Source organism: Gossypium arboreum, chromosome 13, assembly GCF_025698485.1.
Source record: "Gossypium arboreum isolate Shixiya-1 chromosome 13, ASM2569848v2, whole genome shotgun sequence".
NCBI classification, from domain to species: Eukaryota; Viridiplantae; Streptophyta; class Magnoliopsida; order Malvales; family Malvaceae; genus Gossypium; species Gossypium arboreum.
The window spans coordinates 106961937-107034025 of NC_069082.1; the positions used below are offsets into that span (position 1 = coordinate 106961937).

Consider the following 72089-nt stretch of genomic DNA (forward strand, 5'->3'; position numbering starts at 1 on the left):
ATGGAATCCATAAACACAATAAAATTGATAAATAATATATGCATAAAGAATAGATCAAGAATAAGGTTTAAGATAATCTTAATTGTATTTGATTGATGAAAGTATAGAAATCCACAATAGTTTGATTGCGTCTACAAATCAAGTTCTCCGAAGAACATGAATGGAAATAACTTCAAAAGAAATGTAAACCATAAAAGAAAGAAAAATTGAAAACTAAATTATAGGGAAAATTGAAAAACTAAAAATTTTCCTTTAACAAGTGCTAAATGAGCCTATTTATAGAGTTAGGGTTAGTCATCATCCTTAACCCTAACTTTGCTGACATTTCCTTATTAATTTTCATTTGCGGACCAAAATGCCCATCGCTCGTAATTCTTCCCGTACAAGGCCGATGTCGTGACATCCTAGTGCTTGTGTCGCGAAACTGAAGGTAGTATGCACGATTTAGGTTTGGATTTAGGAGTGTGTCACGACATCCTATGGTTGTGTTGCGACACCAAAGGCAGTCTTGCAATTCTTGTATTCTACTCCCTATGTTGCGACATTGAACTTCCCATGTTGCAATGAGTTTCTATGCCTTTGAATTATATCATGCTTACTTACTAAGTACGTTAGGTCACTTTTAGGCCCCATTCGGCCCCTAATGTCATAAAAGAATCATTTTAAACTTATTATTGAATTCATCTAAAATATAAAAACTTCACTAAAACATAATAAAAATGCTTGTATTCAAGCTTCTTAAGTATGAAAACTAGTTTAATTTAATACATTGAATTACGATAAATCAATGACGCGTCTACTAAGTATATGTTAAAGCTATAAAAGGTTAAAATGTCTTTAAGACCATGCCATATATGAGTTATCGCCATAGGTATAGTAGCCAAGCTTGATTGAAAGATGTGCAAGATGGGTTCTGTAGCATAATTGCTTGAGACTTAACTAAATGGATTGGCCGGTTAAAAAGCATCGGCACTGGATTTTCTTTTATATTTTCTTCAATTTTTATAGGTCATTAAAGGGACAACTTATGTATGTATTTGACACTTGTCAAGATCCACTAAGAGGTATTAGGTATATATATATGGTAAGAAGGGAAACGTTTAGATGGTTTTTCTTCTTTTCATTCTACACTTTAGTTTTCTTAAGATTAAATATTCTTTTCTTCTTCGTTAAACTGGAAGCTAAGGTTTATGGGGTCATCGGTGGATGTTTTAACCTTCTGGTAAATATGGTATCTCGTTATGTTAGGATTTTGAATGAGTAAGGATGTTAAGAAGTAGATAAACAGTAAGATATGAATAAGAGGCCCTGTATAGAGGGCGTCTGTAATTGAGATGATAGTAAATTGGTTGTAAATGGATTTTTAATGGTTATTCCATGTTCTTTTAAGCAGTTGCTGCTACTGATTTGGGAAGGACGATTGGGTTTGGAACTCTAAGATACAGTATAAATGAGTTTCAAGTGAGTCTTTATCCCGACTCATGTACGATAATTTACAAAGGGACTTCATATATTGATGTCATCACAAGTAACTGGTACGTGTAAGTGTGTGAGCAGTATCGTAATGTTGTTGTGTGTTGATCGCCTTCGGACGAACCAACGTCTAGAGTGTGAATAATGCAATTAAAAATATAGATTTGAGGCAATGTCCGTAAGTATACGGGTCAGGTTGTAATATAGTTTTTACAAAGGAATATGTGAGTATTCCGAGGATCGTACCCAAGGAAGACGAGTACTAAATTAAAGTTAACCTAAACAAAAATAGAACTAATTAGTAGTTTGAATAATTATATTACAACAAAATATAAAGGAAATATTTTTAGGTTTTTATAAACAAAGAAATAAAAATTGCAGAAATAAAAAGGGACTTCGGAAAACTAATTTCTAGACTTAATCAATTGTAGACATGGGTGATTAGCTCGTATTGGTGATCATAACTAATTCTTATTTTGGGTTTCTATTCAATCAACTAGTCGCTACCGTAGTTGGATCTCTCGATCTTACACTAAACTAACAAGTCAACAAGAATTACTTATCTCTCGACCTCACAATCTAGACTGATTTGGGGCTAAGGTGTTCACAGATGGGTCATACCAATTTTGGGTTAATTCCTACCGAAATGACTTCCTAGAGTAGTCAAGCATAAGGTTTAAGTTCTTCCTCTCCCAAACAGCTGATCCGCTAATAAAATCCTACATAACAATTAGTAAATCACGCCTCCACTCACTAATCCCCATAAGAGGATTATTTCCTCGTGGAATCCATAAACATAATAAACTTGATAATAAAAATATGCATAAAGAATAAATTAAGAATAAAGTTTAGAGAATCTTGATTGTATTTGAATGATGAAGTGATAAAATCCACTGGCATTTGATCACGTTTACAAATCAAGTCTCCTGAAGAACACAAATAAAAAAAACTGAAAAGAAATCTAAAACCTAAAGGAACAGAAAACAGAAAACTAAATTATAAAGAAAAACTTAAAATATGAAAAGTTGTCCCTAAACAAGTGCTAAATAAGCATATTTATAGAATTAAGGTACTAGTTGTCCTCAACCTTTTGCTTAGCTGACGTTCTTGTGTTTAATTTCCATTGTGCTAACTAAAACACCACAAACTCGTAATTAGTCTCATACAAGGCTGGTGTTGCGAAACCGTAGTGTTTGTAGCTCAACATCAAAGGCAATATGCATAGTTCAGGGGTAACTTAAGGGGTGTGTCGCGACATCCCATAACTGTGTCGCAACACCTAAGGCAGACTTGGAATTTGTAACGCCCCAATTTTCGGGAATCCTGTGAATGTTGGCATAGGTTTAATTATGTTAGTGGGCCTCTAGAAAGCCCAAGCTTAAGATAGAACCCGACAATTTTAGTTAATTTTTGTTCCATAAGAAAAAGGGGGTGAAATTCTGAAATAGGACCTATGTGAAAATGTTTGAAAATGCTATAGGCTAAATTGAAGTGGCCAAATAAATAGGAGTGCAAAATAGGAGGATTTGCATGACAAATCTCCCATTTTACATGAAGTGGCCAGCCATCATGTTGTTGTAGACAAAATGTACACTTAATATCCATAATTTATGGTACAAATTGATACAAATTGATAATAAGTTAGGTAAATGTTCCATGATAATAGGTTAGGTAAATGTTCCATGATGGGTTAGGTAAATGTTTCATGATAATGGGTTAGGTAAATGTTTCATGATAAGAATTTCATGTCTTTTGTATTAAAGAATTAAATGGATGAAATATGAAGCTTTATTAAAAGAAAAAGGGGTGAAAAGAACAAAGTTTTGTCCATCTTTGTTCATCATAGCTGAAAGTTAGAGAAGAGAAAGGAGAGGAGAAAGCTCTTGAGTATTCGGTCATTAGGAGGAGGAAAATTGAAGGTAAGTTCTTGGTACCTTGCTTCTATTTTGAGGTTCATGAGTTCTTCTTGATTCTACCTTAACTCTTGAAGTATATTTTGATTTTAGTTGTGTTGTGAGCATTTAGTCATGAATTAAAATGAAAGAAATGGTTGTTGTTTCATGTTCTTTTGATGAAAAATGGAAGATAGGTGAAGTTGGGCCAAACAAATGAACATGCATGTGCCTTAGATGCTAAAGGGAAAAATCGGCTAACATGTTGTGCTTTAAAATGATGAAATGGAGATTATACTTAAGTAAAATCATAGATATGTGATGATTGATTGGTGATATACATGTTTAAATAACAAGCATGCAAGTTAGGTGTGAAAGAGTGATTTGGTGATAAATCTGCTTGGGACAGCAGCAGTAACGTGACTTTGGAAAATCACCATAAATTGTGGGAGATGAGTTAGAAGCTGAATAAATTATGTAATTAAAGCTTAATGAGTCTAGTTTCAAATGGAATAAACGAGAACATATTTTGAATTCTGTACAATGAGAAATTTGATTCGTAATGAAGGGTGGTCAGATTAGTCAAACAGTGAAACATGGGAAACTTTGAGAAAAATCTGGTATTGATTGGCTAAACCAAAATTCTGAAAATTTTATGGATAGAAGATATATGAGTCTATTTTCAGGAAAATTAACGGAACTTGATTTGGAGTTTCGTAGATCCAGTTATAAATAATTTAGTGACTGTTGCTCGGAAAGATAGCTTGCGGTGAAATTATGATTATGTGGTAAACATTGACAAAAATTTGTTAATGACTTGCTTATTGTTTTCTTATAAGCTCACTATGATCCGTAGGTGTGGCTGGCGAATATTGTAAGGGGTTAATACGTAGTTCGATTTGAATAGTTAGATTAACGTGTTAGTAATCCAATTGTAGGCGGTTCGTGTGTGGATCTCGTCAAGATATCGTCGCAAGCAGTGTGTAACTAACACCTCTTTCTTAGTCTAGATCGGCAAAAGTCGAAAAGTCGAAATGCCGAAAACCGTATTTTGTAGATTTGCGAGTGTGCGAATGCTCGTGAGGTAAATCGATTAATATTTTTGGTAAGCTGCAAAATTTGACCGCAAAGTGCATGATTTACGTGCCTCGATATTTTTGGGCTTAATGGGCCAAAATTGGAATGATGGGCCAATCTGCCCAATTCGGTAAGAACCCTCGATGCACGTGATTCTCGTTAGTACGTGAAAAGTAGGAATATGCATGAAAAACCCTAAAAGCAACTAAATTACTATAATTCCCTATGTATGGAAAATTCTTGTTATACCCCTAAGTGCAAAATTACCAAATACCCCTAGGGTTAAATTGACCTAAATGCATGTTTGATTGTTGTTATTTATCGCATGCCATGTTGTTATTATCGATGCATGGGATTGGGATATTGACGGAGGAAGTATGAAAGTGGCTTGTCCACGATTGGAGGCTTTGCCTCAATTTATCGTTAATCGAGCAGCAAGGTCAAGAATCGTGGAGTGTTAAATTTGGGTGGGTTGAGCTATTCCCACATGGAGTGTATGGTGGTACGGTGGAGTGTAGTGGTTGGTGGGTTGAGTAGTCTCCCAAATGGGCTTGCATATGTTTACTTGATGTTGCATGTATTTTGAAATGGGCCTATGGGCCATCTTTATTATCTGAATAAGGGCTAAGGCCCGCTTTATTGTAATCTTAAAGGGCTCGCCCAGACCACTGTTACCCAAATGGGCTTGCATATGTTTACTGATGTTGCATGTATTTTGAAATGGGCCTATGGGCCATAATTGTTATCTGAATAAGGGCTAAGGCCTAGTTTATTGTAATCTGAAAAGGGCTCGCCCAAGACCATATTACTGAATGGGCTTAGGCCCAATAGGCTTGAGTGACTTGGGCTTTGAATGGGTTTTCCTTACACACCGAGTTTCCCAAACTCACCCCTTTTATTTTCATCCACGCAGAAATCCCCAACCATAGTGGGCTTGGAGTCGTGAGGGAATTCGGAGTGGCCACCCGCTCGAAAGTTTGATTTTCTTCCGTGAACTGGACATCCTTTTAATTACGTTTGAGGTTTTGGGATTTTAAATGTAATAAGGCCGTTTATTTATTTTTGATGGTTTTTATATGTTTTATTAAGATAGATAATATTTATTTTAACTGTTGAAATTGGATAGCTTTAGGTAGCGTTTTCAAAAACAACAGTTGATTTCAAAATAACACGACAACAAGCAAAGCTTCGCAATGAAAGTATTTTCCAAAATTAATCACTTTTCCTAAAATGACTTAATCAAATCGGTTTCCTAGAAATATCCATGACGTTAAGGTGTGGCAATGGCGGTATGCATGTCTAGGATTGGATCCGAAGGGAGCTTGGTACTTAAGCAGTCCGATGGACTCACCACCTCTTTTCCGGTTTCTTACCTGGTGCACAGCTTCCTTTCACTTTAACCATTAATGAATTAATCTTTTGAACATCAAGTACGATTTTCTGGACTTAGAATGGAATTTTTTTTTTTTACGTTTTGATGTGGCATGCCGGATCCGGCCATAACTTCTGGGCCGGGTTTGGGGTGCTACAGAATTCTTGTATTATGCTTATTATGTTGTAACGTAAAACTCCCCGTGTTGCAACAAAATGACGCCTTTTAGCCTCATTCAGCCCCTAAGGTCAATAAAAGACTCACATTTTTTATTAAATTTAAATTAAACTAAGAAAACATAACTAAAACATATTAAAATTACTCATATTCAAGTTGTTTAAGTATGAAAACTAGTTTAATCTGTTACACCAAATTATGATAGATCAAACTCTACCATACTTAAGTTATTGGTTGTCCTCAAGCAAGGTAAAATAAAAACAAAAAGTAAAAGACGACCCTTGAGCAAATATGGTATAAAGATCAATTTTGAAGTACATAACTAGGCATTTTCATATTTACACATAATCCTGGCATGATATATAAACGACTTACCAGTTTCAATATCAAATACCTAAGTTTAATGTATCACAAAGTATATAGGCATTAAGGTTTTCAAATATATGCATCAATCAACAAATCGTTCAGGTAATTTGATTATCCTGGCAAAATACAAACAGCCGTTAATGCAATTACTTAATATTATATCAATTCATAAATAAGTTTACCTATGTAACATGGGATTTTTTGGCTTGTAATGTTCTTAGGCTCAGGACATGTATGGAATTCAAGAACAGGAAACATCAAAATGGTTTCAAGCATGAAATAGTTTAGGCCATCATATTGTTCCCTATTATTCCCCCTTAGTAACCCTTGCCCTCTTACCACCTTATTTCTCCTTCTCTCACCTTCATTAGTTCTCCGCATAGGAAGTCACAACATAATACATCAACTACAGTTAGCTCACGAGTATTTGTGTACTATTGACTGAGGTTTTCTATTTTCGTGAGTTTGTTAAAATTTTCGTTTTTACACATCTCACTCATAATGCTTTTGATTTTTTTCATGTACATTTTCTACTCGCTTTTCTTGTTTTCTTTCTGAGTTTTTCTTTTATTTTACATATATTAGCTAACCTATAATCACTATATCACACTACTTCTTCCTATTTCACTCTATTTTTACAAAATCCACCATAATGTATCTACTTAACCCTCAATACATATGGCTAGGCATCTATATTCGTGCAATTTGGGACCAAAGAAAAAGGGTAAGTACAAATTAATGTTTTTGGCTCAGGTTATACATGAAGGTTAGTCAAAAAGAGTTTTTTTGGCTTAAAATAAGTACTAAGGATTGATAAATAGGGTGAGCTTTTTGGCTCAGGTATTTACCAAACCATGCCTTAGGTCATCCCTTGGTATCTCAATCTTCACAAATTTAATCAATCAAACAATCATAACTCCAACTATTTATCATAGGCCAGCATGTGTAACAATTAGAAACCGTCTGATACAAAGGCCTTCTAATTACCAATGAGCACACAGTTGTGTCACTTACCCGTGTGTGACACACAGTCATGTGTTAGCCTGTGTATGCAAAAATATGCCTTTTAATGCAAGCTACCAAAACCAATCTATCAAATAAGCCATGCATATACAACTAACAACTTTTGGACCTGTTTAAAATATGCAATATCATACCAAAGCATATCACAAATCAATATCCTTAACATCTAACCAATGTGCCTCAATGGCACCATCACACAACATGAATAAACTCAAATGATAAAATCTATCTTATGCCATTTTATATTATAACCAAATACATATGCCCTATATGCAATCAAAACACCAAATTATAACCTCCTATAATTGACCATATTTCTACAACTAACAATGTATATGTTTGGCACCAAAACAATTCCTTGTATCATGCTTATATCATCCAAATTACTATGCCTTATATTTTACCAAAACATCACCTATTTGAAAATCTCATGGAACATTAAAACATACCATTAACTCATATGGTTCCACCATATTCCATACTAAATTACCATAACAATATCCAAATTAAGTTTGGTCAACCATATTCAAAATTTGTCATTCAAAATTTAGCTTCCAACAAAAACATAAATATACAATTCAAATCCTATTTACATGCCACATAACCGAGTTGAACAATTAAAAGTTTACTGAGACTAAAACTGGATAGTGTGAGCTCCGAGTTGATCCAATCTTCACATTCTGTAAAAGACAACTACAAGACAGGAAAACAAAACAGGGTAAGCATTATATATGCTTAGCAAGCTCATAAATGTTCAAACAGTAACTTACCTATTTCATAATTATATCTATCAAAATAACAAGTTTAACTAAGTTTCCTGTCACAACATATCACAACCGTCAGGTGAGTATTTCATAAATAGTCATATAATCCATCAATTCATTCATACCATTCAATTTAATATCGTTTCATTAGAACTATCAAATGAAATATGCCATTTGCTCAGTCAAACATATAAACACATATAACTATATGAACACATTCATTTCCAGTCACTAAACCGATTTGGTCAATACATTTCCTTCTAAAAACCATTAGCCCGATGAACTATAATAACATATAAGAATATGCGGATAACTAAACCACACCAGTAGGCACCGAAGTGCTTTAACAGTAGGCACCGAAGTGCAAATCAGTAAGTACCGAAGTGCAGAGCAGTAGGCACTGTAGTACAAATAATGTACAAGCATGCAAATAAACCTATTGGTATGCCAATATATCCTATCCTATGTTCATCCGGGATTAATACACATAATAGAACTATTCTTTACAATTCAATCATTTATCACTTTTGTACCAATTGCATATAACCCCAAAGTATACTAAATAAACATAAAATATTTAATTCAAGAACAAAAATCACATTTAGGTGTAAAAATATATCCCATGAACTTACTAGGTACAAACAACAATAGCAGAAGCGTCAGAGACTAATTTTTAATTTTCTCTTTTCCCCAATTATCTATCGGTCGATTCAATTTTTGATCTATACAATAATTTATTTCAAATTACCAGTATCAATTACCTAAATCATCTTATTCAATGTATATGACAACTAAATTTTAATTTTTACAATTTCCCTAAAATTTTACATTTTATTTAATTTAGTCCTTAAAACTGAAACTATCATATCTTTCACATTTAAGCTTTGTTTTTTAATTTGTTTTCAATTACATCCTTCTATAACCCTCTAGAAAAATAATTATAGAAATCATATATCAAATTTGACATATTTACATTCTTGTCCTTATTCTCAAAACTAACAAAATTTACTTTACAAATTAGTCTTGTATCACATTTAAGCTTTCAATCAAACCATTTAACACCAAAAGCTTCAAAAATCATCCATGGAAACATTTCAAAACTTTAACAATTTTACGAAATAGTCCCTAGGCTAGCTATATTAAGTTACAAAGATATCAAAAACATAAAATTTACGAAAAATGGACTTAAATTAGACTTACATGCAAGAACAAAAGCTTGATCAAATCTTAAGCTTCAACACTGGTTTCATTCAATGTAGGGGACGGTAGGGAAGAAAAGAAAAAGATGAAGATGGTGGCCACTTAGTTGTTTTTATGTTTTAACAATTTTTAATTATAATGTAATATTATAATTAACATAATTTTTCATTTAAAACCATATACTAACCATCCACTATAATAGATTATGGCATAATTTCCTTTTAAATCATTAAACATTTACCCTTTAAACCCTTCTAACTAATAAAAATCAATAGCGATTGCCTTTTTTGGTTTTTACAATTTAATCCTTGTACCGCAATTAACCATTCAATCAACAAAATTACCAGACCAAAATTTAATATAACTATATAATAGACTAATAAATATTAATAAACAATTTACTAACTCGACCATCGAAAAATAGAGTTTCAAAACCACCATTTTCGATACCATTAAAAACGGGCTGTTATGTATTTTGGCTTGGTTGCAATTGGTATGTTGTTAAATTGGCTGTATGGAAATAGTGTGTATGATTCCACGTCACCCAAACTTGTACCAAGTTGATTTTTGTTGGAACAATATGTCACGTCACAACGACGAAACCCCAACGTCGCGAAGAGGAACAATTCAGGATTCACATCGCAAAGATGTGTACTTGAAGTCATGACGAGCCTAAGTCAGAGAGTTGCGTCGCGATGAGTAACCCCCAATGTCGCGACGTCAACCCAAACTTTTGAAATATTTACAGTTTGGTCCTATTTTGATCCGGGGTTAGTAAAAGAGCTTTCGTAAGCTTATATGAGACCCGAAAACGATTATGTACCGTTTTATACATGTGTTATATATTTGAATCTTTAATGGTTTTAAATCGAATGTAATTTGATATTAGTTACTCGACAACAAATATGACAACAAAATGTCACAATCCCAATTAGATAAGTTGATTTTGAACAAATTAATTTAATTATATTTTATACCATTTGAATTTATTTTTAATTAATGTCATTTTATTTGGGTTGAAATTAAAAAGAATAAAATATAACATGTTAAAAATAGTTTTAATATTCAAAAAAAATTAGTGTTTTAAAATTACATATAAAATTAATAGTTAACTTGACAATTTTAATACATTAAAGTCATTATTATTTTTATATATTATCATTATACACATACGAGTTAAATCAAATTTTAATATCAATTCTAATATCAATTCTTAAAATACTTTTTATTTTTTGAAATTTAACTTTTAGGATATTTATGTAAATTTTCAAGATAAAATTGTACACTTACCTTTATTCAAACTAAAAAAGTTTCATTTTCATTATAATGTAAATTATTCAATTTAGTCAGTAAGTAGTATCTTATTGTTTTAAATTATTTTTATTTAAACTAAAGTAATTCTCTTATTAGATGACAAAATCACAAAAACACAAAAATGATGTATACACGAAAATGCAGAGTATAAAGAGGTGTTACAGTAAGAAAAGCACACATGGATAATTTATTTTATAACTGAAAATAAAATTGTTATTTAATACATTGATAATATCATTAATTTATTTACATTGATTTTGTAGTGATCAAAAATAAAGATGAAATAATAAAAAAATATTTATTTGCTGTTAGACTTGATCATGCTCGGCTTGAAGGCCTATTTGAAAAAGCAAGAGGGTTTGGGCAAAAATATAAGCTCAAAAAATAGGTTTAGACAAAAAAGGCCGGTTTAAAAAATAGATCGAGCATTGAGTAAGCCTTTTTTTGCTCGGGCTCGGCCCAAATTTGAAAAAAAAAACTATTACTGTTTTGCTATTATTTTTCCACTATTTTGCTATTATTTTTGAAAGTTTGAAAATTTGAAAAATTTTGTTGGGAAACATTTATTTTTATGTTTTTAGTCTATTTGGTGGATTATATTTTTTAAATTTATTTATATATATATAAAATGATATAAAAAAATCAACATAGGTAAGCCAGGCCGGGCTCAGGTTTTAACTTTTTTATTTGGACCGAGCTTAGACAAAATTTTAACCCCATTTTTCGATCCAAGCCCAAGCCTATCAAACAGACTTGAAATTTTGTTATGGTCCGGCCCAGCCTATAATCACTTCTATCTGCAGTATCTCCATCTTTTAAACATCACATAGATATATATTTTTAATATTGTAAAATTACTTAATTATTATTTAAAATTATTTTATTGTTAATATTATATAATTTATCATTTTAATAATGGTTACATATGTTAATTATATGAAATAAAAATATTTTAATAAATAAATAAAAATGCGATACTCACCTATAACACACGAAATATTAAAAATTAATATAATATAAAATCACGATTTTTGGAGAAATTTTGAACTATCGAATATAACCTCTGTTGTTCATTATGTTAATATACTAACTTTGTCATTTTAAGTAATTTTTTATTATTTATAAGATTTATCATAATTATAAATATAAGTTTTAACTTTTACTCAAATAATTGGTTAAAAAATTAGTTAGTAAACAAAATTTGTTTTGACTTATCAAAAAGAAACCCGATTCTATTAAAAGAGTTCTATTAAATGAATTTATATAATAAATAAAAATTCAATTGTTATATTAAATGATTTTATATTTAAATTATCATGTTTTCATTAGAAAAGAAAAAATTACTTTTATTGTAAACAATAAAATTTAATTAATTATCTAACAAGTATTTTTATATTTCTTATATAAAATTTTTATAAATAATATATTTTATGATATAATCTAATATATTATATTTTTATTAATTATATATTATCTACAAATTGTTATGATCAATTTATTGGTTGTTAAAGAAAAAAAATTAAATTGTTAAAGTTTAATTTATAATATATATTATTATATTGTTATGATCAATTTCAAATGCTTTAATAACGGTTATAAATTTTTATTAGCACTATATTTGAGTTTAAAAATAATTTATATATGTTAATTAGTCATTTTGAATAATTTTACTTTACTTTAATTACATGAAGTAAAATTATATTGTACTAGAAATTCTATGACATGTATACGCGTTGAAAATCTCGTAATAAAACATGTTTAAAAATAGCATATAATAAATAACAAAAAGTAAGATCTGAAACTAATAATAACATATATGCAATATGTGTTGAATTAAAATACATAATAATTTAAATTGTGAGTAGAAAGGAAATTTAAATAGTTAAATACATCATATTAAGAATATCAACTACACTCCAATTGTTTATTGTGGTGTTGCTATTTTTCTTGAGTTAGTATTGAGTTTATTTATGATATTAACTCAATAAATAACATTCTCAATATATACAAACAATATGGGTAAAATAATTTATGTAATCAAATTAAAAATATCAAAATAAAGTTTTGACCGAAGCGGTAAAAAGAAGATTTAATGAAGTTGGTGACATGTGTTTAGATATCATCATATGTGATTTTTTTGTTTAATTAAAAGTATAAAAAGGCAAAAGTACCATTGTGATAATATAACTAATTTATAGACGAAAAGTTATTTTAGTAATTTCTTTTACAAAATTAATGAACGGTTGACCAATGACACAAAGTTAGTCAGTGATTTAAATAATACTATAGATATTGAATATGTTAAAATAATTTAATTATGATTTGAATATTTTAATTATAATATTTGAATGGTTAGATAAATTAATATATTTTAATTATATTTAACAATTCAAATAAAAAATATTTTACACTAATTATAAGAATTAAAATATAATATCTAAAAGTTAAATGCATAAAATCTATGAAATACCTTAAACAAATTCAAGTACATCTTAAAAACCTTTTTAACAGCAAAACTAACTAATTCTTAATTGGCTTTACCGACTTCTCTCCAGCACGCATTGAACAAAGTGCATGCCGTGCGCCATGACCATGTTTGGTATAGATAACAAATAAAGTTGGAAGGCAAGGCGAGCAATAGGCAAACGAAGAGACGAGACGAGGAAGGGAGGCTTTGAAGTAGAACATTTTAAGTGAAATTAAATAAAAAGAAGTAGTTATTTAAAAACAGAATAAAATTCCCAAAAACTCCAATCCCTAGTCGGGTTCGTTGTTTAGAGTAAAGTGGCTGGGCTCTTCGGCTGCTGTTGGCTGTTGGCGCCCTAATTTCAATTTTCTCTCTCAGAAAAACCCAAACTCTCAATTACTCAATCCTTCCATCAACAATTTTCAAACACCTTTTTGATCATGCCCCAACCGTCAATCCCTCCTCTGCCTCTCGCTCAACAACCACCCCCAGCCCCCGCCGCTGGGCCAGCCGCACCTGGTGTCCAAGTGCGCTGCGCCGGATGTCGAATGATCCTCTCTGTGGGCCCTGGCGTCACTGAATTCGTTTGTCCCACTTGCCAGCTGCCCCAAATGCTGCCGCCGGAGCTCATGACTAGGGCTCGCATTAATAATCCACCGCCTAACCAGTCATCGGTGCCCGCACATGGAATCGATCCGACCAAGATCCAACTACCCTGCGCTAATTGCAAGGCTATCCTCAATGTCCCTTATGGCCTGGCTAGGTTTTCTTGCCCTCAGTGTGGAGTCGATTTGGCTGTCGATTTGAACAAGATGAAACAACTCTTTCCCCCTCCGCAGCCCCGTCCACCTCTTCCTCCTGAGGAAGTCAACGAGGTTTTTTTTTTTTTTCATTTCAAAAAGTTGTCTTAATATGATTGTTCACTGTTGCTTATTGAATCGTTTAAGCTAGGTTGAGTTTGATTGCTACTTTTGCTTCTTGCTTTTAGCTTCTGGAAATAGAAATGAGAAAGTGTTTTTAAATGCAAAATGAATGTCACTTTTGAATATTTAAAAATGTAAATTGTTATATTCTGTTTTGAACTAAATGATCGTACTTTTATTTAGAGCAATTATTTTATAGTATAGCAAGTTAGTCATTTCTTTGTTTTTAATTTCTTTGTGATTTTTCTTTTTAGTATTTGCGTGTGCTTTTTAGAAATATTTCTAGGAAGCAAAATCAAACAGAAAAAAGACAGAACCGTAATATGACTGTACTAATAGTGTTTGTTAGTTTAGTTGTTTGAATTGTTTTTTCCACTGCTATTCTTTTTGTCTCTCTGTGCGTGGTTATGTGCTTACAGTTATATATGTTGTCCAATTCTAACTTTACCGTGTTATTTTTTCATGCTATTGTAAGTTTGCCAGCTAACAATAACTATGCTGATACTTTTGCTACAAGTGATGTTAATTGTAATTAGACATGTGAAAACATGACCTAGTTATTGAAGTTTGCATGAAACACGCCCCTTGATTGTAAGCCATTTCATTGGCTGAATTTTTAGTTTAGACAATTAAATAAATGTTTTCCATTAGGACCACAGTCTTGTAATCTTAGGATATTCAGTGACAATGTATACTCATTGCCTGAAATATAAAAACCAAAAATTCTTTCCATATACAGGTGACGTGTCTTGAACAAATTGTTGTACATAGTTCTTTTAGGTTCTAATCATTGCATTGATGTCAATTTATAAGCTTGAGCTGTTTCATGTCAACCAAATGCATGCTAGAAATAATGGTATTGACATTCTACTTGTAGCATGTAGGTGTATCTTGGGAGTCACTGAAGATAAGAATAGATGATGTTACTCACTCTTTTGTGTTTTTTGCTTCCATAAGATTGCAAGTGCAACAAATTTGCCTACTGAGCATATTGAGGGCATCTGTATTTAGTAAGACAAAATAATATTATAGAAAGTGTAACCTAGGAAGAAAGCTCCTTCATGAGAGAAGAAGAACTCTGAAATATTTCAGGAAAAATTAACTGATTGAAGGGAACAGTTTTGAAGGAATTGGATACCATAATGAATTACTATGCCTTTTTAAGTGCCAAGATACCAGCTTTTAGTTGGTCTTCATTGTGGGATTGGTGCATCCATGCCCAAAAAATTTCCTTTAGTTTTTAGATATGGATATACCAACCACTTTTACCACCCCTTTCCTTCAGACTAAAAGGAAACGTTAGTACATTCCCTTTCTAGTGGTTCTTCTTTCAGTATGTGCTGCACTTATGAGGATATCCCTGTCCTTATTCCCGTGCTTCTATTTTCTATATGATTTTAAAACTTTTCAGGTAGCAATTGAAGTGGAGAGAGAAGAAGATGAAGGTGGGCCAGTGGGAGAAACTTTTACTGACTATGTGAGATTCATTATAGAGGACTACACAAGTTTTCTTTTACCATCTTTCCATTTCTTTCTTTTTTTCGTGACTTCTCATTTGAAGCCTTTGGAATTGGTAACTCATATGAATTTGATGTGGCAGCGTCCTCCAAAACTATCTATTGGCCCTCCTCATCCAGATCCTATTGTGGAGACATCTTCCTTATCTGCAGTGCAGCCACCTGAGCCTACTTATGATCTAAGAATCAAGGATGACTTGGAAAATTCAAAGGCCTTGTCATGCTTGCAGATTGAGACATTGGTCTATGCTTGTCAGGTCTCTTCTATGACAGAAATATGGTTAACAATTGTAAATATATTCTTCCGTTGTAACCTCGTTTTTGATATCCTTGACAGAGACACCTGCAGCACCTACCAAGTGGTTCTAGGGCAGGATTCTTTGTTGGAGATGGAGCTGGTGTTGGTAAAGGTCGAACAATTGCAGGGTTAATATGGGAGAATTGGCATCATGCAAGGAGGAAAGCTATGTAAGTTTTAGTTTGCAACATGTGTAGTCATGCTGACTGCTTCCACTATAGTTTTTACTGCATTCTGGTTGTATTGTAATTTATCTCATGTTCCACAACACATTTCTTCCTTGTCTTCACTATGATGATCTTATACAGATGGATTTCTGTTGGTTCTGACTTGAAGTTTGATGCAAGAAGAGACTTGGATGATGTTGGGGCAGCGTGCATTGAAGGTAAATACCTATAAGTGTAGAAATATTAGAAGCTAATAGATGTTACAATTGCTCTCTTGAATATATCCTTTAACAGGCTTGAGTGCCCATTAAATTGTTGCACTCCTGCTTATGACATAAATATGGAGTGAAGGGATTTAATGAATGGGTTGAACAGATAGAAATGCTTTCTTTCTGTTATCTGTATATTTGTTTCCTTTGGAATTTTGAATATTTACCTAGTTTTTTTTTTTTTTTTTGTTATATTGTTATACTCCTGTGTGTATGCTTGTTGCTTCAGTAAAATATCTTTTTTTTTTTTTTTTGTAGCTTTATTCTAATAACGTCTTATTTATCAATTTGATTTGCAAAACTTACGATAAATGGGGGTAATCATGATCCTAGCAAATGAGTTGTAAAAGGGTATATATTTTACAAAAACGCCATTTTAATGATCAAGTTATTTTAATGTTGTGGTTTATCTGGTGGAGGATCTAGAACATGTGCGTAGCTACACAAAAGTGATTATGTAGGACTCATGAAACTAAAATTATCTGCTTTTTTGTTTTTCTATTTTTCATCAAAAATTTACTACTTAAGATTCATTATAGCTTATCCTTACTCAAGATCAATGCTATAGATGTAAATGATAAGTTCTGAGATTTAACCCTATGTGGGGTACTTAGCTCAACTCTGTTTCTTTCTCAACCTATCAGCATAGGTATATGAAATTATTGTAGTCTCAGAGGGTTGTTTTTTTATCTTTTATAAATCAAGTTTTCCTTCTTTCATCAAGCATCTGTTTATGAGTATTCCTCCTTCTGGCTGTCTGCTTACTGGTTGAAAGTTCTTTTGGTTAAATTGCATTAGGTAGTTTGTAACTTAGGGCTGCATGAATTGAGTTTGTTAGCACATTCATCATTAGGAGAGGCTATGTCATTCTTATATCAGGAAAGAGCGATAGTACTGTGTGTGCACAATATATTCAGCAATATCTACCTAAATCAATGTTTTGGTTCAAATTTTGGTTGTTGAATAAAAAAGAAAAAGTTTAGCGGTGTGGTTACACGGGTTGGATTTGCCTTATGTGAGGTGTAAATATTTGTTTCTTTATGCAGTTCATGCTTTGAACAAGTTGCCTTATTCAAAGCTTGATTCGAAGTCTGTTGGGATCAATCAGGGAGTTGTATTTTTGACATATAGTAGTCTCATTGCATCTTCTGAGAAAGGTCGTTCTCGTCTGCAGCAGCTTGTGCAGTGGTGTGGATCAGGATTTGATGGACTTATCATATTTGATGAGGTACACTATTTCCTTTGGAACTGTTATGAAATCTCCCTTGTTGCTTCGGTAGTTTCTTCTATAATTTTTTCTTTTGTCGATTTCATCATGAGATAGTGTTCTGCGGTTTCAATATATTTTTCTATTTTTATTGCTAAGGGTCAATGGCTTCATTGTAGTGCCACAAAGCCAAAAACTTGGTGCCAGAAGCTGGAAGTCAGCCAACTCGTACAGGTGAAGCAGTTCTAGAAATTCAGGTTAGTGCTTTTTTTTTTTGGGGGGTGTTGTTTACTACTCCTTTCATTGTAGATTATTATTGATTTTTTATTATGGTTCGTTCACATGTTAGTAGAATTTAAGTAGGCTCGAGGAACATTTCTTACTTAGAACAAGTAGAAGAAAGAGATGACAAATTAAAATTTAGAGGTAATCAGAGATAGACAAAAACAATTAGGGTAAATATAGGAAATGAGGGGAGAAGCATAAGAGTTGGTGAGAAAACCCAAAAGAATCAGTTCTGGGAGAAAATCATGATTCTCAACATCTCAAATATTCATCATTCAAAAGCTAATTGAAACTAAACTATCTAAAACTAAATCTAAATGCTTGATACATGCAAAGCACTAAATATAACCTAAAGCCCATAATACTTGGTGAAAGTAGAATAATAAGTACTGTAAGATGACATCAGTGTCTTGTTTGGTTGCTTTTGTAATAACGTATGTAAGATGTTATTTAATACACATGTATTAAAATGAGTTCTAATAACATAAAGGAATAAATAGTCTAATAATTGGTAGATAAATTGAAAACTATGTATATGCTCATTTTACTTTGTTCGGTTAAGGTGTTGGACAAATAATTATCCTATGAAATATAATATTTTCCATTAATAAAAAGCTCAATAAATCAAACTTAGCAAAATTTATAACACTATCATCAACTTTAATTAGATCTATCCAAGGGTGGGGCTATCACTAAGTTCGATAGACCCTAACTAGCTTGGATTAGACTTAGATAAGATAAATTTGATCTCGAATTGACCTGCGACCTGAATTACTATTTATTAATAAAAAATATCCCATAAAACAGTGGAATCAATAATAAATAAAACAATGTCTGTGTCAACTTTTGTATAATAAAAAATTATCTCATATTCTGTAATTACCAAAAGCAAGATATAAAATTTTATATATTGAAAAAAAAATACAGATAGACACTTTTTGAAATCAATTGATGATATTCAGTATTAAGAGGTGTATTAATTTTTTTGAAACCAAAAGTGGGTTATCTTAAACTGATGTATTAACATCTGTGTTAAAATTATAATACTTATTCAAAACGTGGTGCAAATGATCTAGAATAGCCTCAATATATTTAATGAATATAATTGAGCCTGTAAATTTTAAAATAAAGTTCTAGGTAACAAATCCCTAAACAATGTTTTTCCATTGTCATTCTCCGTTGATTGGAGAACACTTGACCTAGAGTACGGAAAAACCTGAGCATTTTGGAAGGAAAATCATGGCATCTTCCGTTCTTTAATTTAGAACAAGGAGAAAGCAATAACATAGAAGTTTGAAGTGAAAATTGTAGATAGATAGCAGTTTAGGTGAATAGATGAAATGTGGGGAGAAAACTAGAAGGAATCAATAGATGGAGAAAATGATGATCTCATCCCAAAGTCTCAAATATCCATCATCCGAAAGCTATCTACTTAAAATAACATAATTATTTTTATTAAACCCCAAACCCTTCTAAAACACAAAATACCTAATATAACCTTAAAATCTTAATGCTTGGAAAATAAGTAAAATACTGATCAATATACAATAGCCTACATAATCTAAAGTAGTGTAATAATATGAAAATATTATACTTGTATAGTCAAACCCGTAAAATATAAAATAACGGTAGGTAACTTAATCCCTCAACTGACATGCTTTTCTCGACCAATGCTTTCTTTCCTTTGTTATCCTCTTATGTTTGGAAAGCTTAGCCAAAAAGCTCATAGGTAAGCTTGGAGGCGATCATTGGTATTGAAATTCCTATAAAAACAACTACAAGAGAAAATTGTGCTCCATATTTTTAGAATGGAGTGTCATAAAGAAAAATATACAGGTTGCTTTTGGCATATTTATTTAATACTACTAATGGATAGGCTTCTAGAAATATTCAAAGTTATGCTTGACTATATTATAATATTTTGTATTTTTTGATTGGGTAGGAGAAGCAAATTTTCGGATTGTAAATCCACTATTTTAAACATAGAAAAAGAAAATATATAAAATATGGGGAGGGAATTGAAAAGTGACGCTTGTTGCTTAGTGGTGTGTCTTGTCTTGATTAAGTTTAGAGTTAGTTGTGACCTTATACTTACATTATGTCTCTAGTTTGCATTATCAAAGGTTAGTTTTAGGTTAACATGGTATTGAATTTTTGTTTATATTATTAGTTGCTTGTAAGATTGAAGCCCATAATCGTTGGCGACATGGTAGGCCTGTTTGTTTTAGTTCATATTGGGTTTGCACAAAGAGGGATGTGGTAAGTGGTGTTATCTAATTAAGATGTGTTGTATAGCTTTATTTTCAAGTTTAGATTCTTTACATTTATCCAAGTAGTTATGTTGGATGCTTAATTTTTTTAACTAAGAGCAATTAGTTTAATATTGGATGATCATTATGAGGAATAAACAACTAGAAAGGAAGTTGTGAATATCGTTGGAATATGATTGTGATGTGGAATTCCATATTAGCTAAAGCTTTTGAAATCTTGTTATGTAGGATATCTCTAGCTCCTAAAATATTTAACATCTGGCTCTATAATTAGCCATGAAGAAGTCTTAAAGATAATACTTTCTAACTAATATGATTGCCTTGGAAAAAGTGTTCATATACCCTCATGCTGGACCATACGCATATGCATGAGCTTCCAATAATGGAAAATTGTCTTCCTAGAAATTCCTTAACTGGTGCTTTGCATTTGCTAAAATTACAGGCTCGACTTCCTGAAGCACGGGTTATTTATTGCTCTGCAACTGGGGCATCTGAACCACGCAATATGGGGTATATGATCAGGCTTGGTCTTTGGGGAGCTGGAACAAGTTTTCCTGATTTCCAGAGTTTTTTAGGTTTAATCTTTATGCCCTCTAGTGACAGTTTTTTTCGTTCCATATTCCATTTTTTTTATACCTTGTCATATTCCAGTCAAATATTTTTTACAACCAAGAAAATTAGTACAATTAATAAAGGTTATGGTTTGTCAGCAAGGGGAAAAAAAGAATAAAATTAAGGGTTATGGTGAGGAAGAAAGTACAGTGATAACTAGATTGTTTTTTGCTCACGTTACATTTAGGTTATCTGTTGACTGGGAATTAATTTATCTCTTATTCTGTTTTCATGATATTTCATCTGTAGTTTTCAAAATACTTATAAACCCCCCAAAAAAAAAAAAAATTCGAAGTAGATATTCATGATTCTTTACATTTTAAGTGAATCTGTTGATTTTAAACCTCGAGGGCATGTCAAATATTAAACTACTGAACCTTAGCACATCAATACTTTCGGTTGGAAACTCTACTCACCACCTGCCAATGATAATATGCAATATCAAGTAGCATCATTTAGCAAGAGAAATTATGGATTTTAACTGAGCTATGCAAATGCCTGATAATACTTGTGCTACTGTGTCTTTGGACTTGGTAAATTGATTCTTTATATTTGAATCAATTATCCCTGTGTTTTTTTATTATGTCTGAATTGATTTTAGTTTGTCTTTCATAATTGCAAATTGATTTCTGAGTGCAGTAGATACATCAAGAAATTTGATCAAAGGTATTTCAAGTAATAATAACGACTTTAGCTTGGCATATGGAATGACTATGGTTCTTGATGGGACCTTGCATGTAGCTTTGGCATTATTTTCTGTGTGAGGAATCATGATGATTCATCGACCATTTACAGGATTGTCCGGCGGTGAAAATTGTCTTATATTGGTTAGGAACTTTTAGATGTTGTATAATTGGCTCTTAGAATTTTGTATGAATGGTGGTCTTCAAATCCTTACTTTTATAGGTGGTTTTGTTGTCTAAAATGTTATTTTTTTCTAATGCTGTTCTTTCATCTCGGTTTTGCATTTGTAGTCCATAGATAGAAATTGGTTATGAATGTATTTAGCTGATTCTTTCTTTGCTGCTGAAAACAAAGATATGAAACAAGAAAAAGTACAGATGTTTTATTCCATTTATACTTGTTAAGAAGGGGTTTTCTTTATTTACAGCCAGAAAGCTAATTCATTAATATTTTGAAAAATTTTGCTTATTACTGCATTGAAATTTGTTTTTAGTGCAAATTAAAGTTTTTTTTAAAAGCATGTTTGTTGTTGGAAAATGTGAATTTGTGCACCATTGAATTCTTGTTCTTAAGATTGACATTTTATTAATTTTATTTAGCTATATTCTTTTTTCAAATTCCCCGTTTTCTCTTTTCATTCTTTCAGTACACATTAGCTTCTCTCTCTCTCTCCATAATTTTTTAAAAATCCCTTTTAAGTGTCTCCTACTAAGTGCTAAATCTACAGCAATATCTCTCATTTTCCCTAGTTATCTTTTTCAGGTTTTAGATTTTTTGTTTCTATAATCGGATTTGTTTTTTACTTGAATTCATTATTCTAGAATTGCTATCTAGTATTTTATTTTCCCTGGGAAAGTTTGAAAAATGCAATGCAAGGTCAGATATAAATTGCTGAAGTGGATAGGTGTGACTTTGAATGGAAGATGAAAGTGTAAAATATATGGCAAAAGATATCATGAACATATTTAGACTAAGTTGATGTTTCTAAATTATTGTTTGTCATTTTCATTCTTAATATTATGACTTTGGTTTTTTTTCTTCAGTGGGTTTGTGAGAAGGGGGCATTTTAGTGAATATAAAAAAAAAAAGTCAGGAGGGAAAAGTGAATATTTAGAGCCAACCAGGTGGTTAGTGTTTTTTAGGGTTCTTGAGAGGGGGGTTTCTGGTTTCACCCTTAATTTTGTTGATCAATGTCACAGCTGTATGATATTGAAGTGCTCAAGAGTCTTTGCCACAGGTACATTATACATGATGTTAAAGTCAAGAGTCCATGTAACATTGCTGAACATTGAATTTTAAGCACTAGAAATCACTTAATAAATACCATATCTAACATTGCAATTAGACAAAATAATGAAAAAAAACTTTGTTATGCTAGTTGCTTTACTACAATTCTATTAGCATGGTGCAACAATATTGATAAATTTTTCCGACTCTCTATGTATTTCACTTTTGTCCTTGCTTTTGCATATGATTAATTGGATTTCCAATCTCTGCCCTTTCTCTTTTCCTCTGTTGGGTTCACAAGTATTATTTTGAATATGTACCATCACACGTTTTTTTTCCCTATTTCTGAATTCCCTGTCAAATTGAAATTTTATGTTTTTATCCTTAATTATCAAATTCTTTTAATGATTGCATTAATGACTGTGTATATTATTTCTGTTTTGCGTTCTAAAATTGAGATTATTTTATGCACCTTTTTTTTTTTCACTTATCTCAATTTATTTATGAAAGAAGAAAAAAATTGCCTTCTGCAATTTAAAGTCATTTTTGCTCCATGTAACCTTCAAAGAAGCCTATACTATGAAAATACTAGCTTATTTATTTGTAGAAATAAGTTTTTGGCATTGTTATTAATAAGCTGCAATCGAATCACAAGTCAATACTGAGTATGTATTCCTTAATAATTGTAAATATCTAGTTTTCTCCAATCTCAGTTTATGACTTTTCACATCATATGTGCCTGCTTGAGATCTAGTCTCTTTTGGTTATGTACTTCTTAAATTGTCTCCCACTAGTTAGAATTTTGGCTGAAACTTTCTGTAAAATGAATATTTTCACAGTTGCTTTAGAGAAAGGAGGTGTTGGGGCATTGGAACTTGTTGCAATGGACATGAAAGCAAGGTAAAATGGTTAGAATGTCTCTGTAAAGTAGTTACTGGATAAATTCTTTGTTTCTTACACAATCTTCTTCCAAATTTCAGGGGAATGTATGTATGTCGTACCCTGAGTTATAAGGGAGTAGAGTTTGAGGTTATTGAAGCACCATTAGAAGCTGAAATGGAGGTATGTAAGTTTATTTCATTTGCTTCCTAATGAAATTGTTTTTTGAATTATACCATCTCTTTCCAAATGAGTATGCCAGATATAGTTAAATCAATATCCTGTTATACATGACTATAGTGTATATTACATTGAAATTTTCTGCGAATCTCTGTGATAAGCTATAATGTGCATTTAGTCTCTACAAATTTCTCAGATTGGGCTCTGCTTTTGACATTTTTGCAATCAAGGACAAATAATAACATTTGTTTTCAACCATTAGTACTTATTATATGGTACTTATGTGAATGTTTTGCTATAAGTTAGAATGTGGCATGGAGTTCCTATGACCAAAGTAGTCAACTGCATGCATGGAGCATTATGCCCTTTTGGCTACAAACCACTCATCGTATAGTAGAGTTTCTTAAAACAATTAACTAGTGGGCAAAATATGTTTATTAATCCAAATGAAAGCCGTGAAGAGGTTGACAATACAAGACATAAAATGACATATAGATATAAAATTAAAAGAAATGAAGCAAAAGGCCCCACAAGAAAACCAGATAGATCCACACTGAAAGAATTTCAACTCTGTTAACATCCATTTCTGCAAGATGGCCACCTAGGATGTTAGATTCACTCAAAGAGTGTGCATAAAGAACAGCTTTTTGATATTTTCCTTCCAAGTTGAACATATGTAGAATATATAAAAAAGAAAAAAAGAAAAAAATCCGGTTCCTTTCCAGTCATAATCTTTCTTTAAACTGGATTCTTTTCTTGCAAACCTATCTCTCCGTTCTCAGTTATGTTACTTCTAACCTTTGAAGGTAAAACTTACCCTGACTCATCCATGATGCTGCTCAAGAGGATTAAGTGTCGTGCGTGGTCTTTCAATCTTATCCTTCATTTGTTTCTAAACTCTCAGCTTAATATTGAATTGTTTGATGATAATTCATGGATTCTTTTTATCAGTTTCATATATTTTGTTGCTTTGGAGTTTCTTCATAGATATGGAATTATGTAAGTGCTTTGAATTTCATTTATACTCAGTACAAAGGATTGCCTTGTTGGTTTATTTATCTGGACTTTAGGTGCCTGTTAGTAATTCTCTCTTTTCATTTATCTAATTTTCTCCGGATATTCACTATATATACAATTCTATGTATGATCCTTCTTTTAGTTTTTCCCCTCTTAAAATATGTTGTACCTTGTCAAAATTTTCTTTTTGAAAAACATTATTGTACTTGATTCAACTTGCTCGATGTAGTTTTGAAAATCCAATGTCATAATTTTGTTCTTTGAAAAGATTCACAGAAGGGCACATCATGAATATTGATGGAAAAGGACTAATGGTGTTTATGAGCAACATCAGAACTGTGGTTCTCATTTTATATGTTGTTCTGAATATTTTCTGCTTTCTTCTCTTTCGGTGCTTTTTGAGCTAGTATTGTTGTGAAATGTTTTTCGTAAAGCTGCTACTGTTATCAATTATAATCTCCCACCTATTTGCTACTAGATTTTTTATCTTTAATTTTCTTTTATCATCTGACAAGAAGTGGGTGGGAATGGGCTGACAGCATTCAAATTCTTCCTCGCCTTGCTCACTTGGGCAAAAAGATGACTGATGGTCTTCTTAGTTTCTGATCATATATTTTTTCCCTAGGCAATGTATAAAAAAGCAGCAGAGCTTTGGGCAGAGCTTCGAGTTGAATTGCTGTCAGCAAGTGCTTTTCATAGTAATGAGAAGCCTAACCCCAGTCAATTATGGAGAATGTATTGGTCAAGCCATCAGGTATGAGAATTTTCTGGGTTTTTGTGCATGGCAAGCTAAGTGTTCTCTCATTTCTGTATTCTTTGTCAATCGCAACCTATCATATATGTATATTTTTTCATATAGTTGCAACTGTTCCCTATTTGGTGTTGTAGCGCTTTTTTAGACACATGTGTATGTCAGCTAAGGTGCCTGCTACGGTGAGGCTTGCTAAGCAAGCACTAAAAGAAGATAAGTGTGTGGTTATAGGCCTTCAGAGTACTGGGGAGGCACGGACTGAGGAAGCCGTGACCAAATATGTATGTCTTCTGCTTATTTTCTATCTAGTGATGTATGTTTTTATTTGTTTTTCTTTTTGTTAAGCACTCTTTAATTATTCATCTTTTCTTTTTTCATGAAATAGGGTCTTGAACTTGATGATTTTGTTTCGGGTCCCCGAGAATTGTTGCTGAAATTTGTGGACGAAAACTATCCATTACCTGAAAAGCCCGAACCTCTCCAAGGTTTGATGCATCTGTGTTTCTAGGCTGGCTTGTTTCACACTCGGTGCTGATTGGATTATTGGTAATTTGCTGATCTTCTATTAGGAGATGAAAGTGTAAAGGAACTTCAACGAAAGCGGCACTCTGCAACGCCTGGTGTCTCACTAAAAGGAAGAGTTAGGAAAGTTGCAAAATGGAAACCTGCTAGTGATGGTGAAAGTGATGAAGAATCTGATAGTAAGTTTTTCTACTCCAGGATAAGCTCAATTGTATTGAATCTGCTTATGTCTTAAATGACAAACACCTCTGCTAGTCTGAAGGAGAGAAGAAAAAGTGAAGAAGAGGATTTACCCATTTATATTTATATTTCCTTTTTTACCTGTTTTTAATAATTAGTTTCAATTCCATTTCTAGTTACACTCACAGTACAGGTCATTTATTTTTTTTATAGCATAATTTGAACGCACCTTTTTTGAAATTATAATGTGATTTGTAATTTTGATTTCTTTTCTTGCATGGTGATTAGAGCTGAAATTGTTACTCTATTCATTGCTTATATTCTAATTTTTGTACTCAATGATATAAAACAACTGCTAATTAGGTGTTTTCATAGCTAAGTCTCTGCTTCATCAATGCAGCTGATTCTGGGCATGAGTCTACTGAATCTGATGATGAGTTTCAGATTTGTGAGATATGCAGTAGTGAAGAGGTAATTTTTTTTTTTCTTGATTATGCATTGACTATCTACAATTCTTTACATCTGCTATGCTATCATTAATCCAGGAGAGGAAGAAATTGCTCCAATGTTCCTGTTGTGGGAAACTTGTGCATCCTGCTTGTTTAGTTCCACCTATTACAGATTTAGTCCCTGAGAAGTGGTCATGTTATTCCTGCAAGGAGAAAACAGATGAATACATGCAAGCAAGGCGTGCATATATAGAGGAACTTTTAAAGAGGTTTTTGTAGTTTGCATGTTGTTTCTTTCGTAAATACGTTCTTCCATTCTCCTCATGATATTCTCAAAGTAGTGTGGATGAGGGTTATTGTGTTGTTTTCATTTTACTTGGAGATGAATTAACAAATTTCCTATAAACTTTGGCTCAGGTATGAACAAGCTTTGCAGCGCAAATCAAAAATTTTGGATATAATTCGCTCTTTGGATCTTCCAAACAATCCCTTGGATGACATTATTGATCAGGTTGGCCATAGTTCTTGTTCTCTTCTCAAAAGTCTACAATGGTGTTTAAGATTGCTAATAATTTGTATGTTTTGGGTGATCTTTTGCCTTTTGAATTCTTTTGCTTGTCATTGACTATGTGAGATCAAGGCCAAGGCATAGCCTGCTTTGCTTGCAAAATACTTTGAAATTTTCTGTGGGCTTTATCTTCTACCTCTACTTTCTCTTTTCAAAAAATGGTTTTGTTCTGCTTAATCAGTTAGTTTAATGTTCTGGAGGCTTTCTGAAACAATTTTTTACCTGAGTCATCCTTTACCCATGTTACATAAATTGTTGTGACCTTTAGATGCTCGTAAAATTTCACGATATGTTCTAAATCTTGGAGGATGGTTAATTTGATTAGGGACTTCCACTACAGTTCATTCTGTAACTTTCATGATATGTTTTTGTTCATGGAAAATGGTTAATTTGATAAGGGACTTTTACTGCAGTGTAACATTTATCATGTCTCTTTGGTACAATGCTGGAGTGGCATTTACTCAAAAAGTCAAGTTACCTAGACCTGCAAATTGCTAGTTTCTATGGACCCCAATAGAGAACAGTTATGAGTGATTTCAAGTTCAAGAGAGTCTCTTTCTATAAAGTAATTTCCTATCTAGAAATTATTGAAGGTTCATGTAACAGCCATGCAGGTCAGCGGATAATGCTAGACATTAAGATTGCATACTTGTTTTTCTTTCCGACGGATTTAGTGAATGAATGCTGTTTATTTGTAGTTATCTCCTGAACAACCTGTGTAGTTATTTCCTGAACAACCTGTTTAAATATTTTGATATTGCAACTTAAAGTATTGTGATACATTTTGTTACCTTCCAAAGAAAATTGACTAAAAGGCTGAGGAATATATGGCCGAGAAGTGCTAGTTTTGCCAAATTTCTGAAGTTTTGTTTGATTTTGGTCTCTTCAATGCAATGTACATAGGAGTCTTATTGCAGACCTTTTTAATTTGTTAGAGATTAGTCTCCTTCTTCCCCTATTATTTTCATAGGGGAAATTTTTTTCCTGAAAAAAGAAATGGTGGAAATTCATTTGAATTTGGATGATTTGTCAGCTAGGGTTCTGACCAAAACATCCTGTTGAGAGAAGACTAGATGAATGCGCTGTAATTTGTCAACTATAATATCATATTAATTTCTACTACTATGCTGACACAACGTGCATGTTCATTTTTTTTATGTTCCAATGCATTCTTAATTTCTACTCATTTGACTCATATCTTTAAGAGAAATTCATTTCTTTAAGAAAAAGGTCAAATGAACAGTAAACTGATTGACCCATCTATGTTCTCTGTGTTTTGAACCAAACTATGGCTTTAACTAAATCCCTTTGCTCCAAATAATAGATGAGGGAGGGAAGATCCTTCTCCAGCAAGCTTTGCCTGTGGTGAATCATTCGCACTTGAAAATAAAAGAAATTAAACAAGGAAGCAGGAGAGAAGTTTTAGTCTCAGTTATCGCTTTTGCATGTTATTGCTTATTCTGGTTGTCTGCTTTGGGTCCATGATATCTGTTCATTGGTGATAATTTGTCATCAATAAACTATTGTATCTATGTTTTCCTTATATTTTTGTCCTTTTTAACTATGTATTCAATGAGTTTGCAGCTTGGAGGTCCTGATAAGGTTGCGGAAATGACAGGGAGGCGCGGCATGCTTGTAAGGGCTTCAAGTGGGAAAGGTGTGACTTACCAGGCACGGAACACGTGAGTTTAGTAATTATTTCTCTCAGCTTTAGTTGACCTTATACTGAAGGTTACCTAAGGTGTCTTTCCTCCAACCTATTTTTAGGAAGGAAGTGACAATGGAAATGGTCAATATGCATGAGAAGCAGCTCTTTATGGATGGTAAAAAGTTGGTTGCCATCATATCTGAAGCTGGATCAGCTGGTGTATCACTGCAGGCAGATAGAAGAGCACTGAATCAGGTATTGCTTGTAAAAATAATGTTACCAGTTTTTCATACTGTAATGCACTTCATTTCTGAGAGATGAACTATAGAGTGAACTTTAAGAAATGTCATGTAACATGTGGTTTAGTCTCCTTTCCCATTGCCGCTAAGTGATATATTTCTGCAGAAAAGAAGGGTTCATTTAACATTGGAACTTCCTTGGAGTGCTGACCGAGCAATTCAACAGTTTGGAAGAACTCATCGCTCCAATCAAGCTTCTGCACCTGAATACAGGTGGGCTTATTGATCTGTTGAATGTGAAAAGTAGGCTATTATAGCATCAACTTGTTTGTCTTGAATTTCGCATTGTATGTCAACTTTTTCATCTTTTAATTTGTAAATCAGAGGTTGCTCTCGGTATTATCTTTTCTTAATGGCTTTTCTGTGCATTCTAGAATCACATCATTATGGTGGCATGTGAAATGATGTCAAGAAATTGGCTTTTTAGCATGATTGGAATGTAGATGTTTAAAAGATGAATGGTCATGGATTATTTTAAGGGTCATGGTTGGGAAGATGGACAGAGTGGCTTTAGAAGGTTTAATGAATGCATAAATACAAGGGCTTGCATGATATGTATTAAGGAGTTAAAAACAAGGAATTGAGGGTTGGAAGGGAAAATGTTTATATTAGAATGTGGATCACAGGTAATGTAAATTTATGATCTCAAATATATTGTGAAAATGGTAGTTTACCTACGTTCATATTGCTGGGTAGGATTTCATTGACTATAGTTGGTCTTGTTTAGTCTGCAATTTAGTGAAGTTATATGAGTGGAATTTTTGTATGCCTACAGGAAATCAGTAGGAGTTGAATTGATCTGTTGGATTATTCTTTGATGGCACTATTTCTTTTCTCATGCATTGAATAACACAAATATTAAAAGTGCTGTCAAACTTGACTAGTCAAAAGGCATATGTTAGTACAAAAATGCAGTTGGTTGCAAAGTTCATAATGGGGACTATACATGTATGTTTTGGCAATTTATTATTTGACTAGATTTGCTTTGCAGGCTACTTTTTACCAATCTTGGTGGAGAACGGCGGTTTGCATCGATCGTTGCCAAGAGGTTAGAATCTCTTGGAGCCTTGACACAGGGAGATCGCAGGTTAGTTCAATTTTGTTTTTGCAAATTTGTTCTCAGAGACATTTTTCATCTAAAGAACTTACACTATGTTTGGATTGCATTAAAAATAGGGAAAGGAAAGGAAAGTAGCATCCTTAGCTTTGTGTGGATAGTTTCTTCTATTATAGCAAGGGAGTTGTATTTCCCTTGCTTTCCCTTGGGTTACTTAGTTTTTAACTACCCCAGATTGGGGGGGAAAGTTAGGGAAAGAAAAGTGAGGTTACTTTTAAGATGTAAATTACTTTTTTATCATATCAATTTTTTACGTAAGTTATTTTACAAAAGGACATAATTGGGAAAAAAAACATTAGAATCAATCATTTCCTTTACTTTCCATAGTTGAACCAAACAAAGATTGTAAATATTACTTTACTTCAGTAATTTTAGCTATCCAAACAAAATAAACATGCTTAATATCCTTTCTTTAATCCTCCTTTCTTTTCCTTTCCTTTATAATTTTTTATCATCAATTTTTTACGTAAGTTATTTTACAAAAGGACATAATTGGGAAAAAAAAACATTAGAATCAATCATTTCCTTTACTTTCCATAGTTGAACCAAACAAAGATTGTAAATATTACTTTACTTCAGTAATTTTAGCTATCCAAACAAAATAAACATGCATAATATCCTTTCTTTAATCCTCTTTTCTTTTCCTTTCCTTTATAATTATTTATCCAAACCTAGGGTTAAGCCATGGACATATATGGTCACTGGTTTGGCTTCCCCCATACATCAGTTAAAATCTAATATTTGAATAAATTGACATGCTAAGTTCATTCACTTCAGTATTCAAATCGCATTTCACATAATCAAGGAACTTTTGGAAATTCGACTGTGTTTAAATTTTCAGGAGGAATTTAACTTTAGTGGTGTTTGATAAAATAGAATCAAGTATTTAATCTTTAGTTTTGGAGAAAAGAAAAAAAAACGTTATTAAAAATTGTTTGGTATTCTACTGAAAATAAATATTTTCCTTTGTTGATCTTTTATATAAATCAAATGTAGAATGTAAAAAAGTTAAAAAAAAAGGAAAGAACGCAAAGATTAATGTAATTAGATGACAAGTTTCCCTAATAAGCATGATTGAATTTATTTTATAGCATTTTAGCTAAAGATTTTAAACACATTCTCATTGAAAATTTACATTTAAGTTGTTTTAAAAATAAGTTACCAAACACATTGGAAATATTAAACCATCAGAAGTTTTCATTTTTGGTGGTTTATCAACTTGAATTTTTTTAAAGTTCTTTCTGCTCAAATTTATGCTATTAGACTCCTTAATCATTCTATAACTTAAACATCTATATGAATGGCTGGTTAACTTTTATAATTACGGTTTCTTTGATTTTTTTTCTTATAATGTGACTGATAATTTGCAGGGCGGGTCCATCATTGAGTGCTTACAACTATGATAGTTCTTATGGTAAAAAGGCATTGATGGTGATGTATAGAGGGATTATGGAGCAGGTTCTTGTAATGTTTTTTCAGTAGTACTACATGTACAAAGAAAAATGATGGGGGGGAATAACTTTAGTTGTGGTTTCCAGGATAATCTGCCTGTTGTGCCTCCTGGATGTTCATCGGAAAAACCAGAAACAATTCAAGATTTTATCACAAAGGCAAAAGCTGCCCTTGTTTCTGTTGGAATTGTTAGGGACACGGTTCTTGGTAACAATCTTATTGCAATTCAAATGAGTAAAACATTTTTTAGTCATTTATGTCATTTTCTGTTGACCTCTAGAAAATAGACCATTAATCATTGACTTCTAATGGCCTATTTATTTGTTTTATTACCATTTATTTGCTATAGGTAATGGGAAGGATAACGGAAAATTCTCTGGCCGAATAGTTGATTCAGACATGCATGATGTTGGTCGTTTCCTAAATCGTCTATTAGGACTGCCACCTGATATTCAGAATAGGTATCTTGTTGGCTAAAACACATTCTTGGTTGTTGTTAGGTTGCATTTAGTATGCTGACTACATGCAATTGAAATGCAGGCTATTCGAGTTGTTCATCAGTATCTTGGATGTCCTGATTCAGAATGCAAGAATTGAAGGAAATCTTGATTCTGGAATTGTTGACATGAAAGCAAACATAATTGAATTACAAGGAAACCCAAAGGTTAATTCTTGACAGATTTAGCGACTTACTTTGTGTAATTAGATTAAGCTAACTATTCCCTTCCGACAGACTGTCCACGTTGATCAAATGTCTGGGGCATCAACTGTGCTGTTTACTTTCACATTGGATCGTGGAATCACATGGGAGGTATTTCTTTCTTTTATGCACTTGACTTTGTGACTGGTTTGTTTTATTAGAACAAGTTTAATGCTCATTGCTCTGTGATTTAATTGTGTGGTAGTCTGCAAGTACCATGCTTGATGAGAAGAAGAAGGATGGACTTGGTTCAGCCAATGATGGATTCTATGAGTCTAAAAGAGAATGGTTAGGAAGACATCATTTTGTTCTAGCATTTGAGAGGTATTCGTTTTTCTTCTTGCAAGACTTGATTGTGTAGCATAAGGAGTTAGAATTATTAATAACACAAGTCATAGGAATTATGTGCAGGTCTTTAAAATAGTATAATTATTACAGTTGTTTTAACTATATTTTGTTGTAAACATTGATTGAACTTTCCACTTCAGTTACAAATAACTTTTTCGCACTAAAATCTATTTCAGTTCCGCTTCTGGAATGTTTAAGATAGTCCGTCCAGCTGTTGGAGAGTCAGTAAGGTATTACTTTAAAGCTAAATTGTAACCGAGTCTCAGATTGAACTTGTATTAGAATCTGAATACTTAACCACTTTGACTTCAACTTTCCAGGGAAATGACTTTGGCAGAACTCAAGAACAAATACAGAAGAATCTCATTGCTAGAGAAAGCTCGTCGCGGGTGGGAAGATGAATATGAAGTTTCATCCAAACAGGTATGTTTAAATGCCATTATAATTAAAATTAGAAAAAGAAACAATTGCTATTAAATGGTCTGCTATGAAGCATTGATTTGCCATTTACCTCATCATACCGGTGTCAGATTTTGTGCCTGACACAGCAGAGTACATACATGATATGCATGGATCCTGCAAAAAATAGGTCATTGATCTCCAGCGTGGAAGGGATAAGGCTGGAGGTTCCACATTTGGTCTTCCAAATGTGGAATCTACAATTTTGGGCAAAAATGGGAGGAACCGCAATGAGTGCAAACCGAACATTCCATCATTAAAATCAATAATTTAAACTCAAAAACATATTAAATCAGTTTCGACTTCATAGAAGTTCCTCTTTGAAACTTTTTCCTTTTATGTTTTAACTTTTTAAATTTATTCTCTGGCTGATATAAAGATTTATAAGCACCGGCACGTTTTAGATCACATGCTTTGCAGGCTTCTGAATATGGATTGAGATAATTTTGGCTTTATTTGGATTGGACGTTTTACCTCCGATTTTTTACACTACAGAATTTGGGGAAAAGAATTTTAATAATTAGAAAGTTCTGTGAAGAAATTGATATCAATGTTTATATTATATTAATTATAAAATAAATATAAAAAAGATTCTTTGTTTCTACTTCTTCATCGCAAAGTCCAAAATTATAGAAATATCATGTCATATCCTTTTACCTGTGTTGCGGGTTCATGTCAAAGCTTCCTAGATGGTCTCTTTTTTGGAATGTTGAAGTGATTATATTTATTGGTGTCTGTTGTATCCAAAGTACTGAAATCTTTCTCTTAGAATACCTAATATCAATATCCTTCTTTTCTTGGATAAAATCTATTATATAAAGAAAATTCCTTGGTTATCTAGAGATGCAGTGATTAGGAAAATCTTCAGTTAATGGCAGTTGATAATCTATTTCAATAATAATCAGCCTAAGGATTTTAGCTAGGATGGTTAGGGTATAAGCACCTAAGTTGGTTTATAGCTTACGGGTATTTAGAAAATATCAAAGTTCAGTGTCTTAAAATAATTTATTTTGATATGATGCAAAACTTCTAATTTTTCATAAATAACAAAAAAAAAAAAAAAATCAATTGACCATCTTTCAATTATGACTGGTATAAATTCAGCATAACCCGTTTGATGAAATAATATAGCGTAAAAGGTTTCTCAATTGTTGTAAAATTGGTTTTTTAGACTCAGAACATGAAAAAAGAACAACCAAGTTTTTCTGAATAATGAAAATAATAGTTTTTCAATTGATAACATTTTAAAGACCAGTTGACATGACTTTTATATTATAAATTCACTTTAGTCTGATTAATCAAAATAATTTAGTGTAAAAGGTTTCTCGCCATTGTAAAATTGGTTCATCTTTATCAACAGGTCTGTATTTTTTTTTTTAGTTATTTTGCTAAACCCAAATTTGCTGACAACATGACCTTCCCATGGATTGTTGTTTCATTTGTGTGCAGTGCATGCATGGCCCCAATTGTAAGCTTGGCAATTTCTGTACAGTCGGCAGAAGAATCCAGGAAGTTAATGTTTTGGGTGGCCTCATTCTTCCAGTTTGGGGCACAATTGAGAAAGCCCTTTCTAAGCAGGTAACTTTATGTGTGGTCTGCTCTTAGTAATAATTCCTTGGAAGTTGCATAATGAAGAATTTTCTTTTCCTATCTGAATTTTGTGTCCTTTGTTCTGAAAACATTTTGAATAATAAATACATGAATTTGGTATCTTTGAAGATAGATGCAGTATTTGTATTTTAGTAAATCAGTCGTTGAATAACTGCCATTTACCAAAATTACAATTTTGCTTTTTCTTTCTTTGTTCATTCCTAGAAATCATTTCGTGCAGCTATTTGTTGTGTGGGGCAAGCCATGTGTACTTTTATCTGCAAAATCTGCTGCCCACAGTTCAAAAGATAGAGCTCATAAAGAATGTCATAGTTTTAGAATCAATCAGTTGTAGGAGGCAATGTCGTTTGGGGATATTATATTGTTGTAATTTAGGAAAGAGCACTCAAGAAATTTAGTGTTAGGATTGAGGATTTTCGATATTTATTTGATATATGTCTTGAGTATTGTCAGTTATCTGGCCATCCATATACTTGTTTGAGAATTGAGATCTGCATTCTCTTTTGTCTAACTAATTTTGCTTCACGGTTTAGTTTGATAACTAGAGATTTTCTTTTGTTTAAATTATATGCCTTATTTAAAATAGTAAAATTTTTAAGATCTTGTGGAAGACTCAAGTTTTCTGATGTTCAATTTTGTGATTTTATTCTGTTAATTACTTTCCAAGAACTAGAACTTATTGTTATCTTTTCAGGCCCGTCTCAGCCATAGGCGACTTCGTGTTGTACGGCTAGAAACCACTGCAGATAACCGGCGAATTGTTGGTCTTCTTGTTCCGAATGCAGCAGTTGAAACTGTACTCCAAGGTTCTTTCTCAATCATTCACCTTTGTCATACACTTGTGAGCATTTGCTTGCAGTACAAACACTCTTTTATAAAGTACACCTTCACTCATGCAGAAAGGGCTAGTGTCAACATTTGGAGTTAAGGGGGATGGTTTCTCTTTAAGAATTAAATTTTCTACTTCTAAAAACAATTAACTTAGTTTAAAATTATTTGCTTAGAAACCATTGTATTGTATTTGATGGTCTAGTACTATGCAAAGAAATGATCATGCAGGCAACTAGAGAAGTAAATGTTAAAAGTGAGAATTGATATGAATAATATGTTTTGGTTGCAAGGGGTTTCTTCCAGTAGACATTGAAGAGCTTAAATGCAAATTGAATTTTTTTATAAAGCTGTTGGGGCTGTGAAACAAGAGTTAATAAGAAAATTAAAGCTAACTTGCAGACTCGAAAAACCTGGGGGCATCATAATCCTGGTGCCCTTTGCTTTATCTCTGCATTCAGAACATGCATGGAGACGGGCATGCAAAAGGACAAAGTCGAGGATGTTGTTTAATCTTTGTGATTTTGTAAATTGCATCGATTCTTCATATTTGAGTGGGAACATTTATTCCTGCAGTTCTTGTCTGTTGACCTTACTTCTGATAAACATGAGTAAAGGGCTAATAAGAAAAATGAAGAAAACCTTGGAGGTTAAGCAATAAACTTGTAAAAGCCATGGGGGCCATGATCCTCCTAATCCACCAGTTCTATTTCCGGGCACATGCTTGATGCATGCATACTAAATCTGATATATTATATAATTCTTGTGATTGTGTTGATTTTATTTGGGCTTATTATTCTTTTATTTCACTGTTGAAAGCTCTTAGTTCTATGTTCTTCCTAGAAGAAAATGAATTGAATTGACAAATCTTCAAATCTTTTAAATGACATGCATATATATATATATCATACTGAGATCTCTGTAACTCTTTGGATGCAGATTTGACGTGGGTTCAAGATATTGAAGATTAAAAGCAAGTAGCGGCCATTCTTCTCCTAAGTGTGAGTTTTGAGACGGCTTTTGTTGAGTTTTGTGACAGGTTTTTGAAGCATAAGGAAATTTAGTCAAAGGGACAAAGAGGAATCCTATGCTAAGCTTTATAGTGGAAGAAGCACCATTATTTGGAATCGTGCAGCCTTATTCATACTGATTATTTTTTTGCTATAATTTTGTATATCAATATTTCCGCCAAGGGAAAACAGACCGAATAGCTCCCTAGGTTGTGTATTCATTGTAGCAAAACCTGAAATAACTTGAGAGCTAACTTGTAACTAAATGTTTGTTCAAGTTATAGCTGCAATAGATAAATCATTTTTGTTCAAAATCCATTCAATGTCCAGAAGCACACAAACTGTAAATATATGGATAAATCGAAAGTGAAAGACAAGCAGTACAATCTCATCAACAACAATTCTCTGACCAAATCATAGACTTTATTTGTTTCTGAAGCTTGCAGATAAAAGATTAGTATTCGCAGACAAATGGAGCTCTAACATGATGGTCGCAGCAATAAAGGCCGGGTTGCTGAGTGAAGCCCTGTTTTTTGAGCATCTGCCTGGCCTTCAGAACAAGCTCTTTATTAGTAATTGAGCCATCTGAGTCGGCAATTATGGTTTGAATAGCATTGCTAAGTGCTCCATAAGCTTTGCTTGCATTCCCTGATGGGCTGGCATCCGCTGAAGTTTGGTCGGTCTGGCAGCCGCTGATAAGAATTCCACTGTCAGGAAGAGAGTGCTTACCAGCTCCTGCATAAGCCTCTTGCTTGCTACTCATTTCAGTCTCAAGTGCCGGTTTCCCGTATCCTTCGTCATCATCCAGCTTTTGTTTAAGAAACTGTAGTGCCAGATTCCCAACCTTCCCCATGAAACCACCCCCTTCACCGTCATCACCACTCCCCTGCAGTTTGGTCATAATGATGTTCATAAACTTCTTCACTTTGGGGCTTGCATCTTCGCCGAACATATCAAAAAGGGTTGGCCTTAGCTTCCCAACATCAATATCATCTTTGCCAGTTTTCTGCTTGAGCATTTCAATTAGAGTTGAGAGGGGCAGAGATCTGCTTTTGACGTAGCCACTGTCATCATAGTCTTCATTCACTCCCCTGTCATCCACCTCTTCCTTATCATGGTGGTGATCGCGGTGGCGTAATCTAGAAGGAACATGAATTCCACGAGATTCAAATGCATCTTGTACAGTGTGGTGCAAGAAGCTCCTGAACCCACCTGAACCTGATTCTGATTCTGAATCTTGGGGCTTAGAGCTATCACCTATTTGCTCTTTGGCCTCATCAATCAATCCCCCACTGTGGCATGAATCTGATACGATTGTAATGCGGCTACCTTTTGGGACTTTATCCACCAACTCTCTGAAATCATCATCTGTTCACAATCAAACACCACCATTGACCTTTTATCAACTCATTAACCACACCATAGACAAACCATGGGAATAATTATCTATCTAGATCGATCAAAGCAGGTTTTACAAACCAATAAGTCAGATAACACAGAATTCCAGAACTCAGACCCTATAATCCAAAGCATTTATGTTTCTTTAGCAATACAATGGAGTATGAGGAGTGCGTGGTTGTTAACCAGAGTCAAGCCCACGATCGTATCCACAAATTCAGTCAAAACCCCAAAAAGTATGGATCATACATATTACTCTTTCTTTTCTTCTATTTTCATTTCCAAAAGTATCAGTAACAGAAGAACTGGAATGCCTGAGTCTAACAAGGACACCCTAAACTAGAACAAAACTAAATCTGATGATGAGAAATACGGATCTATAACCTATGGCATGCATAGTGAAAAGAGAGAGAGAGAGAGGAAAACCAGTGATGAGATTCATATCGCAGGGGACGATGCACTCATCGTAGCCAGTATCATCATCGTCCCCAGTCTCAGCAGGAAGCCTAGTCCCATGGCCACTGTAGTGCACAAACAGAAAATCCCCAGGCTCAGCCGATCTCACAAGATCATTCAAAGCCCTTCTGATGTTCTTCCCTGTGGGTTGATCATAAGAATTATCGGTGTCTATCAATACCGTGATGTCTTCTTCAGAGAATCCATAGCGTTCTGTAAGGCATTTGTACATTCTCTTCACATCGTTTATGCAGCCTTTCAGTTCAGCCTTTGTACCTGGATAGTTGATTCCAATCAACACAGCTTTCTTCCCCATTGAATTCTGGTTGTTTTTGCTTTGATCAAAAGATGGAAGATTTCAGAAAATAGCTTTTGTCTTTTGTAGAGGGAGATGATTGACTCTTGGTTGGCAAATATTAATGTATTGCTGTTATTTATCATTTATCATCATTTTTTGTATGCCTTTGTAACGCGTAATTAGAGTTTTCATGGGCCTAGAGGCCCGAAAAGTGAGGGTCTAGAAAAAAAAAACTTGAGAAATGGATCCAGGTAAAAAAAAAACTCGAGCTTGGCCCAATCTGGCTCTAATTTATAAAAAAGAAATTTTGTTATTTTCTCACTGATTTACTACAATTTCATAATTATGTTGCTGTTATTTTATTATTATTATTTGAGTATTATATAACTCTTATTTTATTATCAATTCTACTACTATTTTAAAAGTGTTTACTTGTTAAGTTACATCTATCTTAGTGTTATTTATGTATAAAGACTTTTTAAATTTACTTTCAATTTATTGGGGAACATTTATTTTAATATTTTTAGTATATTTGATGTATTATATTTTAAAAATTATATAAAAAATTTTAATCAAAAAATTTTAATATGGCGGGGCCGAACTAAGTCTGGGTTTTAGCATTTTTATCTAGGTTGGGCTTGGGCAAAAATTTAGGCCCATTGTTCTGGTTGAGCCCAGCTCAGGCATATCAATTAAGTCTAAAATTTTGTTAGGCCCGACCCGAACCATGGATATGTCTACGCGTAAATATAGTTCTAGTATTTATTAAGTTACCTAATGGGGAATTAAATTCCACATTGATTTCTTTCTAATATTTTTATTAATTTTTAATTTGATATATTTATTAAGTAACTGAATAAATGGACATAATTAAATTACCTTGGGATACTTTATTTTAGACTTAATTGAATTTTAATATCAAAAACATTAGGTGCAAAGCTAGAAAATCATTTTGGGGTCAAAATTAAATTGTATATTTTACGATAGTATAAATATAATTTCACTCTTTAATAGTCTATATATTTATAATTTTTAAAGGATCAAACTAAATTTTTATAATTTTGGAGGGTTAAAGTGCATTTTACTATTATTAATTTAAAATTTTATAAATTATAAAGGAGTTTAAATGAAAAATTTTCCATTTTAGGGGGAACTGAGGCCCCTACTAGTCCCCCTAGCTTTGCCACTAACAAACATTAAGTGCACATAACAAAATATAATATCCATCATTTATTATAGTGAATTTGCAAACGCGAGATATGATGATTGAGTAAATGCTTAAAGAATTCTAATACTCTTAAGAATTCAACTTACAATGGATGAGATACAAATGAGGGGGAAGCTCTTTATTTATAGTTGAGCTCCCCCAAAATCAACGGTCAAGATCAAATTACATCGACGGACGAGATTAACCTATCTATTGATTTTATGGATTTACAAGATTACATCATATCAAATCAAATCTACAAGATATGGTTCCCATATTTACTAAAAATAGCCTATGTTGTCATATCTTTATTATCCGGTCAACCAGGCTTCAATCTGACAAGCTTCTCCAACAGTTCTTGGAGTCGGGCTAGTTCTTGTGGGCTAAATGATCCCCGTCTAATCGATAGACCTCCATGGGGAGTATCCTATGCCATGGTCACGGGCTTTACACTTTGGCCCGTGACATTCTCCCCCAACCATTCTCGCAACGCCCTTGTTGCGACTTCCAAATGACACTGACTTGATTCACCTTGGAACTCTCTCGTTGCCTTGGCTTCTTCTGGTCTTGTCTTGCAGTCGGGTTGTCCCTTCCTTCGGAACCTTTGCCTCAGCTTCCGTCGCTTCTTAACTTGAACCGTTGCACTCGTTGGTACATCTCATTGGTAAGAAGTCTCCATTTTAACTTGCCCCAATTTTGACTTGTTCCTATTGGAATCCTTTTGATTCTCGCATCTTGGCTTCGTACTGCCCATAGTCCCTCGGCCTCCTTACTTAAGAACTTTGAAAGGGCCCCTACAACTTTGCCAAGCCAACAAGTCAAAATTCAAAACACTATCAGAGTGTTCACAATGTACCTTACTTGCAGCATTTACTCGTTTCGACTGCTTTTACATTGCTTCTTTCCCCTCGAAGTCCGATAGACAACCCACATTTCCTAAAGGTAGTGGCTCCACAGTCGACTTCACAGGCCTCATATCGGTCTCATGCTCCACTAATTTTTTCGAAGAGGCTTTCATAGCATTCCGTTCTATCGAGTTAATGTTTCTCTCAAACGAAACATTTTCGACTAGTTGGACTGATGACAATACCTTGGTCCCAACCTTCATATCTCGATGCACTGGCATAATAATTTTTGGTAACGGACTGCTGACAATATGAATTTGATTGGCCCATGGATATAGAACTGCCTGAATCATGTTAAGGAAATTTAAGCCAAGCATATAATCGTAATCATCTAAGTGGCTCACCTTAAATTCTTCCTTGCCTTTCCATTCGCAGATTTGTAGTTCCACATTTCGAACTACTCCCACAGTTGGGGCCTCATCAGAACTTACTGTTTTGATCTTCTTACTCAATTTCCTAATTGATAAACCAAGTTTCTTCGAAGCCTTTTCTGATATGAACAAGTCCAATGCTCCCGTATCAACAAGAGCACTCTGCTTCTAACTCGCAATGTTGATGTCCACAAATATCAACCCTTCTTCACCATCCCTATTCTTACGAAATAGCACATCAACCCTTCTTCACCATCCCTGTTCTTACGAAAGAGCACTATCGAATTGACCCTCGATGTCTTTTTCTCAACATGCTTCACCTCTTTCGGCTCATCTTTCTTTTCGATAGCCAAAATCATCAATTTCTTCGAAAATTTTCACGCCATATGTGGTTCTTGGCAAAGGAAGCATTTTATCCTCTTCCCATTATCCCTTGGGTTTTTGCATCCCCACATCGCATCTCGTGGTTTCCTATTGCCACTTGTGCTATTAGTACTGTTGCTATCATCGCTATGTCCCTTTCCATCTTCCTCATGGTTTCTCTCACCATTTCATTTTCCATTGGACTTAGATGACTTGAACTTGTCTTTCCTTAGACCAAGCTCAACAAAAGACTTTGCTTCGGCCATGGCTACAATAAGTTTAGTGATTCCTTGCCTACGCAACTCATGCTTTGCCTACGGCTTTAACCCATCCTCAAACCAATAGAACGCTTCTTTCTCACTCAAGTCAGAGATTTGAAGCATCAACTCGCTAAATGCTTAAACATATTCCCGAACAGTGCTTTGTTGCGTGAGACGATGCAACTTAGCCCAAGCTTCATTCTCGACATACTGTGGGTAAAACTGCTTCTTCAACTCTCTTTGGAACTTCTCCTAAGTCCTAATTGTGTTCCCACCATGTTTCTCATCCATGGACCTGCGACGCCACCATAAGAGAGCCACATCAATAAAATATATTGAAGCAGCGTTTACCTTAATGGCATCATCCTCTATGCCCATCGCCCAAAAGTATTGCTTCATTTCCCACAAGAAGTTATCCATATCCCTTGTGGACCTTACACCTTTGAACTTCTCTAGTTTGGGAACATCCATTGCGTGTTACTTCGGCCTTGAAAACAACATCCCATTACTCAAAGCAGCTTTGTAAATCGTAAGCTCCCCCTTAAGCTCTTCGATTTCCTTCTTCATGGCTAGTACTATATCCTTGAGAGTATCATCCCTCTCTGCCAGCTTTTCCGCAATGGTATTGACTAATCCATTCATCTTTTCTACATTGGCACCGAGATAATCCAACATAAATTCTCTGAGTTGCTCTTCTATTGAGGCAAACCCTTCTGTGCATCCCTCGACCAACTCAAGCATCTCATTCATGTTCCCTACGGGCTCCTCGAGATTACCACTCGATTTTCCAAAGCTGCCAGCATGTCCCTCGAATGACTTACTTTTTTGGCCTTCCCACGAGTCTGCATTGGCTTATTCTGATCAACAACTTCTTTCAACATCCCAACAGTGCCTTCAAACCAATAGCTCCGGTACCACTTATCACGGTGCTAGATCTTTCGTCTTGTAATTCGTGTGGCCTTAGGTGATCTGTTCACTCCAAACTCGCCTAAGTCAACCTTTACTCCTAAAAGTGAGGATTCCTTTAGAATTCCTCTAAGGTACCAATTTGTATAGTGGAAAAAATTATGCCAAAAGAAGCTTCAAAAGAATAATAAAAAGCCAAAGAAAGAACGCACACAAAGTGTTTGAGTAAATGCTTAAAGAATTCTATTACTATTAAGAATTCAACTTGCAATGAATGAGATACAAATGAGGGGGAAGCTCTCTATTTATAGTTAAGCTCCCCCAAAATTGATGGTCAAGATCAAATTACATCGACGGACGAGATTAGCTTACCCCTTAAATCATGAATTTACAAGACTACATCATATTAAATCAAATCTATAAGATATGATTCCCATATTTACTAAAAATAGCCTATGTTGTCATATCTTCATTATCCGGCCAACTAAGCTTCAATCTGACAGGCTTCTCTAACAATTCTTGGAATCAGGCCAGTTTTAGTAGGGTAAATGATCCCTATCTAATGGATAGACCTCAATGGGGCGCATCTTGTGCCATGGTCACAGTTTTTACACTTTGGCCCATGACACCTGATTGAGGGTCCGAACCTCAACATCCTCTTCCCCTATACCCCTGACAAAAAAAAAAATTATGCATAGTTGTGATATTTTATCTTGTCACATTACTATAAAATAACCAAGACTTATTCTATGTACATGTTTTTTGAATGTCTTTGATTGTAAACCATTAGTTAATGGATCTGCAATCATAAGATCAATTCTAACGTGCCCAGTATAAATAATTTCTTTCTAAAAGTCCTCATTAATAGAAAAATATTTTAATTCTATATATTTTGCACCTTTAGAATATTTTTCATTCTTGGATAAAAATATTGATACAAAATTATCACAATAAATTTTAGCAATTTGGTAATGGAGTCGACTATTTCAAGTCCTCAAATTAAGTTTTGTAACCATAATCCATGAATAATGACGTCAAACATGTTACAAACTCTAATTCCATTGTAGATGAGGCAATAATAGACTATTTAGCACTTTTCCATAACATGTCTCTTTTAGCAAGTAAAAGATAAATATCCATAAGTAGATTTTCTACTACTAATACACCCAACAAAATCTTCAAACACTTCCAACTGATTAGATCTATTATACATGAGCATGCAATTATTTATTCCTTTTAGGTACTATGAAAATTTCTTTGCAGCCTTTCAATGGTCAATTCTAGGATCACTTTAATATTTGTCAAGCATCCCAACTGCAAAGCTAATACCCAATCTTCTGCATGTCTGGACATACATCAAACTGCTTACAATAAAAGCATGAGAACTTGATTCCATTCCTTTCTGTTTCATATCATTCTTTGAATGCTGTTTAAGACTAAATTTGTTCCTTTTTTTTTTCAGGAACAATTCATGTTGAACAACCATGCATATTAAATCAATCTAGAACTCTTTCAACATATATATTTTTTGAGACAATCCTAACAATCCTTATGATTTATCACAAAATATTTCAACTTTTGTTTCATATGAAGCCTTTCTCATATCTTCATTTGAAAGTAATTCGAGAAAAAAGTTTTTTTGTCTCACACTAAAATCATTTGTAACAAGCAAAATATTGTCAACAGATAAAACTAAAAAATGAACTTGTTCTTACCAATCTTTTAATTTATACATTGATCAAAGAGATTTTCTTGAAAATCAAAAGACTTTATGGTATCATTAAATTTGATGTAGCGTTGTCGTAAAGCTTGTTTAAGTTTATATATTGATGTTTTAATTTACATAACTTATGACATTTTCCTTCCGTTGAAAAAGTTCAGATTGGTCAATATAAACTTCTTCTATAAGATCTCCTTTCAGAGAGTTTTTCAAATCTATTTGATGTGACTCTAAATCACAATAATCCACCAACACCATAATAATTCTTGAAGGTTCTTTCTCATAGATGGATGAGAAAGTCTCTTTATAATCAATGCCATCCTTTTGAGTGTAATTGTAACACCCCTCACCTGACCCAACCATCGAGTCCGAACTATAAGATGTTACATTCGTTTTTATAGAAACTATAGTCAAAATACATTAAAATATTCACATGCATATGTAATATAATGTCAATCATATCCAATTATGGTTAAACAATCAAAACCAAGTCTTAATCGAGCTTACGAATCTCTTTAATTAACCCAAGCACGAAATAGAACCAAATTCCAAAGTTTTCAAAAGTTTAGGGTTGTCGTTGTGATTTCATCATTTCCACGTTGCCAAATAGTTTGTCATGTCATGACGTCAAGTCATTCAACGTCGTAATACCGCTTATTGTCGGCCGACATTGCAATAAGGAAGAATGGTTGTCGAGACGAGGACTCTATTTTTGGTAAAGATAAACCATTTGATACTTATTTTGATGTTTCCAGCCATACCTAACATTACATCCATCAAATACCAAATGCAATAGGTCTAAAACATACTCAAAACCATACCAAATAAGCTTAAACATTCAACTTAACTTCCTTACAAAATATTCAATTCAAACTCACCAATCAAGCTTAGGTATTTCATTTATGGCATACATTTCAATCAACTATCCAAACATCTAACATTTACCTATACCAAACCATTCCAAAACATGCTAATTTATATGTCATACATGTCTTAACATCTTAATCAAAGTACATTCATTCACTAGGCATCACAAATGCCAATTCATGCATTTTAAACCATATGCAAACCAACAACTAGTTCATATATATATACATATATATATCAATCATCCAAATACCAACCTGTCAATACCAATTCATTTCCAAATACGCCAATTCAATTTCCACATACACATCTCAAACCATTTTCTAAATCATACCATTTCAGCAAGGCATTAACATTGCCAAAATCATGCATTAGGTGAGTTTCAACTATTATCAACATTCAAAGCTAACATTTACAAAACACCTATATACATGCCACAATTTCAGCCTTAAAATAATCATAAGCTACTGATTCAAAACAGGATAATGTGAGCTTCAAGGTGATTCGCTTAACACATTCTGCCAAGTGAAAATTTACAAGGGAAGGGGAAAAACAACTAGGCAAGGATATAAGATACTTAGTAAACTCATATGGAAAATAAAGCTTACCTTGATCATTTACGCATAAACAAATTATTTTATTAGCTACCAAATTAACTTTCCTTGGCACTTGAGTACATATTTATACATGTAACATCACCACAAATCAAATACATTAGTTGCGTTCTCAAATCGTAATACTATTAACATTTAAAACATAATCAAATAACAAATTATATGTCAAGTATCTTCAATACTATTTCATTTTTAATTCATGATTTAAATTTCAGTTTTAATTAATTGAACATTGTCCGATATTACTGTAGCAAAATGGACTCGGATACATGGGAATCTAATGTTACACAAGCTGATAGTACTTTTATAGTTGCCTACACAAGTTGGCATTATAATTAAATTGCTCACACAAGCTGACATTATAATCAGATTGCTTAAACAAGCTAACATTATAATTGAATTGCTCACACAAGCTGACATTATAATTGAATTGCTCACACAAGCTGCCATTATAATTGTGGTTCCTGTCCGGGCTAAACCTATGATACACATAATTCAAAATTCTACAGCGAATGCTAAATCTCGTGTTAACATGTAAATCCCTGATTTGTCACTCATATAATCCTAATGACATGTTGTACGTATCCTAACATATTACTAAGTCTACTCAAGAACTATTTCTATATAAATATAAAAAATGAGTTTTGTACATATTTTATATTTCATTTACAAGGCATAACCATTAAATAATCCTATTAACAACTCCTATTATTTTTATACAACCAATATTTTCATGAATTTACAATTTAGTCCAATATAAACAATTGTGCCAAATTCCCTAATTCTACTTAATTCTAACAAATATAATTCATTCATAAAAAAAAATAAGGTAGCAAGTTCCATATGAACTTACCTGGCAAAACGGCAACCAACGAGTCTTTAAGGACTAATTGACAATTTTTCTTTTTCCTCGATTATCTCCGATTTGGTTCAATTCTCGATCTATACAATTATTCAATTCAATTTATTAATATAAAAAAATTTTGCATCATCCCATACTCTACATGAACCAATTTAATTTCATTTTTTGAATGCTCTTAAAATTTTACAATTTATTCAATTTAGTCCTTAAAATTGAAATTACAATATCATTCGATTTGAGCTTTGATTTTCAAATTGATCTCAATCACATCCTTCTACGACCCTCTATTATCTATTATTATAGAAATTTCATATCAACTTCACAATTTATATACTTTACTCCTTATGTTAAAAAATAAACAATTAAACGTTACAATCTAGTCATTTTTCACATCTAAGCTTAAAATCAATTTAACACTAATATCTTCAAGAAATCAACAATGACAACTTTCAAAAACTTAAGGACTTAAGTTTCAAAATTTGATACACGGACTAGCTAAATCAAGCTTTTATGACCTCAAAAACATAAATATTACAAACAAAGGACTTACTAAACATACCAATTGAAGGACCGAAATTTTGGAAGCTTTAAGGGTTTTGTTTCTTCTTCCCACGAAAAAATTAGAAGATGAATGAAAAATGTCATATTTGTTTTCTTTATTTTATCTTTTATACTTTAATTATAAGTTAATTAACATTATTTAATTTAATTTAATTTTAATTAATTAATTAACATTAATTAATTTAATTTAATTTTAATTAATTAATCCTTAATCATGCTTAATTTTCCACTATTGGATATAATAAAATGGTTTAATTACTACTTTGAACCCTTAGCTATTTAAAAATATAAAGCAATAAACTTTTACAATTTATTCTATATAACTTAATTAACTATGAATTCGACAAAATTATTGAACCAAACTTTAATATATTCCTATATTAATCTCGTACATATTCATATTTAATATTTATGAACTCCAACTATGAAAATGAGGTTCTAAAATTTCCATTTCCAAAACCATTGGAAATCGGGTTGTTACAGTAACCTTTTACAATAAGTCTAGCTTTGTATCATTTTATATTGCCATTTGAGTCACATTTGATTTTAAAACCCCATTTGCATCCAACTCATCTTGAACCTTTTGGTAATTCAACAATACCCTTCATTTTGTTTTGTTTCATAGGTTTCATCTAATCTTTCTTGGAGTCAAACCATTTATTAGTCTCATCATTATTTGCGACTCGTGAAAATGAATCTGGATTTTTACAAATTCTAACATCACACAATCATCTAGAATGATATATTTTTTTTCTCTCTTTGGGATATTCTTAATAGCACTATTTGTGGTTCATTTTCATTAAAACTTTGTGAGTTAGTTTCTTCTAGGTTTGTTTAAAGATTGAAATGTTGTTCATAATTATTAGAACATTCACTAATTGTTGGAACAACATTTGAGGTAGTTATGGATAAAGGAACATGTATAGTTGTGGAAAATTCTACTTTAATTTCTTGTATATCTACAACTTATTTTGAAGCACTCCCACTAACTTTATCATTATTCGAGAATCTAACATTACCAATTATTATGATTCTCAGACTATGATTTGGAATGTAAAACTTATGTACTTTAGATTTCATTAGATCATTAATAGAATATTCAGTTATCTTACAATAATCTAATTTTCTATTATTTTGATTTTATATTCTTTCTTCTACTTGGAAACCCTAAACATGTAGGTGTGTTCGCTAGATTTTCTTTCAGTCTACAACTCCTTTTAGGGATTGTATTACTAGGCACCCTATTTCATAAGAATACAATGGTTTTTATTGCATTCATCCACAATGACATAATCTTGAAGGCTAAGCTGAGTTGAATTACTTGGTTATAAAGGCTTGGATTTTGACTTTTAAAAAGGATATTTTTTATGGATAATTTCTATAATTTAAAATGTTTGGGTTGTGAGTGCATTTGCTCGAGTAGTTTGGTGGTTAGTTATGTAACATGTAATAGCCCATTTTTCAGTGGTGTCGAGAATAATGGTTTTGGGGACCAAATTTATTTAGTAATTTCATAAATATTATTATTTAATATTTACGAGTCAAATATGGTTTTAAAAAGATTTTTTATTTGATAATTTATGTTATATAAGCGATTTATTAAGTTCAAGTGGTAAGACCCTAAGGTCAAGTAGTTTTAGAAAATGAGGTATCGGGACCTCGTTTCTATAAATCGACCCGTAAATATTTTTATAAATATTTAAAGAGTTTCATTAAGGTGATAATAAATTTTCGTTGAAAAATTTTAATGTTTCGATAGTTAATTAATTAAAAAGGACTAAATCGTAAAAGATGTAAAAATTGATCACTATTTGATTTGAGTGATTAAATGGTTTATTGAATAAAGGAAAAGGGACTTAAATGGTAATTAAACCATTTAAGGAGTTAGTGGACATATATGGACATGGATTTGGTGATTTGTTTAATTGTTAACCAAGGCTAAAATGGTAATTTGATAAATTAAATTAAAAATAAAATAGAAACAAAAGGCTAAATTATCATCATCTTTTTTGTTTCTTCTTCAACAACCAAAAACACCATGGAATAAGGATGAGGCTTTCGGCCATGGTGGTTTCCTCTTGTATGGTAAGTAATTCTTTCCCATTTTTAATAATTTTGATGTTTTTGAGATCGTTGCAACTAGGTCAAGCTAGCTCGCACATTCGATTTTGAAACTATTAAAGATTTTGAAGGTTTCCATTGATGAATCTATGTGAATTTAGTTATTAAATTATGAATTTGAAATGTTGGTTGATATTTAAAAGTATTTTGTTAAGTGGTTTTGATGAATTATTCGATTAAGGACTAAATTATTGAAATAGTAAAAGTACAAGGATTTGGTGTGAACTATTGAAAATTTGGGCTGTTTTGTGTACCATGAAAATTTAGCTGATGTGAATTGCATTAAAAATGGTTAATTTGCATGTTTTAGGCTCAGGGACTAAATTGAATAAAAGTAAAATGTTAGGGGTAATTTTGTAAAAATGTCAAAAATGACTAAATTGTATAAATTATTATTTTATTGTCTAAATTAATATATTGAATAATATTATTAATTTAGATCAAGATCGAGTGGAAAATCGAAGAGAATGAAAAATTACCAAAATGCCCCTGAACTTTGTCATTTCTGCAATTTAGCTAGGTAAGTTCGTAATTTGGTTAGTTCAATTAATTAATTTTTCAATAAATTATTATTTGTGAATCAAATTTGTCAGCTTGAAGGAAACGAACAATACCATGGTTGGACTAAGGCAATGTTTACGTAAGACCATAGCAAGGCTATGGCAGTTTTTCAAATGTAAGACCATGGTTGGACCATGGCAGAGTATATATATATATATATATATATATATATATATATATATATATATATAAGACCATAGTTGGACGATGGCATTCTAATGATAAGACCATAACTGGGTTATGGCACTATGAGCATAAGACCATGGCAATGCACATGTAAGACCATAGTTGGACTATGGCACAATATGAAACATGTATCGGTATTTCAATTGTCTTTACAGTGTTCAAAAAATATGAAAAGGGATGGTTTTGACCATTAATTAAAGAAAATGGATGGTTTCGACCATCGTTTAGCACACTTATATGAGCTCCAGTAATGCTATGTTTATGTACCATATCTTATCATGTGATGATATTATATGTTTAATCACTAGCTTGTGACTATGGTAAATGTTATGTTTATGTATTTTGTCTTATGCAAATGAAATGGTAAGTGTTCAATATGAACCAAGACATGTATGTATGAAACTTATTGAAATGGTGATACATGGAAAACATGATATGTTATTAAGGATGATAAATCCAATTAGATCATGGAAAACATGAATTATATTCAATTATGCTAACATTTGTTGTTGGTAGTGCTTAGGCTTGTGCTAAGTTTATGATTGAATTATTTCATGTTTAATCTTAATGAAATACATTGAAACGATAAGTGCTCAATTGGTAACATGCTAATGTCCATGAAAAGGTGGAATAAATCAAATTATGTAATTTCTTATACTATGGTTAATTATGTAGTTGATTCTAAAAGAGCTATGTTTAAATGCACTAGCTTGTAGTCATGGTTGATGTTATGCTTATAACTTGTGTGTTATTCATATAAAACGGGTGAGGAAAGGTAATGAAATGGTAAATTCATAGTTAAAATGAAATTTGAAGAAAAGGGAGTAATGAGTTTGAATGATGTATTATATGTGAGAAATTTACGTATGCTATGGACGAATATACCTATATCATAGCTTATGATAAGTGTTGGGGAAAGGAATGAAAAGAAAGTAAATCGAAAAGTGTATAATCTTATAGAAATGTTGATGATTATCTATTAAGTCCCATAAAATCCCGTCATGTTATGAATGATAAATATAAGCGACATTAATGAACTTATTCATTTGTGAGTTGATGACCATATTTATTTATGAATCTTATGGCGTTGGCATAGATTTATGTTTATTCTGTAAAGGTTATTATTGAAATGGAATATTATGCTTAAAGTTTATACGAGCTTACTAAGCATTCATTACTTACGTAGTTATTTTCCTTTACTTTACAGATTATTGGACGCTCGATCAGGTTGGAAGCTAGTCGGAGATTCATCACACTATCCATCAAATTTATCGGTAGATTTTGATGTTTTAGTCATGGTTATAATGGCATGTATAGGTGGACTATGTCTAATGTTTAATTGATGAGTTTGACATGTATATTTCATTTTGGTTGATGATTATGTCATGAAATGTTACCTTGGATTTGAGGTACTTAAGGTACTATTGATGTCTTGTTGGTTATAGTTAATATGATCAAATTGATGTATGGTTTTTTTGCCAAAGTGGTATGTATTGGCATGTATATATATGTGGTTTTATAAGTGATGACATTTTGACATTTTGGTATGGTCAAGTATATGTATGTTTTTAATGATCAATTTGGTATATTTTGTTAAGGTTTGACATATGGTCAATTGTGCTATGTCTTGGCATGATGATTTGTGGCTGTGTATATTGATTTATGCCAAAACATGTATGTGTTTAGGTTGACTTTAAGATTTATGTTTGAGGTGCCTTTTTGGCATATTGGTTGTATACAAAAATGCCATATTGATCTAGTTTTATTATGCATGTTTTAGGTACATTTTTGAATGCTTGAAATAGGTGCAAATGGCTTGTATGTATGAACATGTTTTGGGTGAGAGAAATGGCTTGAAAATGGCCTATTTCTTGTCCACACAGCCTGAGACACGGGTGTGTGTCCCTTGTAGGTTTTTAAAGGTTGCATTTCGAGAGTTACACGGCCTGGCACACGGGCATGTGGCTTGGCCATGTGAACCAAGTCAAAGAGTTACACGGGCTGGGACACAGCCGTTTGTCCCTACTTCGAATGTCCACACGGCAGTGTGAATTTTTCCATCCTTTTCCAAGAAGTATTAAATGTTTCCGAATTAGTCCCGGATAGTTCCTAAAGTGTTTCTAAGGCCACAAGGGCTTGAATTAGGGATTTTATGCATATGATAGATTGGATTTTTGCAATGATTATGAAACGTTTGAAATGAATGATTTGAGTTATGTTTTTATGGTAATGTTCTGTAATCCTATTCCAGCGACGAATACGAGTTAGGGGCGTCACATAACACCCTTACTTGACTCGTTCGTCAGGTCGAAGTAACAGGGATGTCACATTCATTGCCAATTCAACTCTGATCCCTAATGAGATTATATTTTCTTTATTCAAATTTTAAACTCAATTCACTCTTAAAGTATATTTTACACCTTGCTTCGAATTAAAATCGATTTTCAAACACTTAAAAAATTTCTATTTGTTCAAAATGATGTAAAATAGCCCTATAAGGATTTAAGTATCGATACCTTTATGTAAGGTATCTATACTCGGGTCCAAGTATCAATACCCTTACTTGGTATCGATACCAAATATTGCTTCGAAGTTTAGAAAAATTTCCCAAAAATCCAAAGTATCAATACCCCTATCAAGGTATCAATACCTTTCTCAAGGTATCGGTACATTTGACATAGTATCGATACCATTTCATGGCTTGATGTTTTGAAAATTTTAACAATAAATTTGCCTAATTACTGACTAGTCGTCAAATGTAGCAGTTAATTCGGGTCAATTCTGCACTTAAAGAGCTTGTTTTCAAGGAAATTTAGGATTTTCTATTTTGTATTAGATAATTAGGTCATATGATTAAATATTAATAAAATAAGTATTTTTAACACATTTGGTAAGTGTTGTGACCCAATAGGCCGACACAAGACTTAGGTTGTGCTGATATGTTTAATTGAGTGTGCAGGATGAAGATATAAAGGACCAACTGACGTGGAAGTAAGGGAAGAGTGATGCACAAGCTTCTAGGAACGTCAAAGCACAAAACAAACGACGCAAGGAAGAAGTTGGGTGTTGTGTCGCGCCATGCAAGGGGTGTGACGCGACACAGGTCAATGTCCTGCCCAAGTAATTCGGGGTTATTTTAATCCGCACAATCAAACTTATACAAAAACCTAGGATGTGCCAAAAACTTAATTTGGGTTGCCAACACTTCTATAAATAAGACATCAAGGGTTTGATGTAACTAAGTCGTCTTAGAACCCTGAAAAACCCTAGTAGTTTAGGAGTATATTTAGATTATTTTCTTTTTGGCTTTTCAATACTCTTTTGTTTTCCTCTTGAAATCAGTTTTATTTCAAAAGTTTATTTATTTAATTAAAATATTCCAATTTATATTCTCCTTTGCATTCAATTTAATTCTTTATTCCAAACAATCGATTTGCTACTCTGTTCCTTATTCGATATTCAATCCACGATTATTTAAATCTCTTTTCTCTTCTGAATCTATCGTGTTCTTCACATGATTCATTCAATTGAGATTGAGATTATGAATAACATGAGTAACGAATGGATGGGGATGTGATTAACAAAGGGTTTAGGGTTTCCCAAGAGGGGCTAATTGGTATGAATTACGCGTGCTTAAACCACTAGGTTTGACAACCCTAGAAAGTTATCATAGGTTAGACGAGGTTGGGAGTTAAGTCGAACAGAGTAAATTGTAATTATCCTGGTTGAGAAATTGGAGTCGGGAGATAAGCGAGTATCAATCAATCGATTATTTAATGAGAGGCTGAGAGGTAATAATTTGTTAATCAGTAGCTAATCCACCCTAAAACCTAATCGGAAATTAGTTAATCTTCCTGGTTGGTTTATTAATTTAATTCATTTATTTATTTTTCATATTTATTTATTTTCTTTATTTATTTTTTATCATAATCTAGGATTTAATTACTACTAATAAGACTTATTATTGTAAAAATGTTTTCATAGTTTATTCCATGCTCCCCTAGGTACGATCCTTGGAATAATTCTAAAGTATTTCGTTGTGCTAAACTATATTACAATTTGACTTGTGAACTTATGGACACAGCCGCTTTTAATTCTTATATTTTTTATGTTATATTTTAACTATAAATGACTCGTTTATAGGCGGTCAAGTTATTGTGCTATTGTCAGAAAAGTTTTCAGCAATAAATTTTAAAAATAAATTTTTAAAATTAATAAGATAAGTAGGAATGTTACGACCTATAGATACAATTTTTAATTTTTTTATTTATTTTTATTTCTATTTTTATTTTCTTTTTAGGTCGTTTATGACTCGAAGCTTTAGCACTCCAATTGAACCATACCCAGATTCGGAGCAAGTACGTAGGTGCAACCGTCCAGCGATGAATACCGATCCACCCGTAGTAATTAATTTACCTCAAGAAAACCCATTATTCGAAGAGCCATGAAAGCAACAAGGAAATAATTGGGAAGAAGTCCTACTGGTTCAATAGATGTTGCACGATTACGCCCTAGTGACACTAGATTTTTTTGGGGTACGAGGAAGCATAGAGCAGCTGACAATTAATGTAAATAATATTGAAATGATCCAAAATAAGCTGCAGTTCAAATGGAACATGGTTGAAGACCCGAATTAGCACTTGAAGCAGTTCCTTCAACTATGCGACACCTTCAAGTACAACAGGCTATCCGATGATGTCATGTATCTTCGATTATTCCCATTCTGGTTGTGCGATAATGCAGCTGATTGGTTAAACTCGTTAGAACCGGGTTTCATTACCACTTGGAATGATCTTGCTGAAAACTTTCTTTACAATTTTTTCCCAATTAATTGAACCATTCAATTGAGGTGAGAAATCACTAATTTTAAACAATTTGAAGGTGAATCCTTATACGAGGCGTAGGAACTATTCAAGACAATGCTAACGAAGTGCTATAAAATTAGATCTAACTTAAACGAACGATTCAATGAATCTCTCACGTTCCATACTTACGAACGAGCCTATAAAATTATTGAGGATTTGGCCATGAATTCGTACATATGGCCCAATGAGAGGTTTATGTACAAATCTAAGCCTCCAAAGATGAAAGTGGTGAGCAAAGAAAACGATTATGATCGATTCCAACGAATCCTTGAAAAGCTTAATTGTTTGGAGACATCTTTCAAGTTGACAAGAGTGGAGCCACATTATAAAAACCAGCCAGAGGCGGCCAGCTACGTAAATAATAGGAGTCGAGATCCCTATTCAAATACTATAATCCCAGTTGGAGGGATCATCCAAACCTCAAGTAATGAGGTAACCAAGGAGGTTCAAATCAAGCACAAACTCGAAAAAAATCCTCCTTACCAACCTCCACCAATGCAACAAAGAGTTATGGAGAATGACCATACTGCACATGGTCAAAGATTTGTCAGAATAAAGATAGAGATGCAAACAATGAAGACAGACATTTGACAAGTTCAAGCTACATGTTGATGACTTAAATTTTGAATGGATAATCTCTATGACCAAATGAGCCAGATAATGGAGATGTTCCAAAAACAAAATGCCCAAAGTCTCCTTAGAAATACGGAGAATAACCTTTGGAGAAATGAGAAGGAGCACGTCAAGGCGATCGCAGTGCAATTGGGAAATGAATTGAAGTCGTCAAGCAAGCCCATCCATAAAGAGGAAGTGAGTCCCAAAAATGTCGACGAGCCCACAAAAAAAGAAGCTGTGCGCCATGAGAAAATTAAGGATGTAGTCGAACCAGTACCTAATCTGGTAATCTCCACTCCCAGCATAATAAAAATACCCCCAAAATTACAATATCAAAATAGCTTTATGATTTTAATAGAGATAGGAGATCAACATTGTAGCAAAGCCCTTTACGATTTAGGGGCTAGTATAAATTTAATACCCTTGTCAATTTATCGAAAACTCGAATTTGGAGAGATAAAAAACATATCTGTCGTGTTAAAACTAATTGATGATCCTTGGTGCACCCAAAATATGTACTCAATGATATATTGGTTAAGGTACGGGGATTCATAATCCCTGTCAATTTTGTATTCCTCGACTATGAGGAAGATCGAGAAACCTACATTCTATTGGGTAGGCCATTTATAGCCACTTCTAAATTGGTGATTGTCTCGAATGAAACAAATTAATTATAAAGACCAATGAAGAGGTAGAAGTGTTCAAATGTGGTTGCAATTCCCAAAGTGAATGATTAGTTAGGGAGGAATGTTATGTTCTAATCTCTAATGGCCTTTATCGAAGGCACTTCTCGAGTTATACATGTGTACATAATGGGAGAGAATGAGGCAAATAGCAAGACTCCGGTGGACAAAGGAGTAATTGGAAGAGTTGAGATGGTCATGAACAATTTTTTGAAGTCAACGGTGAAGGTTAAAGAATTATCAGACACGTTCGATAGCACGACATAGTATTAACCATTGAACTTTAAAAAACTTGTAAATTTTCGTAAATTAGTCCTAATTTTTCATTTTTAGTTCGATTTTAAGATAATTAGTGCAATTACATGTTCGAATTAGGAGAATTTAGATTTTTGGAAGTAGCAGGATGAAAGTAAACTAAACTCAGACAAAAATAGACGATCGGAGGACATTGACATAACTCAAAAGGCTGGGCACAATGTCGTGCTGTGCCATGCATAGGCCATGGCATGACACAGGCTCTTCGAAGCAAAGGCACCTAATGTTAAAGTGACGTGTCGCACCACACACAAGTTATGGTGTGACACGAGCACTTTAAAGCTAAATGAGGTAATTTTAAGGCCTCATGTTGCGCCACACATAGCCTGTGTTTTCAGCCAAAATAGAGCTATTGTAGGAATAAAGCTCGTCGAAGTTCTATTTAAATCTGTAACACCCCAAAATTTATATTTTTCTTTCTGTAAATATTTGACACAAGTGTGTATTTGCTTCAGTGGTTAAGTGTTCTGGGTATGTGTGAGAGGTCCCAAGTTCAAGCCTTATTGTTGGCAAATTTTGGCTTTTTCCTGAATTAAGTCTTAACTGTAGTAAAAAAGGTTTATATTAAGTTATGTGTAATTTCATATTAGAATGAGCCTGCTAGTCTAGTAGCTAAGTGGAGTGTCAAGTGTGTTGGTGATTTTGTGTTCAATTCTCGGTGTCAGCTTTATTTTTAAGTGGTTATGGGGAAGAGTTTGAGTTGGATCAGAAATCTGAGTAGTGGAGAGAACTAAGGAGAAAATCACTAGGGGGTTATCAATTTTTAGTTTTACTGCTTTTTTTTTACACTTTCGGCTACATCCTCTTTTTTGCTGCCGCTTCCCCTCCCTTTTACTTCTTGTACTACCGAAATTCCTTTGTTTTCCCTCATTGTTCTACTTTACATTCTTCCTTGCTTGTAAACGTCCTGATTTTTTACTGTTAAGGCTCGTGTGATAAGTTTTCAGCTCACTAACTCGTGTGTTACTCTGGTAAAATGTTTAATGGGGTTTTCGATTACTGTTTAGGAGTCACTCGTGAGGCTGGTATTAGAGTTTCATCGATTTGATTCGAACTAGTGTTCGTTCTGTAGTAGTTAACCGACTTTTCATTTTTGCAAGTAATCATTTTAGACTCATTTTTGGGTTTCCTAAAGCATGAAGTATACTGATTTTAGGTCTCTAGATGCTCGAAAGTGTTCTATAGCAATTCGGAACCAGGTGTGTAGTCAATTACACAGAAAACGAGAATCAACGAAAGCTAAAAAATGAATCTGTCGACGTCACATGAGTATGTAGTCGCCCTTGTGGTAAACCATGTGGCAACACATGGGCGTGTGATCGATGAACTAGGCCGTGCGTGCATGACACGGGCGCATAAAACGGTCGTGTGAGGGCTGATGAGGCCGTGTGCGACACACAGACTCAATCAATTGGGCCGTGTAGGCCACACGGGCTTGTAAAATTTTGTGTCAGACCGTGTGATCCATACGGCCAAGGCTAATTTGGGTTGTGTGGGCCCACACAAGCAGGCCACGTGGGCGTGTGAGCCTATTATTTCTGAAATACTCTGAAAGGTTGCTGAGGTCGTCCAAGTCGACTGTGACCTATTGTAAGGTTGGTAAGAGTTGTTTGACCCCCAATTACGTGATCTGGCTATAGGATATATATATATGCTCTTAGCACGTAGACCGATTTGTATGTATGATCTGTTAATAGTAGAATTGCATGTCATGTATTGTATGTTGCATTGCATCGGGGTTGGGTTGATGATATTTTGGAAGAAGTGTCTGAAAGGCTTTAAGCCTGTTATCTGGTAGCTTATTGCATTATTACGATCATGTCTTTGTAATTTGGTGCGATGACGGTGCGAGGATGGATGGGTTGATTATATCCCCATATGGTGTGTAGGGCTAGACGGAGATGGTGTGCAGAGGCTGGTGGGTAGGATTCTGATATTTTGTCTACATACTATATCTGATATGGACTAAGGCCCTAAGTGGTATTTGATTCTGTATCTGATGGGCTAGGCCCTAACTGATTCTGAAAAAGGCTTCAGCCCAGACTATTTACACTTGACACCTATTGCGTATATTTTCTGTGGGGATTACACACTAAGTTTGTGAAAACTCACCCTTTTTTATTTTATCTGTATAGGTAATTCTCAGACTTGACGAGACGGTGCAGCAAAAAACTCGACGGTAGCCACACATATTTAGACTGTTTTAAACTCTGTTTCGGTATTTATTTCCTAATTATTATTTTTTTAGGTTATTTTGATGTAATATGGGGACTTTATGGACTGTTGGACTTTATTTGGATTTTTAAACTGTTTATGGGACTTTAGTCTAAATCTGGTTTTAATCAAAATGATGGTAGCCTTAAATACGAACGGTTTTCCAAAGACAAATTTTATCAAAAGCTTCCACATAAAAGAAATGCTTTAAAGCAAATCAATTAGTCTTAGTTTCCTGAACTGAGTAAAATATAATAATTGGAATGGTTTAAAGGTCAATGTGTTTTCAAAACACTCTCATGTGACATCGCCAGATTCGGCCATAACGTCTAAGCTGCGTTTAGGGTGTTAAATTTAGTGGTATCAGAGCCAGGTTGTAAAACCCGACTATGGATTTGGGTTTTAAAAATTGGTTTTAAATAAATTAATTGTAAATAATTTGAAATATTTTTTAACTAAGTATGTGGTACACCAAGTCTTCGGCGTCGTTCCTATAAGTTTTCTAAAACTTTGTTTAAAATTATTTGAGAATATGATTAGAATATACCGAAACTACTTCAGGTAGTATATTATACTGAAAACACTCTAGGTAGTGTAGACTGAAAACTATAGTGAGACTACTACCCCCGATAACCGACTTTGAATATTCTGATATTGTACTACATAAAATATCAGTTAATAAATATTGAAACTGTAACTAAAACATAAAACTATTAATATAGATAAATTTTGAAATTTACGATGAGCACACGTGGTACTCGTGGACGGGGTACTAGAGGTAGTGGTAGGGGCCGTAGAGGGGCTCGAGTTGAGTCTTTGGCAACTGATACTACTCTAAATCTGGAAACTAGCGAGACGTCAGTATCACCTGCGACAGAGATTGGGTCTAGGCTTTATGATCGTGCGGCTGGGGACGACGCACTGTCCCAAGCCATGGTACAAATTTTGGAGAGGGTCGCTAGGCCCAACACCAACACTGGATCCGAGGTCCGAGGGTTAGTTACAGAACGAATCCGGTCCAATGGGGTTGAATTATTTAGGGGTATCGCTAGAATCTCCCCTAACGTGGCTGAGTACTGGATGGAGGCCATGGAGGGAATTATGGACAACCTGGATTTTACTGCTGAATAGAAGCTTAAGAAGGTTGTTTCTCTGTTACGTGATGAGGCACAATAGTGGTGGCTCACGGTTAAGGAGGGCACTCAGCCCGACTGATTGACTTATGATTATTTTAAGACTACGTTCCAGGATAAGTATGTGGGGGCCAGCTACATTGATGCCAGGAGGCATGAGTTCCTTAATCTCACCCAATGAGATCATTCAGTGGCCGAGCATAAGGCCAAGTTCTTGGGGTTGAGCCGTTATGTGCGAGGCATGGTGGCGACTGAGTATAAATGTTGTGTCGAGTTTGAGGATGGTCTCAAGGACAGTTTGCGAGTTTTGATAGCTCCGCAGAAGGAACGTGATTTCTCCATTCTAGTTGAGAAGACGAAGATCGCCGAAGAGGTTAAGCGCGCTGAGTGCCAAAACCGAGAGAAAAGAAATAATAAGAGGGAATTTGAGCCCTCGAGTTCTACGATTAGGCCTAAGAAAAAGGCCAAGTCTGATGGGCCAGTACTTACTGAGGTGGCATTGTGTAGGCACTATGGTAGACGCCATCTGGGCGAGTGTTGGAGGACTACTGGGGCGTGCTTGAGATGTGGGTCGACTGAGCACCGTGTTCGGGATTGTCCGTTAAGAACTGAGCAAGTGCAAGCTCATGTTACTAGGATTGTACAACCGCCGAGGGTAGTTCAGCAGCCACCTAGAGGCCGAGGTCAGACCAGGGTGGTAACAGAATGGGCCGAGGACAGAGAGCACCAAGTAGAGCTGCTAGACCTACTGAGGTGAGGTAGCCTACTCTGGTTTATGCTGCACGTCATCGTGAAGACTGAGATGCTCCGGAGGTCATCACGGGTACGTTCTTAATTTTTAATGTACCTTATCTTGCACTGATAGACATAGGCTCTACGCACTCCTATGTAGCTAACACTGTGTCTGAAACTTTAGGAATTTCGATCGAGGATACTTCTAGTGAGATGACTACGGTGAGTCCTTTAGGGCAATCCATTCAAGTTAGTAAATTGTACAGGGACATTCCGTTAGAGGTTCAAGGGACAGTATTTTGGGCTAATCTGATGGAGCTTTAATTTGGGGAGTTCTATTTGATATTTGGGATGGGTTGGTTGGTAAGGCACCGAATAAGTCTCGACTGTGCGACAAAAAAGGTTGTGTTGAGAACCGAAGAGGATATTAAAGTAGTTGTGATTGGGGAATGTTGTGACTACCTGACTAATGTGATCTCAGCTTTGGTAGCAGAAAAGTTGGTTCAGAAAGGGTGTGAGGCATTCTTGGCCTACGTCAGTATTTCTAATTCTGGGGACTCTTCGGTTAAGGACATCAGAACAGTGAGAGATTTTTCAGATGTGTTTCCGGAGGAGTTACCTAGGTTACAATCAAGCCGTGAGGTGGATTTTGGGACTGAGTTGTTTCCTGACACAGTTCCGGTGTCTATCACCCCTCACCAAATAGCACTGAAAGAGCTGACGGAACTTAAGGCTCAGATTTAAGAGCTGTTAGACCATGGGTTCATTTGTCCCAGCGTGTCTCTGTAGGGAGCACATGTTCTATTTGTAAAAAAGAAAGATGGGACAATGCAGATGTGTATCGACTATCAGCAGCTGAACAAGCTAACAATTAAGAATAAGTACCATCTCCCGAGTATTGATAATTTATTCGACCAGTTTAGAGGGGATTCTATGTTCTCCAAGATTGACTTGCGTTTGGGGTATCACCAACTGAGAGTAAAGAAGGCTAACGTGCATAAAACGACATTTATGACTCAATATGGACATTTTGACTTCCTAATTATGCCCTTTGGTTTAACTAATGCACCCGTGGTATTCATGGATTTGATGAATCGAGTATTTTAGCCCTACCTGGATCAGTTTGTAGTAGTGTTTATCAATGACAATTTGGTGTATTCTAAGACAGAGGATCAGCACAATAAGTATCTCAGAGTGGTTCTACAGATTCTTCGTGAGAAACAGTTGTACGCGAATTTCAGCAAGTGTGAGTTCTGGCTTTAGGAAGTAACATTTCTGGGACATGTAGTTTCTGCTAGGGGATACGAGTTGATCCTTGGGTTGGAAACAGCCGAAGAACGTGTCTGAGATCCGCAGCTTTTCTGGGGCTGGCAGGATATTATCGACGTTACGTAGAAGGATTCTATTTGATCACAGCTCTGATGACTAAGCTACTGCGTAAGGGAGTTCCTTTCGTTTGGACTGATGCACAGCAGGAGAGCTTTGATAAGCTCAAGACTGTTTTAAATCAGGCTCCTATTCTGATACTGCCAAAGCCCAGTAAAGACTTCGTGGTTTACAGTGATGCGTCGCATGTGGGTCTGGGTTGTGTTCTGCTGCAAGATGGAAAGGTAGTTGCTTATGCATCTCGACAGCTCAAGACTCATGAGGCTAACTATCCGATGCATGATCTGGAGTTAGCAGCGATAGTCTTCACTCTGAAGATTTGGAGGCACTATCTGTATGGTGAGAAGTGTACTATTTACACTGATCATAAGAGCCTCAGATATTTCTTCACCCAAAAGAAGTTAAATCTTAGGCAGCGTAGATGGGTTGAGTTGCTTAAGGACTATGACTGTACCATCGACTATCATCCCGGTAAGGCCAATGTGGTGGCCGATACGTTAAGCCGTAGGGCTATGACCGATCTGAGAACAATGTTCACTCGACTGAGTCTTTTCGATAATAGGAGTCTGTTGGCAGAACTTCAAGTGAAATTGACATGGATTGATTAGATTAGAAATAAACAGATTCTGGATAAGTCTCTTGAGTTGAGGTTTCGTCAAGTTGAGAGTGGTATTACTTCGGATTTTGGAATTAATAAGGATGGGGTATTGTGTTTCCGCTATCGGATTTGTGTACTGAAGGATGAGGATTTGAGACAGTTGATTTTGAAGGAGGCGCATAATAGCCCCTATGCTATGTATCCAGGCGAAAATAAAATATACCGAGATCTACAAAATGTATATTGGTGGCCAGGGTTAAAGCGAGAGGTTACCGACTTCGTGGCTCGCTGTTTAACTTGTCAACAGGTTAAGGCTGAGCATCAGTTACCTTCAAGTTTGCTACAGCTAGTTAAGATACCGATGTGGAAATGGGAGCAAGTAACGATGGACTTCGTTAGTGGGTTGCCTCTAACACCCACTAAGAAGGATTCTATATGGGTCATCGTGGATCAATTGACGAAGTCTGCTCACTTCATTCCGGTCAGGATAGACTTCTCTTTGCAGAAATTGGCTAAGCTCTCCATATCAGAAATAGTGAGACTACATAGAGTACCCGTGTCGATCATCTCTAATAGAGATTTACGTTTTACATCTCGATTCTAGAAGAAGTTTCATGAAGTTTTGGGTTCAAGGTTAGACTGCAGTGGTTAAATTTTATATTTTTGTTTCTTTTAAGGGGTAGAGTTGTAACGCCCCAAATTTTATATTTTTGTTTCTGTAAATATTTGACACAAGTGTGTATCTGCTTCAGTGGTTAAATGTTCTGGGTGTGTGTGCGAGGTCCCAAGTTCAAGCCTTGTTATTAGCAAATTTTGGTTTTTTTCCTGAATTAAGTCTTAACTGCTAGCACAAAAGGTTTATATTAAGTTATGTGTAATTTCATATCAGAATGGGCCTGCTGGTCTGGTGGCTAAGTAGAGTGTCAAGTGTGCTGGAGATTCTGTGTTTGATTCCCTGCGTCGGCTTTATTTTTAGGTAGTTACGGGGAAGAGTTTGAGTTAGATCAGAAATCCGGTAGTAGAGAGAATTAAGGAGAAAATCACTTGGAGATTATCAGTTTTCAGTTTTACTGCTTCTTTTTTTGGTAATTTCGGCTACATCCTATCTTTTTGCTGTCGCTTCCCCTCTCTTTTACTCCTTGTGCTGCCAAAATTCCTTTATTTTCCCTCTTTGTTTGACTTTACAATCTTCATTGCTTGCAAACATCTTTCTTTTTCACTATTAAGGCGCGTGTGGTAAGTTTTCGATTCAGTAACTCGTGTGTTACTTTGGTTAAGTGTTTAATGGGATTTTTGGTTACTGTTTAGGAGTCACTCGTGAGGTCAGTATTAGTATTTCATTGATTTGATTCGGAGTAGTGTTTCTTCTGTAGCGGTAAGTCGACTTTTTGTTTTTGCAAGTAATCATTTTAGACTCATTTTTGTGTTTCCTAAAGCATGAAGTATACTGATTTTAGGTCTCTAGAGGCTCGAAAATGTTCTACACCAATTCGAAACCAAGTGTGTACTCAATTACATTGAGAATCGGAGAAAGCCAAAAAATGAATCTATCGATGCCACACGGGTGTGTGGCCGCACGTGCGTGTGATTGATGAACTAGGCTATGCGCACGTGACATGGGCACATGACACGACCATGTGAGGGCTGACGAGGCCGTGTGTAAGACACGGACTCTACTAATTCGGCCGTGTGGGCCGCACGGGCGTGCGGGCCCACACGGGTAAACCACACGGGTGTGTGGAATTCTGGGTCAGGCCGTGTGATCATATAGCCAAGGCCAATTTGGGTCGTGTGGGCCCACACAGGCAGGCCACATGGGCATGTGAGCCCATTATTTCTGAAATACTCTGAAAGGTTACTCGGGTCACCCAAGTCAACTGGGACCTACTGTAGGATTGGTAAGAGATGCTTGACCCCCAATTACGTGATCTGGCTATATGATATATATATGCTCTTAGCATGTAGACCAATTTGTATGTATGATCTGCTAATGGTAGAATTGCATGTCATGTATTGTATGTTGCATTGCATCGGGGTTGGGTTGATGATATTTTGGAAGAAGTGTCTGAAAGGCTTTAAGCCTGTTATCTGGCAGCTCAACTGCATTATTCTGATCATGTGCCGCAATTCGGTACAGTACGATGTGTAGGGATAGGTTGGTTGATTATATCCCCATATGGTGTGTAGGGCTAGACGGAGATGGTGTGTAAAGGCTGGTGGGTAGGATTCTGATATTCTGTCTACATACTATATCTAACATGGACTAAGGCCCTAAGTGGTATTTGATTCTGTATCTGATGGGCTAGGCCCTAACTGATTCTAAAAAGGGCTTCGGCCCAGACTGTTTACTCTTGACACCTATTGTGTATATTTTCTATGGGGATTACACACTGAGTTTGCGAAAACTCACCCTTTTCTGTTTTATCTATGTAGGTAATCCCCAGACTTGACGGGACGGTGCAGTGGAGAACTCAACGGTGGCTACACATATTTAGACTGTTTTAAACTTTGTTTCGGTATTTATTTCCTAATTATTTTTTTCTAGGTTGTTTTGATGTAATATGGGGACTTTATGGACTGTTGGACTTTATTTGGATTTTTAAACTGTTTATGGGATTTTAGTCTAAATCCGATTTTAATTAAAATGATGGCAGCCTTAAATACAAATGGTTTTCCAAAGACGAATTTTATCAAAAGCTTCCGCGTAAAAGAAATGCTTTAAAGCAAATCAATTAGTCCTAGTTTCCCGAACTAAGTAAAAGATAGTAATTGGAATGGATTAAAGGTCAATATCTTTTCAAAAACACTCTCATGTGGTATCGCCAGATTCAGCCATAACGTCTAGGTCGGGTTTAGGGTGTTACAAAATCCATCGATTCTAGGCATAGAAACACATATCTAAAATACAAAAAGAAGAGAAAACACTCTCTTGGAGCTGTCGCACGTCCTCCCTGTATTCAAGCATCGATTTTTCGCATTCCCAACCTTCGATCCACATTTGTAAGTGTTCTTCCTTTCTTTTAATTTCAGTTTTCATCTTTTATTTTGTTACATTCCACATCGATCGAGAGTCGAGGTTCATCGAAAACTATCGAGGTGTCGTGTTCTAAACTTGATATTTATCACTTTTAACATTTGGGTTGCTCGTTATTTTGCTTTCATTTGGAAACAACACTACAAAAACAACAACAATCCAATTAGGCACCAAGTAATCCTGATGCCAACTGCTTCCAAAATTTTTGAAGGCACCACCATTACGAGCCAAAATCAAAATGAGGAGTATCTCATCGATTGAGTTGCATATATCACGCCAATTGGGTAGCCTCTTTCCTTTACATTATTATTGCACATTAAGGACAACGTACTGAATAAAGTGTGGGGTGACTTAGGAAAATTTTAAAATTTTTCTTTTTAATTATTTTGTTTTCTTTATTTTAGTAGTTTTAAATTTTAAATTTTTCTTTGCATGTTTATGCTTGAGCTTGTAGAATTACGAGTGATTGGTTAGGAGCATATCCCTAGGTTCTGACTTTAAATTGTAAATTTAACCTGAAATTAAATAATTTAGGTTGTTTATATTTAGACTAATTAGTTCAGTTTATTAGACTGTAAATAGGAAAAAGAATATTAAATATATCAAGTGATAAAAGTAAATACGAATATGTAATATATTTGTAGAAGTATAGGATGTTCAAATTAAAAAGAAAATACTCCATAAAATCCATGGTTATTGAAATGGGGCAGTATAACTAGTATAACCCGTATAAAAAGTGCCTGAGAAAAATCTCGAACGTATTCGCACAATTAAAAAAATCATAAGGGGTTATTGGGGAAATTTTACTGCATTAGAGTTCAAAGGATAAAAAATTCAACCGAGAAGGAAAAAAATATTCGAACTAACTATACTCTGCAAAAATAAGTATTATATTTGTATATAAATTCTGATGGAGCTCTATATTTTATTTTCTTTGACTTATTTACATTGTAATTTATTGAATTAATATGTTTAGGTGTAAATAACTTTGAATTATTTAAATTTCTAGCTAGAGTTTCATATTTAGGCAAATCTTCCTAGTATCGATGCTCCAATCCAATCTCGTGTATTAAGCTAGCTCAAGTACATTTTCTTTTCTTTTCATGTTTATTTCTTTTTTACTGTTTTAGTTTATTTTTGGGTTTTTTATTTTGTTTTGGTTAGTTTGCTTGAGGAAAAAACAAAGACTTAAGTGTGGGGGTATTTGATTTGCCGTCAAATGTAGTAGTTAATTCGAGTCAATTTCGCACTTAAGAAGCTTGTTTTCTAGGAAACATAGGATTTTATATTTCGTTTTCAGTATTAGGTCGTAGGATTAAATATTAATAAAATTAGTGTTCTTTAACACATTTTGTAAGTGTTGTGACCTAATAGGCCGACACGGGCCTTAGTTTGTGCTGATATGTTTAATTGACTGTGCAGGATGAAGATATAAAGGATCAATTGACGTGGAAGTAAAGGACGAGTGATGCACAAGCTTTCAAGGACGTCAAACCACAAAACAAACTACGCAAGGTAGAAATTGGGTGTCGTGTCGCGATATGCAAGGGGTGTGACGCGAGACAGGTCGATGTCCTGCCCAAGTTATTCGGGGCTATTTTCATCTGCACAATCAAACTTATATGAAGGCCTAGGACGTACCAAAGACCTAATTTGGGTTGCCAACACTTCTATAATAAGATATTAGGGGTTTGATGTAACAAAGTTGTCTTAGAACCTTTCAAAAACCCTAGTGGTTTAGAAGTAGATTTAGATTATTTTCTTTTCGGCTTTTTAATGCTCTTTTATTTTCCTCTTGAAATCAGTTTTGATTCAAGAGTTTATTTATTTAATTAAAATATTCTAGTTTATAATTTGTTTCGTATTCGATTTAATTCTTTATTCCAATCAATTGATTTGCTACTCCGTTTCTCATTCGATATTTAATCCACGATTTATTTAAATCTCATTGCTCATTCAAATCGGTCGTGTTCTTCACTTGATTCATTCAAATAAGATTGAGATTATGAATAACATGAGTGGCTAAATGCCTTAGGAGATATTAACGAGTGGATAGGGATGTGATTAATGGATGGTTTAGGTTTTCCCAACAGGGGTTAGTATGTATGAATTACTTGTACTTAAACCATAAGGTTTAACAACCCTAGGAATTTATCATAGGCTAGACGAGGTTGGGAGATAAGTCAAACCGGGTAAATCATAATTTATCTTTGTTGAGAAAGTGGGGTCGAGAGATAAGTAAGTCTCAAACAATCGATTAGTTAATTAGAGGCTGGGAGGTTATAATTGGTTAATCGATAGCTAATCTACCCTAAAACCTTAATTTGAAGTTAGTTACAAACCCTAAAGTTAATCGATAGGTTTATTGTTTTAATTTATTTGTTTACTTTTCTTATTTATTTATTTTATCTCATCAACCAATTTTATGATTTATTGTAATATAGGAATTGATTACTACTACTTAGACTTATTATTATAAAAATGTTTTCATAGTTTATTCCATCCTCCATTAGGTACGATCCTTGGAATAGTTCCAAAGTATTTCATTTTACTAAACTATATTACAACTTTACCTAAATTTGATTAATTACACAAGATTGCGAAAGTATAAAAACTCAACATTTAGGTCCATCAAACATTTACCTTCACATCTAACATGTCTAAGTACATGCCATAATAAATAAAAAAATGCTAAAAGCATACTTCCTTTTGAAACTGAGGATGTGATGAGATGAGCCGACACCGACCTCTGACCCAACTCTTCAAGTCTAGTTTCAATCTGTGTTTAAACAAAATGCGTCAAGCTCACGAGAGTTTAGTAAGCTTATCAAAAATCATACAAGAGCTTAGTAAGCGTATAAAAAATTATACCATGCAATTAAGATTAACTTCTTACACAATCATATATATAAACAAATATATATAAATATATACTACTATCATTTCATTTAATCACTATATACAAGTTTCAATGTACTTACCTATGCCACATTAAATTCATGTACCTCATATTATTATTGCTTGATTGTAGAATTAATAGAACACAATAGGATATACAGAAATATCGTTAAGAGGCACTGAAGTGCCGCTATTCTTTGCACAGACATGTGAATGTCACTTTGCACCGAAATGCCACTAACACCTGTATCGTAGTGCATTTTTCACTTGCACCAAAATGTCACTATCACTGGCACTATAGTGTCACTTTCACTTGCATCGAAGTGCCACGAACACTTACGCGCTTATTCACTTTCCTAATGGCATGCCGTTTATATCCTACGAGTTCTCATATTGTCTATATGGGCATTTAGCACACACAATTTCACTATATTCACTCAATAATTTTTAAATAATTCTAACTTTATTCCTTTTACGATCTAGTCCTTTTATTTATAAACGATCAACTATCACTTATTTTCACTCAATATGCTATTTCATCATCATCATATATCTCACTTACATACTTCATATAATTATTTCTCAACAATGAAATAATTCAAATTTTACTAATTTTACAATTTAGTCCTTATTTAAATAGAATCAACACTCATCAAATTTCACTTGACATTTACCTTATCAAAATTTTAGATTTCACCCGAATACCTTATATTAACATCTATGCCACTCATTTACATTTTGTACTCTTTTGAATTAAGTCTTTATACTTCAAATTTCTACACATATTTTTAATTCACTATAAGAGAATATTTTTACTTTCAAATGATTTTCATAGTTCAAAATATCATTTTTATACAAAAAATCATATAAATATTACCAAACCCATTAATCAAGTTTTCAATTAGAAATTCAATTGAAGCAAAGTAAAATTCTTAATGTACTTACTCAAAATGCTTGTATGAATCTTTTTCCTTATTTCTTAACTCCTTTGCCATACAAATTTACCTTTATCCCCAATTGTTGTTCACTTCTCCTTTCTTCCTCTTCATTACATAATACACATACACAATATTTACTCATCAATAAAAATAATCATACATCATTTCCATGCCTTTCAAATAGATAAATATGAAATCCCTTAAGAGAACTCATCATTCTTACCTTATTTACTCAAAGTCCTTAACTTTTCTTCACTTTTCTTTCTCCTCCACAATGACTATTAGCTAACTTTGCAATATGATAATTTCACTATGGGGTTGATATCTTAATTACACTAAAAAAATTATGGAGGAATTTAGAGTTTAAAGCTTGGAGATGGTTTTAAATGGAGGAAAAGGGTTAAAATGAAATAAAGGAAAATTTTGGCTAAAATGGTGGTGAAGGTGACGTGAATGGAAGATGGTAGAAATGATGTTGGAAAGATGTCCATAAACAAATATCTACCCATCTTTTCTTCATTTTTTTAATAATATTTAATTAGAAAAAAAATATAATCATCATCATAACCATCAAATGGTGCCCATCCACTTTCAATATCATCCATTCCTTTTTGTACTTTCATGGATAAATTACACTCCAAGACCTTGCTCTTTTTCTCATCCATTTAATCTAATCATCTCCTATTTCTAGTTTTTACACTATAGCCCAACACTTCTCACACTTCTACAATTTAGTCCATTCTTTAATTTAATTTCTCTAAATTCTAATGCCTTTTTAATTTCCTATAATATCTAATTATCCTCTCCACTAATATTAATATTTCTGTTTCTGTCTTCTTTGAAAATTTCAAATATGTGTCAACCTGAATTGACACTATTCATTTCTTAAGGGATGTCAGGGATGTTACATTCTCCCCCGTTAAATAAAATTTCGTCCTCAAAATTTACCTGGCACCGAATAGTTGCAAATATTCTCGCTTCATTATTTTCTCACCTTCTTATGTTGTTTCTTCCAGAGTATGATGTCTCCATATCACTTTCACTAAATGAACTTGCTTGGTTCTTAATTCTTTTACTTCCAAGTAAAAATCTTTTTCCAAGGAGGTACTTTCAAAAATACTTTTTCTCTCATACTATATGTAATATCTTTTCTCTTAAAACCTACATAAAATATTTTTGTCTATCTAAAAGTGAATCAATCTCTACTTAATTTTCACCTCTTCTCTCTCTCTCTCTCTCTCTCTCTCTCTCTCTCTCTCTCTCTCTCTCTCTCTCTCTCTCTCTCTATTTCTCATGTCAATCCTACTCCATCATAACGATTCTGAAGAAACCTAGTGTTTCATTTTTTTTTCACTTATTGACACATATAACACTTGGGAACATATTTTACTATGTCATTTTATTCTCTACTTTATGTAGGGTTTTAGTTCTTGATAAATTATATTGTTTCCCAAACGCATGTCAATTAAGCTACAATGAATCTCTCAATGTATGTTCTATTTTAACTTATCATTGTCGAGTTCACATTAACTACCTTAAAAACTCAAAGTCAATTCTAGATCCATTCTCCTTTTTCTTTCACCTCATTTCAATCTTTTTACAATTATTATATTTCTTGGTTTCACATTCTCTATTTCTCTCTTCATGTTCAAATTAAATAATGGAATCATCAATTCAATATCGTTTTTATACACTTTCTTTTAAGTAATTATATTAATATCACTAACTTATGAAAATTTCAACTTCACCATTCTAGTTTTACTTAAAATTTATTTATTTCCTCCTTTATCATGAGCATTACTGAAATATAATTTTCATTATTTACTTCCAATTCACTTGTTATTCTCTTTTACTTAATCTATTCTTAAACATACAATGTTTATTCATCCTTTCATCTCAACTATCAACACTCATTTGTCATTCGATTTATCTTATCATATCATCCCAATTACAGAATACACATTTTGTCTTTTCCCACTTTGTAACTTACTTCCTTATACTCATTTACCATTCAATCTTAAAATCTTTCCCCAAATCATTTGGTTGTTCACTATTTCATTACTAGTTTCCGGAGTACTTTGAAAAAATTTTATGCTCATTTAATTTCCCTGATTTAATCACCATTATTTTAAAAAAATTTAATTTCTTTAAACCTTTTCTATCTCTAAACATTTTTATCATCTTATTCCTTCTTATTTCCCTTATAGTACACTTTCTTATTATGGTTTACCAATACTTCTTTTTATCAAAATCTCAAAACTGGTTAATCTTTATAAATTCCTAACTTTTTCACAATGCCTACTTCAAATAACTCTCGCTTATCATTTGACTTATAATTTACTATCAATCTCGTCCAAATTTTTTATTTTCTTTTACTAGATTAACAATATATATTAATCTTATCTCTTAAAATTTTGCAT

General features: G+C 33.7%; 2 protein-coding genes across 2 annotated transcripts; one reads left to right on the forward strand and one right to left on the reverse strand.

Annotated features, from left to right (window-relative positions):
• The first annotated feature begins 13169 nt into the window (after nucleotides 1-13169).
• LOC108463684 (protein FORGETTER 1) lies at nucleotides 13170-36916 on the forward strand. The gene is made up of 32 exons (XM_017763579.2): nucleotides 13170-14000; nucleotides 15460-15525; nucleotides 15649-15822; nucleotides 15903-16033; nucleotides 16172-16248; nucleotides 17346-17527; nucleotides 17686-17763; nucleotides 20504-20636; nucleotides 23424-23484; nucleotides 23565-23646; nucleotides 25286-25414; nucleotides 25549-25692; nucleotides 25797-25896; nucleotides 25981-26112; nucleotides 26514-26584; nucleotides 26659-26831; nucleotides 26980-27073; nucleotides 28715-28812; nucleotides 28898-29033; nucleotides 29184-29290; nucleotides 30069-30164; nucleotides 31565-31652; nucleotides 31733-31853; nucleotides 31996-32107; nucleotides 32187-32310; nucleotides 32380-32457; nucleotides 32552-32670; nucleotides 32871-32924; nucleotides 33015-33117; nucleotides 34603-34731; nucleotides 35459-35570; nucleotides 36532-36916. Exons 1-32 carry the CDS (start codon nucleotides 13566-13568, stop codon nucleotides 36561-36563), a joined length of 3771 nt encoding a protein of 1256 aa, XP_017619068.1. The 5' UTR covers nucleotides 13170-13565; the 3' UTR covers nucleotides 36564-36916.
• Nucleotides 36871-38917, reverse strand: LOC108463685 (metacaspase-4). The gene is made up of 2 exons (XM_017763580.2): nucleotides 38427-38917; nucleotides 36871-37970 (listed from the first exon to the last, which is right to left on the reverse strand). The coding sequence occupies exons 1-2, from the start codon at nucleotides 38770-38772 to the stop codon at nucleotides 37057-37059; spliced, it is 1260 nt and encodes a 419-aa protein (XP_017619069.1). The 5' UTR covers nucleotides 38773-38917; the 3' UTR covers nucleotides 36871-37056.
• Nucleotides 38918-72089: the final 33172 nt, after the last annotated feature.

Bases quoted from the DNA above. Each gene is read 5' to 3' on its own strand.
- LOC108463684 (XM_017763579.2), top strand. From the start codon at position 13,566: ATGCCCCAACCGTCAATCCCTCCTCTGCCTCTCGCTCAACAACCACCC. The intron at 31,854-31,995 runs GTAACAATCTTA...TATTTGCTATAG, and splicing joins TGTTAGGGACACGGTTCTTG to GTAATGGGAAGGATAACGGA. The intron at 32,458-32,551 runs GTATTTCTTTCT...ATTGTGTGGTAG, and splicing joins ATCGTGGAATCACATGGGAG to TCTGCAAGTACCATGCTTGA.
- LOC108463685 (XM_017763580.2), bottom strand. From the start codon at position 38,772: ATGGGGAAGAAAGCTGTGTTGATTGGAATCAACTATCCAGGTACAAAG. The intron at 37,971-38,426 runs GTTTTCCTCTCT...GATTGTGAACAG, and splicing joins CGATATGAATCTCATCACTG to ATGATGATTTCAGAGAGTTG.